This window comes from Vulpes vulpes, unplaced genomic scaffold (assembly GCF_048418805.1).
Source record: "Vulpes vulpes isolate BD-2025 unplaced genomic scaffold, VulVul3 Bu000000639, whole genome shotgun sequence".
Lineage (NCBI taxonomy): Eukaryota > Metazoa > Chordata > Mammalia > Carnivora > Canidae > Vulpes > Vulpes vulpes.
Genome location: NW_027325681.1, coordinates 366,658 through 438,746, shown reverse-complemented (window position 1 = coordinate 438,746; position 72,089 = coordinate 366,658). Strand labels below are relative to the sequence as shown.

General features: G+C 38.9%; 1 long non-coding RNA gene across 1 annotated transcript; it reads left to right on the top strand.

Moving 5' to 3' along the window:
* Positions 1-14,937: 14,937 nt before the first annotated feature.
* Positions 14,938-56,629, top strand: LOC140596588 (uncharacterized). Its single transcript, XR_011998500.1, has 3 exons — positions 14,938-14,997; positions 55,674-55,838; positions 56,006-56,629. It is a non-coding gene; the product is annotated as an uncharacterized lncRNA (long non-coding RNA).
* Positions 56,630-72,089: the final 15,460 nt, after the last annotated feature.

The following is a 72,089-nucleotide window of genomic DNA, read 5'->3' as shown; positions in this document are numbered from 1 at the left end:
TATTTCTCCCTGTTCTTTCATCTTACATAAATGCATACCTTGTCACCATGAAATAACTAACAGTAAAATAATTCTAAGTTTCTAATGGCTATCCATTTATTCACAAGATCCATAAGCCTTTATTTTTCCAAACTCAGACGTGATTTTGTTTTGTCTCTTACAGAGAAAAAGAGTGAAACAACATCCATTCTCTATTCATGATCTCTGTTCCTTTCGTATGTACAAGGGTCTCGAGAATGAGAGGGCAGTTTGCAGCCTAGGTGAGTTGCTAACAGTGGTGGGAATTACAGGCAAAATGATTTAGGCAAGCATCCAAAAATAAATGCCTAGCCAGTGGTCTACTCTCTGAAAAGGAACTAGAAATGATCAGGTTTCCATCACAGGATTTTTAGAAACTTGATATTTGCAAGATTGAAAATATTTTAAGGAAATCCTTTCTTAAGGTGTTCTTGTTTTTTACAATTTATTAGTTCAGATTCAATTAGCATGAGGAAGTAGAGGGAAGAGCAAACAGAATAACAATTGTCCTTTACATTAAATTAAGGAAAGACTATGACACTGATTTTCTAATATTTTAAATATTTTATTGATGGAAAGTCACAGAAGCTCAGGTCAACTCTCTATTGGGGGTTTTAGCTTTTTTTTTTTTTTTTTTAAGGATATTTGAGATACTCCTCACAGTTATCTAAGCTAGTCCAGTCATCACACTCACCCTTCCCTGAGTATCCAAACATTCCTCCACCCTCAGCAACCAATTAGATTTCTTTTCCACTTGACCCTCTACCTCCTTAAACACAGCCCAAATATGAGATGCTGGCATTAGGGTGGTTATACCGAATTTTTATGTCGAATATATCTTTATATTGAATTTTATCATCATGTTCTGATCTAGCAATCTTTCAATACAGAAGGAAAAAACAAAATTTAAAAGAGCCTGCTTATCTTGTTTTATTAGCTCTTACCATCAAAATATTTTATATGGTATTCATTCAATATCCATATTCCAGCAGCTATTGAATAAACAAAAATCAGAATGTTCTTGGCATATATGAAATATAATACTACCAAATATTAGAATAACTGAATCAATGGAATTTATAAATAGATATCTGTTTTGCCCATCTGCACAGCTAAAATGCAAATAATGTATTAATTACAACTTTGAACAGAAGAGAAATGAAGCTTAGACACTAATCTAAAAACATTCTTTCTTCACGTGTACAAGTATACAGTATGTAGCCATCTGCCTCAATCGCCTAATAGCAGAGTAAGTAATACCATAGCAGGTAGTAGTAGATCCTGTGAGTGTAGGAAATGGAGGGAGGTGTGAGGGTGAGTGCATGGGGAGGAATCCAAAAACTGTCACTGGAAAAAATAGTAACTTTGTACACATTTTTAATCATTGCTGAGGGAAGGGTAAAGAACTTTTGTTAGCTTTATATAAGTTCAACAACAAGAGAGTAAAGGTTAAGAATCCTACTTTCGTTTCTAGTGTGGAATTAGAAGTCCATTCTCCCATCAATACACAGGGGATTTGCACACGAGGATGAGAGTTACATGAGCAAATCCTTCAGGGATCTGTGAGAAAATAAACTCTAACAAGGATATTTGAACTACATTTTACAATAGACTGATCATCAAAAAAGACACACATGTGGAAATTTTAATATTTCAAGAGGAACCTACAAATACATGTCTACGGGTATAGACATGTATTCATATACGTTCATAAACCATATACATAGATACTTGAAATCCTTGTGGGTCGCTATGGTTATGCACTAACTCCTAGCCAGTAAAACGAAGTAACTCATTAAGCACTCCAACTAGTTTTTGTTACTGTGCCCTTTTGAGGAAATGATCGCAACATACACAATTTCACTCAAATAATTGAAATGATATCATGGCAAAACTCAAATGGCACATCATATGAATTTTGCTTTTACAGTCTTCCTTTTTTTAGTCACCTCACCCATAAAACACCCATACATGTGATCATCGCAATTTTTTTCACTTGAGCCTTTTCAGACAATAGATAGAAGCATCTCTATTTTCCTTGGAAAAGACCAGAAGGGACAAATTCCCCATCTTCTTTTGCAGTAACTGCTGTGGATGTTAGCATGCGGATTTTAGCATAAAACATCTCTCCGTCGTGGGAAAAGCAGCGCGCTACAGTAAAATGAAGAGAGACAATTCTTACGCTAACGTGTAACGTTGTAATATCAAAACCTGTGAGGACATGGCTAAGAGGCCCGTGTTTATGCGATTATTTCCGTTCTTCGCAATCTGTTTGCTTCCCCCTATGGCAACTTGTTGATAAGAGGAAGTCTTTTGTGAGAGAAGGCGTGAAAAACAATGAAAAGCATCAGATTTAATAAAGTATCTAAGGAAAGTCTTGAAATGACACCCATACTAGGAAGGGAAAGCCAAATTTGCTTTTTCTGAGGGGGATTTGTGTTCGTCAGGAAGGGTTCCTGGAGGCTTTGTTTGGAGGCCTTGATGTGTGACCAGTGCGCTATAGGCCGCCCCTCACCCTTGCCCTCCTTCTACCACCGCTCTGCCCACCCATACTGACACCGCAGGGGGAAGGGTTTCAGAGGAGAAAGAATCAAAAGCTGAGGGACGGGGGAAAAAAAAGTGCTTTTCAGGGTCTGATGTGTGGGAATCAAATGAGAGGCCTAGCTCAAATCCGGTCGCCAGGCAACCAAAGTGATATGCTGAGGGAATATCATGAAAGTTGGAAAGTAAGCAGTCTCTCTGAATTAGTAAACCAACCGCAGGATTGACGAGGCACCCGGGCTCTCTCAGGGCTGGAGAGCCATTTCTCCAAGGAGGACAAGCAGGGCCTTTGCTAAGTTAAAGGGGCAACGGAGAGGGAGAGGGAGAGAGAGAACGCAGCTGATTTGTAGAGTTTTTTCATAAAAAAAAAGACAGTGGCTGTCCAGACATGGAGTTGGTGGTAAAATACGGTGGCTGCCACGGCTGCAGCTGGCTCTCTGACACAAGATTAATAAGTTGCTGTTTCCTAGCCGACCAGAACCTAGTGGGAACTATCCAGCATTTTATCTTGAATTGTGGGTAACAGCCTTACTGCAAGCTGGCCTAGTTTACTGCTCTGTTTTTTCCAGATCTCCCGAAGTGCAGCAAACATCTGTGACTCTAATGAGGTCATCATTGAGGGTGTCCAGAGAGCCGGGCCCTGAGAACTGACCTCACCTCTGCCTGAACATAAAGTACAAGTGCTGTGGGGAAGCAGGACAAATTAAATGGGGGAGCTGGCACTTGGCTGTAAGTTAAGCCCTTAAGAAACTTTTTGCTGTGATTAAAAAAGAGAGAGAGAGAGAGGGGGAGAGAGAGAGAAGAGATTGAGGTTCAGAAATGACAGTACAACAAAGCAGTAGCAAGCCTACAGAATTAGATTTAGGCCTCACTGATGAATATTATCACTGACATGAACAAGCAAAGCTTATCTGGGCCTTCCTTCTTGAAAGGCTGAATAAAATTGAATTGCCAACTTCTGCATTTTACCACACTTTGGTGGAAATGGCTCAGAGACCTACATGATTTAAAATGAAGCCTGAGTGAATTCAACCACAAAGCATTGTGTGTGTGTGTGTGTGTGTGTGTGTGTGTGTGTGTGTGTTTCTGACAGCAAAATCTCACACATCATGTGACTTGGCATATCATTTATAACTAATTTGATTAAAGACACAGAAAACAATTCAAACTTTTCCAGATAGGTCTTCCTCTCCCCCGACCAGTTATTCCAACAGAATCATAGTTTTTATAAATAATACCACCAAACAAATATGCGAGCACAACCCAAAACTGTATTGAAATCAGTGAAATATGATAATTATTTACTCATCTGAGGCAAGAATATCTACGCAATGTCTCTATCTAATGCTTCCTTTGAAAACTCCATCTTATGGGATGATAAATGTTAGCTTTAGAAAAAAAGGAACATGTCTTAAATTTGGAGGGGAAAAAGAACAGGTTTCTGAAAACTGTCCCTATCATTAAAAGTGCACTGGCCATGTGTTGATTAGTATTGTCTATTTCAGCCACACCTGCCCACAGAGAACAAACAACTCTGGTGTCATCTTTGATGCCTAAGGAAGTGGCCATGTAGATAAAGTCCAGGAGGAGAAAAAAAAAAGATCAAGTTCATCTTCAAAACTCATCTAGGAACCATAATTAATATGTATCAACTCGCTGCATGCAGATATATTTATCCCTGCGATAAAGTCAATGAGATCCAGAGTGTCATGTTCTGGTATTTTTACAGAGTTTGATTTTGGGAAAAAAATGAGAATATTATGATCGGATTGAAAAAGAAAATGAAAATTTTCAAGTTTGTATTTTATTATTCTCACATTCGTACTTTTTAGACTATATCAAACGCAAGGGCTACAGAAGGCAAATAATGGAGCAACCACTTTCTTCAAAACCAGTAAATGTTGCGCGATACTCTCACATGACCACATGTACCTGTGACGTGGGGACGAGAAGGCAGTAGCAGATGGGCTAGCCAGGAGAAACTGTTGACCATTTCTGATTGACACTGAGCCTCCCCACTATGATAGCAAAAAGGATGTTGAGGTGCTGTCCTAGGCTTAATTTACGAATGATGAACATTATGGATTGGGGATATTATGAACGTGTGCTTAAGATGCAGGCCATCCGAGATGAAAAGTTTAAAAATAACTCTGCAGAGAAGTTCTAGTACTACCTACAAGTCCTTCAGTGAAGACAGTTTCACCTTAGAAGAAAAAAGGCTGCAGTTCATTGTTCAAGGTCTTGAGCTAGATTTTAATGGAAAGAGAGACTTATAAAACAAACAAACAAAAAAACCTCTGCTTACAAGCAAACTGGGGAGAGGAACAGTTGGGGAACAGAGAGCTATACCATTACACTCTCAATTTTCAGGAAGGGCTTGGCTAATGCCCATTTCAAGGCTGAGTTTATTTTTTAAATGCAAATGAAGGAAGTGTTGCGTTCAGCTTTGCAAACAGTTTTCAGAAATCCTGTTGGCCTACATTTAGCTTGGAAGCTGCACCCTGTACCAAGTGTAGGGGCTCAAACAATCAAGCAGTTGTTTGCCTCACTCACATTCCTGAGGCAATCTGGTTCCAGCTGAACTCCTTGGGAACAGTCTGGGCTATGTACCTCTGGGGCATCTGCTCCAATTAGCACTGACCCTTGGGGGCCTCCTTGCTGGCCCTAGGTCACTCCCAACCTCTTGGACTCTGGGTAAACCAGATTGTTTTAGGAGTCTCTAAGCTTGCCATGGCCCCAAGACAAACTGGACATCCAGGCTCACCAAGAGAAATTCAGTCACCCTGGAAAACCGACACCAACATGGCCTCCTTTGAGTTCTCGGGGCCAGAGAGGAGACACATACGGTAAGATCTTTGCCATGATTGAGGAACAATAGAAAAGATGAACAAGAGAGTGCTTGGCCAGGCTGAACTCTATTGCCTGAAACAAGTACAAGCTGTAAGGTCTCATAGAACTGAAGTTGGCTCTTGGATCTTCTCTACCTACTGGATGGCCTTGCACAAGTCACTAAATGCTACAATTTCAATTTTCTCATGTGTAAAATGGGGACAAAGATTCCCGCCCTACAGTGTTTTCATGAAAATCCTGTAGCTTAATGTATGTAACATGTTCCCTAAAATGCCTCGCTCATAGAAGGTCCTCAGAAAATGCGAACTTCTTGCAAAAACTGAAACCCATCATAGTTGATGAGGACAGTACCACTTCTGGGAAAATCAGAGGCCACATAATTCTTTAAGCCCCTCTGTTCTGTTGTGGTTCATGACCAGTATATGGCCTAGCCCTTCCTTTCTAAGGAAGCAAACAACTCAACTGCTTTTCGTGCCACTCTCCATCCAGCACTTCTAGGCACTGAGGGGATGACAGAAGGAATGTATGACATGATCTCCAGCCTTGAGAATCTAACTGCAAGAGCAGCACTGAGTATGAAGCAACTTAATAATAATTTAGGCACAAACTGCACAGTCCTGATTAGTACATGCAATGGGAGCTGAACGAAGGGAGGAATTGACACTGGCTGCCATGGTCAGAAAAAGCTCCATGGAATTGTTGGGCTCAGCCAGTATTTACTGAGTGTCTATTATGAGCCAGATACTGAGGCAGAGCCAAATACAGTATGACCTGTGCTCTAAGATGCTTGGGACCTAGACTGGAGAAAGACACATTAATACACCATTTGAAAACAGTGCAGTGAGTGTTAAGAATGAGTATTTGGGGGAGGAGTGTGCTGAAAGAGCATGGAAGAAATATGTTTAAGTTGACTTAGAAGGACAAATTGGGTCTAAGTAAACCCTTGCAGTTAGACCAGCATGAACAAAGATGTAACAATCAAGGTACTAGTGTGTGTGTGTGCGCTCGCGCGCACGTGCACGCCTGTGCAAGGGAGCAGGACAGAGAGAGAAATAGAGTATATAAGTGGAAGAAAAAATAGAACTTCTAAAATTAGATCCAAGATTTAAAGAAGAGCCTATTTTAAATGGCTATCTCTATTTCTTTTTACAGATGAAGCAGATGCTCATGCTAAGAGGCTCTCGTGGTTCATGACTCGTAGGTTATGAAGTCAAAAGATTCTTGGCTATGGCTTTAGTGAGTGACCTGGTGGGATAGAGGGCAGCCATGAGTTTTTTCACAGAGGAATCCAACTCCTATCTCCTATCATAGAAAAATTAAAAAAAAAAAAGAAAAAAGAAAAATTTTACAGGCTTGTGGGATCAACCAGAGTGGGACTAGAACCAGAGATGGTTTTGTGAGCTGGTTTTCTGATCAAGGCCTTTTCTTGGGAATTAGCCAATTAAGAAGAGATCTGGGCCAAGGCATCCCAGGAGAATCAGCTGGGCAGGGTAGAAGTGAAGGGACTACGAGAATGGTGATGAAGACTGTATTTCTGGAGTTGGCTGACAAAAAGGAACTAGAACTAGACACAACTTTGGGACTCTCTGAAGTCCCCTGTATCACAACCCAATTCCCAAAAAAATCCTCCCTACTTCTTTGTCTTGAGTTACCTATTGTCCTGGCCTATTGTCCTGCTGTGTTGGCTGTCTGCCCTGTATGCTGGTGCCAAGATAGCAAAGGTTTTAGGTACTGAGTCATTTTTAGATGGGTCATTCATGGCTCCATCTCATGGAATTATCCATACTTTTAAAATGATAATCTGAGCCACAGTAACCCAGGAGATCTCTAGTGCTAGAATGAATGTTCGTTTGAGAAGTGTGAGCAATCATAGGATTCAAGCATCCCATGGAGCAGCAAGAGACCTGGAGGTATTTACTTGCCTCCACCATGGGGATTGTACATAACCAAGCAATAGTTCTGTTGTGTGATTATTTAAGCAGCATTGGGAAGATCAAGCTGCTGAAATATAACCACTCCATACAGCCTAAGAGTCATTTGGGGCTTTCCCTTTTCCTTTCATTCAACAAGCATTTATTAAGCACCTGCTATGAGCTAGACACTGTGTTAGGCACAATTTCTGTCCTCAAAAGGTCATGGTCAAGTGGAGGAGACTAAAGGAGTGAGAAGTATACATACACATAAGCACAGGACATTGAGGAAACCCAAAGGAGTGGCCTTTGGGATCAGAAAAGGTTTCAGGGAGAGGAGACAAAACAACATGGAATAGTTGACCTGGTTGTATGCAGAGGCAAGTGGGGATGGAGAGAGCTGAAGCAGGATGGGCAGGCAGGTGTCAGGGTCTTACAGGGCAGGCTAAAAAGTAAGAGTATTACCATAATGTAGATAAAATTCTGTTGAAGGTCATAACCAAGAAAGTGGCACCATCAGTGTTGTTTTTATAGCAATCTTCTAGCAGCTGAGAGATAGAACACCTTCAGAGGTAGAGATGGGGCAGGAGGATACCACCAATCTGAGTGAACATGTGGAAAAAACATGAAATTATTAGTTACCTTTCTACAGGAGAAAGAATTGAGATTCCAGTTAGTTTACTTGATCAAATTTTCATGGCTCCCCATTGGAGTTACTTGAGGACAGGGACCCAGGTTTCTTATGTTGGCATTCTTTCTTTGTCTAGGCAATCCCCAGGTCCATAGGAAGCACTCAAAAACTGTCTGCTGAGTCCATGGAAATGGAGGACAAGCAACCGGATTTCAGTGCTCTGATCTGGAGCTTCTTCTACAACCACAGGCGGCTTCCCTGAAGGAGTTTAATCTTGGAAATGATTAAAGGCTGGGGCAGCAGTTATGTGTAGTACATCCCAGCACTAGCAGGCCCTTTGAGAACCCTGAGCTGAGCAGGCTGGTCTTGGTAGAAGGGAGTTCTGAGGAGGCGAAAGGAAGCATCACATTCAATCTCCAAGGGGATTGTTAGAGTGTGAGGTACTGGGCAAGGGTTGCAGGCATTAGGTTGTCAAAGAGGAGCAATTGAGTCAGAAAGAGGTCACTAAGCTTTGGAGTGGGGGAGGGAGAGACAGGCAGAGAAATTTCTAAGCGGTAGGAGAGACTCAGGAAGGAGATGAGACGAGTCCCACTTTGACACTGGTTTTCGCTCTGCCTCTTCCCCACTCCTCCACCCCAAAGACTAAGTGAGGAACTTTTTATCTCTTTCCTTCATCGGGTCAGTTCAATTTGTTACCAGGCATGTAACACATACTGCCTATTCCGAGAGTAAAAGTGAGTGTGAGTGTTGACTGCACAGCACACTAGAGTCTGAGCTCCGGGAACTTTTGGCCTCAGTTTCCTATCTGTAAAATGGAAATAATAGTACCTACTTCATAAAATCACTTCGAGGATTTAACAGATGATGTTTTATAAAGATATTAGCATAGTGTGTGACCCAAAGTAAGTATGGAAAACAAGATTAGCCTTGATTATTTTCAGGTGCAAGGGAGGTAAGAGGGTCATGGAACCAATAATTGAATTGGTTCAACTACAACAACTACATTAAACGAATTGGCCACTGGATGGCTCTTGAAAAACATCTTTTCTGTCCATCTCTGCTTCTCATGAGCCTGAGGGATCTGGTCCCAGGGTGACTTGTACAGAAACCCAAGGGAAGGCCCTGGCGACCAGCCAGTGTGTGGGGCCACCAAGAGGTGGCTCACGGAGCCCTGAGGTAGCCAACTATGAAAGCAAGAACCAGCAGCTTGAGGACATACTTAGAAATTAGTCTACATAATCATTTTTTGAAAAATACCAGACTAGCTAAGATTGAGAAGAACAAGAAATATAGTCATTTCTTTAAATGCAGCTGATCAAGACCACCAACCCTGATTTGGACCCACGAATATCTGAGGAGTTGAAATACAAAGGGGGGCTATATTTCCACTAATCTTATTTGTTTTCATGGGCATAATGTAAAAAGATAAATAAAGCATTAGGAAAAACAAGCCAACCCTTAATAGCCCAAAGAATCTTATTCAAAAGAAAACAAATATAGCATTTGATTTCACCAGAAAAACTTCTGATTGAAACATCTGCTCTTAGCATTTTCACCGATACATTTTCCCAATTATTATAACCTTGGTATTTCTCATAGACACTAAATCAGCATAGAGACTAGTAGAGAGCATATATAATGAAGTGTGAAATAGTGTTTAAGTCAAACTTAAATTGAAACAGAGCTAAAAATTCCTATCGTCTTCAAAAATAAAAACGTTATTTCCACTTTTAGAAATCTGGCCTACACCAATAGACAAAAATTAAGCCAATGAATTATGCACAAAGATATTTATTACAGAATTTTATAATGGGCAGGAATTGAAAACTAAATGCCTGTTCCATAACAGGGGATCTGTTAAATCCATACACTGGAATATTATGCAGTTATTAGAAATGACACACATTAGGGGCGCCTGGGTGGCCGAGTCAGTTAAGCATCTGTCTTGGGCTCAGGTCATGATCCCAGGTCCTGAGATGGAGCCCCGTGTGGGGCTCCCTGCTCAGTGGGGAGCCTGCTTCTCCTTCTCCCTCTTCTGTTCCCCCTGTTTGCATTGTCTCTCTCAAATAAATATATAAAACTTTTAAAAAAGAAATGGTATACATTAATAATTTTAAAGATGTGAGGAACATGCCCAAGATCTACTATTAAATACAAAAGCATAGAGAACCACAAATGAAGTGTGATATTAAATATATTTAATAAGAATATAAGGAAAGTAATAAAATATTAATAGTGATTATCTTCGGGTGGTAAGATTATGGGTTATTTTCCTTCCCTATTGTAATGTTTTCTAACTTTATAAACCATGTGCATGTAGGATTTTTATAATTGGTTTTAAAAACACAATAAAATTATCTTGCACAGTTATAGTGTTTTAGACCTTTAAAAGGAATGAACTATTTCTTTTTTTAAAATTTTATATATTGTTTTTTGTTTAAGATTTTTATTTATTTATTCATGAGAGACACAGAGAGAGAGGCAGAGACACAGGCAGAGAGAGAAGCCGGCTCCATGCAGGGAGCCCAATACGGGACTCGATCCCAGGACTCCAGGATCACGCCCTGGGCCAAAGGCAGGCACTAAACTGCTGAGCCACCCAGGGATCCCCAGGAATGAATTATTTCTGCCCATAACAAATTCCACTTAAGTCTACGATGGGAAGATTGAAAACCAGTTCTGAATCATGAGTTCCAAACACTTTCCCCTCCTAGTCCCAGACCTCCTACACTCAGACCATTTTTCAGTCAGAGTTTCTGATTTTTTTTTTCTTAAGATTTTATTTATTTATTTATTTATTTGAGAGAGAGAGCGCGCGAGCAGGGAGAGGAGCAGAGGGAGAGGGACAAGCAGACTCTGCACTGAACTTGGAGTGTGATGTGGGGCTGCACCTTATAACCAAGATCATAACCTGAGCTGAAATCAAGAGTCAGATTCTTTTTTTTAAGAGTCAGATTCTTAACCAACTGGGTCACCCAGGCACCCCCAGAGTTTCTGATTTCTGAGTCTATTCACAGATTGTACTTCCCACTTGTTCCCCTTCTTCATCTTCATGAGATAGCTGAATGCCTATCGCATACCAGTCTCTCCTGTCTCTTACTCTTACTCTGTCTTCTCTCATATTAACTAGTGGAAAAGGTATGAAGATAACAAATAGTTGCACTGGGCAAGAAGGTAGATGTTTGACTTGTTTTGAGAAAAAACAGCATTTAAAAACATAAAAAACAAAGTGACCTTGCATTAGAATAATTCACACTAATAAACTCACCTTTAGGATGTACTGTAGTGCATTTGAAATTCAATTTGATTGTTAAAAGTATGAGTTTTCCTTAACTTCTTAGGATCTGTCTAGTGGTTCTCCATCTCACTTCTGTCTTCAAGTTCTTCTTCAGTAGATTACCTACCCTGAGGTATAGAAGCCCAGGCAAGGTGTCAGGGAAGCAGCATGGATGGCCTTGCTCTTTAGGCTAGGATTAGCTTAAGGCAAGTGAGATACTAGCTCCTGGCACAGAATTTAAGGCAGTATGGAATGTGAACTTGTAATTGAGATAAATACTATCCTAATGCAATATTTTTTGAAATCAAAATTAATGCAAAAAATTCATGATGAAAAAATATCAAAATTTTGAATAAAGGGCAGTACCATGCCAAGCCATATTGGATGGAATCTGAGGTAAAAGGGAAAAAAGGTGCACCCTTTTAAATATGTTCTTATGTATATTTTAATGCTTTGTTTTTCCCAGAACATTAAAATTATTTAAGAATATTGAAATATTGAGGGGCACCTGAGTGGCTCAGTCAGTTGAATGACGACTCTTGGTTTCATCTCAGGTCATGATCTTGGTGTCCTGGGATGAGCCCTGACTTGGGTTCCATGCCAGTGGGGAGTCTGCTTGGGGACTTTCTCTGTCCCTCTCCCTCTGCCCTTCAACCCCCTCTAAAATGAATCAATCTTAACAAAAAAGAAGAATATTGAAACATGGAGGGGCACTTGGGTGATACAGTCAATTAAGCGACTGGCTCTTCATTTTGGCTCAGGTCATTATCTCAGGGTCTTGGGATCCAGCCCTGCGTCCATCCCTGCATGAAGCCCCATGTAGGGCTCCAAGCTCAGCATGCACTTTGCTTAAGACTCTCGCACCCTCTGCCCCTTTCCTGCACTCATTTGCTCTCTCTCTCTTGAAAATAAATAAATAAATATTTAAAAAATTTAAAAAGAATATTGAAACATTGAAAAATTGGTGTATTTTCATTCTTCAGGAATGAAAGAATCACTCTTCAAATTCTGTCATTTCCCCAAAACCATGATGAAAAGACCCAATACTCTGGGTTAAACATTGAACAAGTACGGCATCTGAGATCAACTTAACTGTGAATTAAAATTCCTATCCCTGGATTAGACACTGAGGGCATAGCTTCTGCGACTGGACCTCTTACACCTATACCATTCGGTCACACGTAGGTGTTGAGCACCCACTGCATGCAACTCATTTCCTAGGCACTGACGCTACACTAGTGCATAAGACAGACCAGAGCCTGGTATCTTGGAACTCCAATTTTACTGAGCCCTTGACTAACAGGTTTTGCTGGTTTATTTATTTATTTATTTATTTATTTATTTATTTATTTATTTATTTTGCTTTTAATGGATATTTATTTCTCACTAACCTTTTCTTTTTTGAGCTGCTGTAATTTACTCTCTGTTCATCTATATCATTCTTTGGATTACTGAAATGGACTGTCTTGTTCTAACTCTTGCATTTTGCACCAGACCTTTATAGTTCTGTGGATGTTTTGTTTTCCACATATAAAAGCGTCCCCTTCCACACTGCCTTTGCTTTTTCTCTTTCCTACTTTGCCTTTGCATATAGATGTTCACCAAATATTTGAGGATCACTTGATTGTTGAATGAAAGCATCAGTAGGAGAAACAACAAAAGAAGGAACCAATGAATGAATGTACCGGGTCCCTGGAGAGGTGCGAGGGAGGAAGAGAGGCAGGATTATCATGTATCACCTTGCTGTCTTCATATGTTTGATACATGGATATGTGATCATGGTCTGTGTTGTTTGTACATGTTAAGGAGTATGCACAGATAGGATAGGAGCAACAGGATAAGTCCCTCATGGTTGTGACATTTCAGAAAAAACACTGGCCTGAGAGATGTGTGTTACGTTGAGTAAGTCATTCTTCAGGGAGTAAGTCTCTGCTTTCTCATCTGTAGAATAGAGCTGAATCTAGAAGTGAAATGTGTCTTTCCATCTCTGACACAGGTTAGATTCACAGCCTAATGCTGCAGGGTGCTAATGAGGAATGCCTTGAATTCATTGTGCTTTTGGTGTTCATAAAAATGGAGTGCTTTGTAATTCTACAATATAAACACCAGTCAGGAGAAGGAGAGCAATTGTATTTTTTCTTGATGAGGATTAGAAGAAATAACTGTATGATTCCAAGGTGCCCCTTTGGTATTCAGTTAATGTTAAAATGAAGAAAGCACAAAACAAATGAGCAAACAGACAAACCTTGGGTCCCTTCCGGGACAAAATATCTCTGGTGTAGCCTGCTCTGCTTTGAGAAATTTTGTACTAATGTATGGTGTGTATGTGTATGTTGGGGGGAGGAGGACGTTATTTTGTATTAATTTAACCCTTGAGAGAATTGGTAAATCAAATGCTAGCTCCTGGATACTATTAACAGTATCTAATATTTGTAGAATGTTTTACAGATTACAAGGAAATTTTCACATTTGTACTCCCATTTAATCTTCATGACAGTCCTGTGGTATGGGAATTTCTTATTATAATCCTTTTTCATATGTGAGAAAATGAGCTGAGCCTGTGATGCCCATCTTTGGACACCAAACCTCTAGGTCTTTTCAGACACAGATTTTTTGAATCTTTTTCAAGGAGGAAGGGCCCCAAGTGGAACAGGCATCCAGCAGAGGCTGTGCCATTGTCTCTCAGAGATTAAGGGAAAGCTTCCTGCTTTGGAGGACAGAGTGGAATAAATCAGTAGTCCCCCCAAACCTGGTTTCAACATAGACTTGTGGAATCAGAATCTCCAGAGAGTAATTTAAATTTCAGTCATGGAGAAACTTTAGAATTTTATAATTTTTTTTTGTATTAAAAATCTTTTATATGAAATTTTAGTAAGCATTCAGTAACTATCATGTAGAAAACTTGCATTATATTTGGTCCCTCCCATCTTGTTTGTGCGTATGTGTGTGCACATCTGGGGATCTATGGATTCTCAGAACTTTTTTCTACTATGAAATTCAAATATCTAAAACACAATGGTGTACACTCATCATATTTATCATATTCTTTCCTCCATAGAAATCTCAATGGTCCTTCATTACTAATTCAATATGTGAATTCCTCTAAGTTTAACTTTGATTACAAACTGTCTGTTTGATCTCAGCCGCTTTAGGTTTTCATTTTTAAGCTGTAAAATTAGGTTGTTTGATGAAATAGTCTCTAAAACACTTCACTTAAATTCTATGGATTTATAAGTTAAAGGAGTACTGTGTCATTCAAACAGCAATAGGCCAACTGTTCCCGGGAAATCTCCGGAAGACAGAGCAATCTGGTTGGGGAAACCCCCACCTTTCCTGAGTGGTGTTGGCCCAGTGAGGGTGGTCTGGGTGTCAACTCTCAGAAGCAAGAGCTTCACTCATTTCCAGGAAGGTAGCTAAAGCAGGCATTCTTCCACTGAATTAAACCCTAATACATGTTTATCAAAATATCATAATTAAGTAGAAAGTAATGAAGTAAAAGGTAATCACTCAATATGAACTGTCCAGATGACAATTCAATGTTAACTTTCCCTAGTATATTCCATTTAGGTCTTTTAAGATTTTTGTTTTATCTAGTGTTAAGAACCCATCTCACTTTTTGAGTGAACTAATTGATTTCTCTTTCTTCTCTCCTTCCTTCCTTCTTTCTTCTTTCCTTTTTTTTTTCCTTCTTATTCCATTGGCACTTTAACAGAAAATGAACATCTTCATGACTCATTTTAATCCAGATCTCATCACATGCATGGAAAGAGGTAAATCAGAACAATGAATGTGTGCTGTGAAAATGGAAAATACAGTGGTGATAGATAACTATTATTGTGGTTGTTATGATATTGTCAAATTAAATTCATGTACAATATGTCCATTCAGAAATCCAGCAAAACACAAAAACTTTTTTTTCTTGCCTTTTTTTAAAAGCTTTGTTTTAAAAAGACACCTTCCTGTCACTGGTGCTTGTAAGTGAATAAAATGAAATTGATGCCTAGCAGGGGGAAAAAAAGGAAAATACTTCTTTACTTTGTGTTAAGAATACGTGACATCTTTGCTGTCAGTGATAGCAAAGTGAAATACATACCAAATATGTCTTGACATAACTTGACAGGAATGTATGTCTTCTTTTCTCTCATTTATTTTTGTGATAAGAATATGTGATTTTGCTGCCAAGGAAGCTTGTAATGTTGTAGAGAAATGGAAATGAAATTGTGTTGGGTATGTCCAATTTCCCCTGACAGAGTGGCATAAGCTATAGCATGCATGCAGTCTTGGGAAGTTAACAACAGGCCTCAGCCAGCAAGACCCAGGCGTTGACATTTGTCAAAACAACTTTCCTCAACACATCAAAATGTTCCTTTCTCTTTTGTGTTATTCAGATGTGTTCGGGTGACTACATTTTAGAAAACGGTGTCTGTCAGAGAATCATTGCCATCCACATGTGAGCGATATCAAGAGAAATATCTTATCTTTCTGACTCAAGCTTACGCCTATTCTGTTTTGATTGTTCTTAATCTACAAGTGTCCTTGAAAACCAATCAAAATCTCATATAACTAAAAAGCGTTGTCTTTTTGTTTTGTGTTTTTTTCCCTCCATAACCTGACAAAAGTAAATGACACAAATCGGCTCTTTCTTTCTTCTTTTCAAACTATCACATGGGTGGATGTTGTGTGTTGGTGTGAGTTTGGTCTATTGTTCTTGAGTTCATTGCTTTTTACAATTGTTACCTTTCTGAGAAGAACCCAAATCTTTTGGTTTCCACTGCCTCTTTAGAAAGTATCCCACTCTTAATATCTTACTCTATTGCTTTGAGCAGTGGATATTAGGCAAGGTGGATATTAAACAAAACAAAATAGTATTTTAAGTGAACCTCTAATTCTATCTTTTGGGGACTCTTTTAAGGACACACGCACAATTTCTAGAACCCTCACAACAATTTCTACAATAAATGGTGTTTGAAGCAAGAATCTCTTACCTAGGGCAGACAGAAAGAGAATCAGCCCAGCAGTGTAATCATTGCTCTGCTGTTTGAAGGAATATTGAGCTTAGATGCCTCCAGAAAGCCCACCAGGCCCAGAGGCACTGGACAATAAAAGGAGAAAAATAATAGACGCCAATGCTTTATTAAGTATATTCTTTTCTCACTTAGGTGCCCATTCCCTGGCCAGACAATTAGTTAAGGTTCTTTCCAGAGAAAGTGTTACCCACCAAGAAAAACTCTTTTAACCTTTCAAAATAACAAATATCTTTAATGACTTTTATCCCCTTTCCATTGACATCACAGATACAATGTGGCCTGTCTTGAAGTCAAGCCCAAATTGAAATCACTGCTGGCAGGGACAGGAAAAATAGAACATTTGACAATAAGAGTGACAGATGAAGCTTTGGGGACCTTGAAAGGGAGAATACTCAAGCTATGACCTGGGATAGAAATACCGCACCTTAGTAAAATACCTGCCCAATCTGGAAGTTAATAGGCAGGTACATTTGCACATGATAACGGGCTAAATCCAATGCTTGATAGAAGTTGGTATTATTTTCCATGTACATGTTTAAAAGGAAAGCTGGACATGCTTTCTAGCAAGAACCTTTTGATTATAGACCAACTGTTCATCACCACACTCCCAGGGGAAAACATTTTTATTTGGTTGTGTCAAAGGATAACATTTACTAGAAATACTTTTGAAGACAAGACTTCCTAAATTTGCTTGATCCAGCTATGCATGGTTATTAAGCATTTAATCATGGAAAAAATATGTTTCTATATTAAAATGTGCTGTCATTATATATATTTCTTCCAAAGATAAAGGCAAATTTTTCTAATATCCCTTGATTTATCTGTAGGAAAGGAAAATTTTTGTATCTCCTGACTTAGGAAATCTGTTAGTTGCATCTCAACTTTCGTTTTATTCTATTTTTTATTGTATTCATTTCTAAAGGATTACTTGAACTAGAGGGAATAAAATCAGGAGGATCTACTAATTTCTAGTGATTTCTCTTATCGATTCCTAATTACCTATGCTTTCTTTTCTCTTCAACTTATATTCCTTTAAAGCACAATTTGCTTAAGGCTTACTCACTGTTGGTTGGTTTGGTAATTAGTAGTAAAGTTGTTCTGGTATCACTCACTGCAGTGAGAAATCTCCTCAATGATGGTCATTGTAGGTCTTTTACGTCATGTGTATTTTACTTGTAGAGCTGTTAGAGAAGAATTTAATTCTTATAATTAGCTATTTCAGATAAATTTACCAAGGAATCCCCAGCTTAGACTTTAGAAGCACTGCCTTCTATTTAAACAATATGAAACCTTTTAGGACATAAGAATAATTAAGTTTGCATCATTGTGAAATAAACACATAAGCCTACATTTCCATTGAAATTTGTAAGTCCATGGTTGAGAAGCAAATATGTGTTTCTCTCTGTGGACAATAATGGCAGAAAGTTACAACGTTTATTTTGCCTTTAAATTTAAATCAAATAAGGATGGTTCAGGTTGACACAGGGAAAATCTGGTTACTTCCCTGGGTCCATCAGCACGTTTAGTCACTTTTCAAATGTTTGGGGGCATTGCAAAGCCTGAAACATATTTTACCATTCCTCTCTTTTTTTTCCCCTTATTTTATAAACCAAAATAATTTTAAAGAAAAACTTAATCCATATGTTTCTGATTAATCTTTACTAAACTCATCAAAATGGTGTTTTGTAATAGTGATTTGGTGTCCAAGAAGTCTTTTGAATCTCTATGTAATAGGCCTTCTTAATGCCATTTCTCTTTGAAGCAGGAAGTTATGTTTTGCCAACAGTAAAGAAATTCAAACCCCCAAAGGGTTGAGATCAGTTTAAAACTTCAAGCCTGAGGGCTCTGTGGGGTTCTACACTTGGCAATAGGCTACTTTCCTTCTGACTTTGAAATACCTTATTTTCCTCCCACAAGAAAAGCTCTATTTATTGTTTTGCTAACATATATGATTTAAAATATCTTCAGATCTTTGATACATAAAAGTGTGGAAACTACAGAGCAGAACCTAATGTTTCATTTACTCTAAAGAAATTTCATTTGATTGTCCATTTGGATCTTTCTTTAATTCCCCCATTTCCTGACCTTTCCACATACCTTTGTAATTTGGGTTTACCCAAAGATTTGCCAGAAAAGGGAACAATGAAGATCTTACAAGTTGGAAATAAGTTCTTAGCAACAATCCCCCCCTCCAAGTTGCCCAATAAAGACATATTCTTGATATACTAAACTAACATCTCATGCTATATCTTGTAGTCTTATATAGGTTGACAACCAAAACTTCAGTGCAGATTTCCAAGATGTGCTCTATGTCACAAGATGAACCATAATTCACAGTTGCAGACGTTAGCTAGCTTTTCAATATAGTTCATTTCTATTTATATGTTTAAAGGAAGACCTGTATAATTTCACTATATTCTTTACACAATGGGTGAGAAAGAGGAGAGAGAGTGAGAAAGAAAACAAAATAGTAGGTACAGGAGTTAAGCATCCAGACCACTATGGTCCTTTGTCCTTACTGCCTCCTGGCCATGAAGTGGGAGTGCCCTCTAGTGAAACTTTAAAATCATTGGAAGATATTGGGGATACTGCGGTTAAGATTTCCTCCTAAACTCTTGTTTTGGAAATCTGTGGACATTAACAATTTGCATAAGTTTTGAATGAGATTTAGAGAAAAACTCAAAATATTATCAAGTAAAACTATTTCTTTAGGAAACAAGAAGGAATGAATATGTTACTGTCAATACCAGAAGGTCTATTATCTATATATCTCTTTTTGACATCTGTGTATCTATGTATCTATCTGTAGAGAAATCCCAAGGGCACAAAAGTAACAGATAACTAAAAGCTATAGTTGTCTAAGTTAAAACATATAAAACATAATTACGTGCCTCCCAAGAAGATGGATAATAAATATAGCACTTTGAAATGTAAAGTGAAGCAGCAGTAACAACATACACAAACAAACAAGAACTGAAAACTACATTTTGTCATCTATTCTATTCCAAAGCTCTAAGTGGAAAGTAGCGTATGCTTCCTGTGATGAAATCTGATGTGTTCTGGAAAAAGTACAAGATTGGGAGTCCGTGTTCTTGTCCTGGACTTCATTTTCCAGCTGTGTGAACTTGGGCAAAGCACTTAACCTTTCTGAGCCTCAGGGTCTTTATCTGCAAAATGGGCTTAGGAACACTTGCTCTGTCACCTGGTAGTGTAGTATTGGATGAGATTAAGTATGGGAAGGAGCTTCGAAGGTAAAGAACTATATTGTGACTATATTATTACTTTTCTAACTTTTCCCTTCTTCCTTCCTACTTCCAAAGTCACCTTTTAGGATGAAGAAGGAAAGAAAGGAGACCCTCCTAAAATCCCATGGTATTCAGAGTCATTGACAAAGTGGGTTTTCTTCCCAAAAAAGAAAGGTCACAGAGAAAGAAATAGGTAGCACTGAGGAAGGATCAGAGTCAGACTTTGTAACCGTGGATGCACTGGCTGTCCTGGGCTAGGCTGAGCTTGTGTAGGCAGCTGGTGCAGGAGCAGGCTGGGCAGTAGCTGTGGAGTATCATGAAATGGGTCTTCCTGTGTTTGCATCAGCAAGTGTCAGCAAGTCTACTCTCCACCTTGCACAGTGAGGATCCCAACAGCAGACGCTCTGTGCTTCTGTGTTTTTAATCCCCATGTTGATTACCATCCACACAACACAGTTCCCAGCTTTTGTTGTCTCTTTAAAATTGAAAATATTTTAGCTTTATTTATACCAACAGTAATAAACTCTTCATTGGAGCAAACAATCTGGTTCTTCCTCCTTTTAGTTGTAGCTGGTTTAATTTTAGGTTCATGCTTTTAAAATTCTTTGCTCTTCTCTACATAAGGCTTGTTTTTAGTGGAACATGGTTTCTCACTAGTTATATTTGCTTTAAGGAAAGCTATATTTTTTTCTAAGTGAACTTTGTCTAGGCACTTTCAATCCATTTATTTCAAATTCCAGATCTCTCAGTGCTTCCTTTCCTTCTTACCAGCACAGGTATCTTCTATGTACTTACGGATTGAATTTTCACCATTTGTCTTCTGGATATATGTCCTCTTTCTTTTGTCCAGAGTGAGAAACTGTTTCTAGTTTCTTTACTCAGAGGTACTTCACGTTGTCAGATATGCACGATCAATCTTGTACTTAAACCTTTGTGAGGAAACACAACAGATGGATAATGGGAACATGGTTGCCATTTGGGCTCCGGTTGATTCACGAGCTGCCTCCACAGCCATGACTCTGGTAGTAAAGGAGGAAAACCATAAAGTTAATCTGTAAGGCTATCCGACGGGCTCCATGCCTGCTGTTTATGTCTTCCCTCCCCATTGGGCCTAAGCAGTTGGCATGGGGATGGAAGGGTGTTACTTCACCCTTAGAATAAAATTAAACGAGACTCTCAGTGGGTCTTCAACTGCTCAGGGATTTATCCAAATTAAGTGACCAGTTCCAGCTGAATAACTGGAGCTTCCATGTCACAAAACAACTCTTGGCTAAACCTAGAGTTCACTTTGTCTAGTCTACATGCTCATGTATTAATAGAATACCACAACTCCTCATTGAAACTTTGGGTTCCTTCTGTTTTAGAACCTTTTCTGACCTTTGCTGAACACCACAAAGAAACCAAACGCTAACCTCTGTTTGTCTCAAATTTTCCTCTATTAATGCTTGGTCCAAGTCTACATTTCCAGCCAGTCTTTCATTTAAAAACACAATCTCATTCAAAACCTGCCTTGTAACTTTATCACTGGGGTAACTGTTACCTATGATGCAGGGCTGACCTGGGTCCTTGTAGCACTTGACATCATCTTTTGGACGGGTTACAGAGCCTTTTGAGGGAGTTGTTAGAAGCAGGCTCACCCTGCAATGCAGAACCGGTCACAGAAGAAAATTAGTGCATTTATCTGTCAGCATTAGACTAGATTTTCAATCCAGTTCACTAGTCACAGGGTCTGGTTTTCTCTTCCTCTGGGAGATGAAACTGATATGCTGGTAGGTAGTAAAGGTGTCAGTTATAAATTGGACCGTTGGAGCACGCACACACGAAAAATAGACGAGAAGACTTTAAGGCCATAAATTTAGTTCAAGGCAAAGAATTTCCCTAAAAATAGTCCAGCTTGTTAGAACACTATAGGAAGAATGTGTGTCAGGTAGCCGTTGGCGTTATTAGAACCAGTTCACATATTCTTTTATAGGAAACAGTGTTGGCAATTCTCTCTCCAATGTGTTATTCATTTTAACTGCTTAAGGGAAAAAGGATCTTGCTGCCTCTAGTAGTAAATAAATAAACAAATAACCTGATTGGTTCCCTCTCCACTGTCTCACACACGTGTGAAGTTGCAACAAATCTGAGTTGCAAACAGAAGGGGCAGGTTTGGCAGATACCATCAAGCTTTTTCTTATGTTCCACTTATTGTTTATCTACCACTTAACTAAATGGGGCTCCAATCTTGACTCAAAAGAAGCATGTGACCTTCTCAATTCAGTGAGTGATCCTGTTCTAACCCGGCTGTTTCTTAACCTCAACTCTAATAAAATATTCCTAGTGGAAATCCTAATGACCAACCGAATGATAATGACTCTTTACTGAAACATAACACAAACTGGAAGTTAAAGTAAAAATATGCATCGTGTCCCAAAGCTCCCATCTATACTGGTACTTTCTACCAATAAGGCCCATGTGTCCACTCTGTTCTGTAACTCTGGAGTATCTACTGACCCTGAAGCACTGCGCTGAACTGTGAGAGTCTACAGATCCAATCCCTGACTCAGCTTACAATTTGGTTTGAGAGATGTTATCCAACAACCTACTATAAAATAAACCAAAGCCAAATAATTAGATGGGAACTAGCATCAGTACCATAATATGCCATATGAGTAGTATTTTAATTCACTTACTACCTAAACCTTTATATATGCCATCTACTATGTGCCATATACAGTGCCAGACATTGGAAACTTTTTAAAATCCTGCCTTTAAGAAACTATATTCCCTCTAGGGTAGCAGAATATAGTCCATTTTATATCCAACCTCTCCTCTTATCATGTAATAGGGTCTTCTCAGAGAATGACCTCATTTTATTCAACTTTGAATCTTTCTGTCCCTAAAAGTGCACCTGGAACAGAGCAGGTGCTCAATACATGTATTTTATGGAGAAGGATGAATGTTAAAATGTGATTAAATGTGTGATACCTTTTCAAAAAGGGCTTCATTTTTCATAGGTGATGGGGAAAGAGTGTTAAAACTTGAGATGTGGAAAATGACTCCTAAGTTTTTAACTGGCCACATGTAAAGAGGGATCCCATAAACAGAGAGAACACAGAGAACTGTGCTGGGGAAAGCGAAAGCTGCTGGTGCTAAGCTGGATTTGATACAAGTTGCATTGGAGGCACCCGTTGCAGGACATGCAATTGGAAATGAACTAGTGGGCAAGTTAAAGAATTGGTTAGTAGCTCAAAAGAGAACTTAGAGCTAATTGATCAGAATCTTGAGAACATGTGGATTATGAAGAGTATTATAAGGAATGAATTTGATTTAATATGAATTTATTGAGCGCCTACTATATTTGAAGTACTATGAGGATTACACATTGAATTAAGGATATTCTCCTTAGACTTAAAATATTTAAAATCTTGTAGAAGGCCTGGATCTATAAACACTTAAGTACGTTGGAGATGAGTATTTAATGACTGGTTGGAGAATAAAAAACCAACATGAAGCAGTGGCATAGCAAAGCAGCTCTGGACTGACTATCTGGGCTTGAATCCTGGATCTGTCACTTATGATCTGTGTGGCCTTGGATAAATTGTTTAATTTCTATAGATTATCTGTTAAATACAGAATAATAATATGCCCTCTTAGTATTCCTATGAGGATTAAATAAAATAATGTAACATATAAAAAGGAGTTACTTAGTAGAGATTAAGTGCTCAACTATTAGTTATGAGGGAAGAAACATTATGAAGTAGAGAATAAGTTTTTCGATTTTTCAGTTTTACATCTACTTGGCTAAGATTAAGACTTGCTGTCCATATTATTCAGAGAGAAAAGGGTTAGTGATGTCATAACTGAAGAAATAAGGAATACCAAGACAGGTCAGAGAAATTTATGCTACAGTCTAATTTCTCTAAATTGGTTCTGAGTTCTGATTAAATTTAGTAACTAAAACATTCAGTGCAATTCAAAAGTTGGTATAAAAGCACTGTTTCCCAAACCATTGGCAATTGGATAAAAGGAGAAGAAAAACATAAGGCCTCCCTATAACTGCAGTACTATTGCCACTTTGTGTTTTGTATCACTCTCTGCTGGAATTATTGTCTATCTCTTCTGAACCTCATCCCCCTATTATGTATAAACTCAATATTTATTAAAGCAAACCAGACAACAAGAGGGGAGTCAATAGCAAAATTTCCTTGGGAACTATTTTCCCTGCTTGGTTGTGGGCAGGCAGGGGAGAATTGAAAGGTCTTCAGCACAGAAGACAATGATGGGAATGTTTGTAGGTGCATGTGCATGTGCAAAATGATGAGCTTGGCCAAAGCATCTTCATTTCAGTGGGTGTATACATATTTGTTCACAAGTACATTCTCTCTTGTTACAGAGAGTTTTTAAAACAATATCAAGATCTAGTAGAAGACCATCTAGTTCTGATGGGTTCTTTCTGCGAAATCTAGTTCCACGCCAAATGATGCTTCAACAATCCCACCTCTCCCTAGGAGCTACCAAGGCCCCTGTAGCCATCTCCCTGTGGTGTATGAGCTGGTATGTAGGCTAATGGAGCTCCTCTGCCCAGTAAACACATCAGTCAGCTAGGCCAAACTGATTTCAAGTGTACATATAGTTAAGATATGGCATCCAAAGAGAAGGCATGAAATACAGACATTAATTTTAGGAGAGGGAATATTGCTTCTTAGGAGTGAATCAAAACTCTTTCCAGGGCAGATTAAAAAAACATCATGGAATTCTGGAACATTGAGGAATCCTCAGACTCAAGATTATAGGGACTTTTGGGGACACAGTTTGTCTTTCACTTATTTCCATTAAAGTTTTCATTTGAATGGCCTTCTGAACCAGAAGGTAAAGAGTTAAATGAGTTGAACAATTCATGCAAGAAAAATTCTTTCTGGTTTTCTTCTCCAGGAATCAGTTGTGGCACCCTCCTTCCCCCCATATATAACTGATTAACGGAGGCCAAAGAAATAGTTTGATGGTAAATTAATCTATAAACTGAAAATTCTCCAACAAAATAAAGTGTGATCTTCTATATATAATTTCATTAGGTAATAATCCCATTAAAAATAAAATTTGATTAATTTTTATTATAAATTTTTAAAATCTCCATTCCTCCTTCAAGAATGAGTATTAGTGGTATTCTTACTTTTCCTTTGTCCAGCAATTCAGAGTTTAGATTGTGTGGCTAGACTGCCATGGAGGCTCACCAGGGGACATAATGGTCAAGGTCCCTTGTTTAATGTAGTCGCTTCTTTACTGAAATCTTTCAGGGTATTTTAGAAATTTTCCTACTGCCTATATAGCTCCAGTTAATTGTGTACCTATCCTGTCATCTCCCTTGATTCGCCCAATTTCATTTACCTACCATCTAGTATGTGTCAACTCTATGACAAGTGCTTGAGGTACGAGGCAAGGTAAGAGTTCAGTCCTCAAGAGGCTGAAAAAATAAGTAGTCTTCACACCATTTGCTGCTTTTCCTTCCAGTTCAGAAAGTCATTTGACTCAAACTTGGCATATAAAAGGGATCCAGAGGCTCTCAATTATATAATGTAACTAGCTTATTGTTGACCCATTTTCTTAATGTTATTTTGTTTGTATATGTTTCTACTTTTATGGAATTGCATTAGATTATTAACTTGCAGAGACAAAGATGAATTGTAGGATATTTTCAAGGTCTATTTGGACAGTTTTTTAGTGTGCCCCTACAGGCAATTTGTTTCTTAATAAATAATTCATGATGATGATAAAAATGCAGATGAGATGCTACTTCTTGGGAAGGCGTTGGTACAATATTCTTGCTTATATCTTTCTGGTAGAACTTGAGATCATTTAAGAGTGAAATTACCCTTAGGGGAACAAGTGGCTACTGCATAATGAGAATTGTGTTTTTCCAAATTATTTCCAATTAAACATCCACAGGTCCAAGATCATTGGCTTTACAAGGGTATCAGAATGATGCTGTTTGGCTTCTTCTGATAGTGAATTACATCATCTTTCCCAGATTTTTTTTATCCATTTCCTTTGCTCAGAAAATCTTATTTTTTTCCTTTCCATTTTGCATTTTCCCTGTAATTATAAAATACACTGCATTTAGAGAAAGAAAAATTAAGTGTCAGCTACATCACATACTAGCTATGTGCATTTCGGAAGCTATTTGCTGTCTTGTGACTCAGTTTCCTAACCTGTGAAATGAGGACTGTATATCATTTTTGTCCATCACCCATGGTTGCTTAGAGTAAACCATGGAATGTTATATACATACACAATGCTCTCTTGTCTTTCTCCTTTTTCTTCTCCTTCTATTTTTCTTCTCCATCGTTTTCTCTCCTCTCCTCCTAACTCTTCAGGCTAAACTTTACAGACTTTTTTAAAAGAACACCTTATGTAAGGATGAAGACTAAGAATGAAAAGTAGCATACTCAAAAGCCCCTTTGTTTCTTCTTATACATGTAAAATACCCACAGCGTTATGTGGAGTTGCAGAAGAAATGATAATTAATAATAATGATCACTTCTTGGGCTCTTATTATGAGGGAAACAAAGTACTAAGTTCTTTGCATGGATTATCTCATTGAACTGCACCCACTTCATGGCATTATTATTCCCGATCTTTGACACAGGTGAAAAACATGACTTGGAGATGTTGAATAATTTGTTCATGGGCACACGGTGGATGTCAGCCCCAGCAGTTTGACTCCAGAGTCCGTAGCCTTATTCACATTTTCACATGAGGAGGCTATAAGGTAGAGTTCTATACTGAATTTGAAGTCAAGTCTCCCAAGTCTTGGTTAAAGGTACAGCATTGACTCCAAGGGAAGGGTTGGTGTTTTAAGTCTCATTAATTGAGACTCAGTATATAAGAGCACGTGGAAGAGGCATAGAGACAAAGGGTGCTCAAATCAGCATGAACACCAGAAAGGCCACATGGGCCAAGGATAGAAGCAACTTGTCAGCTGAGTCCTGGTGTCAGCCCTGCCAACCATGTTCCAACATCATGAAGAGAAAAATCCAATAATCAGCATGTCATGGTACCTAAGTGATCAACAGCAAATCAAGCCATTCTGAAATAAAATATTAAATTAAAGAAGTTATATATTTTAGAGAAGGATGCATAACAGCTCAAGACATTCAGCAATAATCTTTGCTACCCTCAGAAGTCCATATTTGTCACACAGTATGAGAAGGGTAATCACTCTTTTGAGCCATATGTTGGAATGAGATCATTTTTTTCTCTTCACTGGGCTCTCTCCATTCATGGGCACCTGACCAGGCTGTGTCTTCTTAGGATTAGGCTCCACTGTGTCCTGAATCCCCAGGTGCATATCTTCAGTGTCTCCCCAGTCGTATTGGGGATTTGGTTTCTCTTTCTCACCCCTGTACTGAGCACAACAAAATTCACCTTTGAATATGAGCATATTTCTGTTTTGAGAGCAACATCCAGGGGATCTTTGGCTTTCCTAGAACCTATATAGCTTCAAATAAAACCACAGTGAAACCCAGCCAGGTATGCCCTTTCCTTCAGCAGTAAAGATGCCTCTGAATCTCCCCATTTCTACATGGGATTACGACTCAGTGCTGAGTGCAGGCCGGCACTAACGAGCCCACAAACATCCTCAGAGGGGACCAGAGGAAGACACAGGTGAAACAAATCAAACAGAACAATCAGGGGTGAATTTTCAGTGTGGCCTGGCATGGAGATTTCCTGGCGGGATTTCCATTAACGTGAATGGGAGTTGTACCACTAAATCCCTACACACTGTGCAGAAAATGTGCCTCTAAGTGCTCAGCAGCATTATGCCTGATGGAACAAAAACACAAACTACCCAAACCAGGGGAAGTGTTCCTGGGGCCAAGGTGCCAAGATTTACAGCAGAAGGTGTCTCAAGTCCTAACTGTCCTGGGTGAGACAAAATGGACCCCTGCTCAGTTTGCACAGTGTATTGGAACAAGGAGGGCTCTCCACAACCTGCCTGGTGATGCTTCTTGCTCTCTTTGACACAGACTTTGATTGTGAGTTGATCTGGTGTTCCACACAAATGGCCTGTGTTTGCTAAGATGATTTCCCTCCTGCTCTGATTATCTGAAATTTCAGTAAACCTTAGCATTGCATCAGGCCCACTGGAACCAGAAACTTAGAGGATGATAGTGCATGATTCAGTTTGATGTGGTTTTATGGCCTCTGCAAAGTAAATGTTGCAAAGAACTCTTATGCTGGGATCAAAGAAAATAGTCAAGAAATCACTTAGCCTGCCTGCTTTCACAGAGCAATTTCCTTTCCATATTATCTATAGGGTGGCTGGAAAATACAAGCCTGATCACATTGCTTTCCTCCTCAAAAGTCTTCAATGGTTCCCTTCTTCCTCTAAAATAAGATTTAAGGCTCTCCAGAAATTATTTTCCTCTCTCATCTGCCACTACATCTCCCATATATTCTATCCTCTACTGTATTTTTTTTTTTATTTGCTGTTCCTTTAAACGAAGTGACCTCCAATTGACCTTATTTATACAGCCAGAACAGCTCCTTTCCAGTGATTCTGGTCCTCTGTCTACTTATCCTTCAAGGTCAAAGTTATATATGTCATCTTCTCTATTAAACATTTTTCATACTGACTTGACCAGTTACTCTGCCAAGCTGTCTCTGAACCCACACTGTATTCATTGAATTCTACTCTTAAATACCTTAATTTATGTTATATGCTATTCTTTATTTTTCTCTTTCCTCGACTACAATGTGCCACCAAAGAGCTTTCCAGATCTTTCTATTTCCCACAATACCTTGTTCTTAAGAAATATTATTAAATGAATAAAAAGATAAGGTCCCGCCCTCCTTCTTGCTTGAACATCACATTTTTCATTTTCTCTAGGCCATTCGGATGAAGCTCACAAGTAAAATGAGTTGTTATCAACACTTTCTTGATTGTTCTTTCATACAAACATTTATGGAATAACTCATATGGGTCAGGACATTGCAGTAGTGGCTCACGAGTGAGTGGGACATAGTTCTTGCCCTGGAGCAGCTCATAGTCTAGATGGCAATGGAATGATGGCCAGGTGTTAAGGAGATCACTCTGTGTGATAAAGTTTGTTGCAATCACATCCATCTTTATGCGAAGGCTTGTTGAAGGGGCTGCCTAGGAGGGCCTCTCCTGAATGGGCAGATGCCTACGAAGCTGAATTGCAGCAACGTGCTCACCCAGAGGTAAACCTGGGAGGCACCAGCCATGACTGATTATGAATGAGGCAAAGTATATCTTTGACATTAGCCCCTTCCCCTCTTCTCCTCCACCCAATTCCCTAGAACCCTCTGCCTGCCTTTCTCCCCACCTGCTCTCTCAATCTCACTCCAGCTGACAAGATGACTGGTCTGTTCATCTTTGGTAAACTTATCAAGGACAAGTGTGGCTGGCTTAAGTTCCCCTGGAAGAGGTTAAAAGAGGAAGCATGGCCCCATCGAAGAGTACAAGCTTTGGAACCTGACATCCCTCAATTTGGGGCTTAAGTATTTCTTGTATCTTGTTGACCTAGAACAAATTATTTAAATTCTCTGAGCTTCATTTTCTTCCCCAATGGCCCTCAGTTGCTTCTTTTGTAAAATTAAGATATTAATACTCACCTGGCAGGGCTCTTTGAAGGATCAGAAATATTGTATAAAAAGCACTTAGAGAACACGTAGTAGACACTGAAAACATGGTAGTTATTAATAGAATCTTTAAAGGGGGTTCTTGTAGGGATACAATAACTTATTCAAACACTTGTCTTACTAGTGGTAGAAATTGAAGGCGTGCTAACAGCAAATAGTGGAAATATTTGAGGGCTGAGAGCCATGAGCTTTCAGAGTGTCCCACAAGCACCTGTGGGGTGTCCATCCATCCGGCCCACAGGTCAGGGGATAAATGAGGCGTTGCGAGTCCCTAGCTCTGCCCATTAGCATGGGAATCTGGATAAATTGCTACTCTTCTTGCCTTAATTTCCTCCTGCTTAATATGTATCCTGAGATCGCCTCCCCTGACAGGTGATTTTGACTAATGTACAGTTGTGCTTGTAACTCCTCGGTTTTAGGGGAGCTGAAAAGCCAGAAGTAATATTGTTCATTTCAAGGCTCCTGTATCTGCTGTGAGTCTCAAAGAAGGGAAGTTCTTTCCCCCACATTCCTTGTAATATTTAGTTTCTTTGAGTTGCCTCATCAGAAGAAATACTGAGTTCTCCATTTCCCTGGCTCACTTTCCCACTGACGAGGGTGATGTTAACATTGAATCCTGAATCACGGCGAGATCAATATTATAGCGGCTGTTAGAGGAGGGCACTAGCCCTAGAACACAAACACACTTTCTTTTCCAAGAAAGACTGGAGTTCCCCTAGTGTTAACTTCCCCTTGTTCCCCTCGGTGCCTCCCCCACTCCCTCCCCTCCTGCCACCAGCACGACCCAGATCACATTAGAGTCCCAGAGCACAGGGAACAGTTCTCGTCTATCCGTCACCAAGGAGGCAGACGGGACGGGGGGAACAACAAGTCATTTGTACCTGATGAGGAGGACACTCCTGGGAAACAAACAGATGAGCCACCCCATGAATCTGAGCCATTCTCTGCGGTAAACAGAACTGCATGAGAAACCACCAGTTATCTCCAGCATCGCCCTCACCTCTCTCACTGCCCTGCTGGCAGCCGGGTGGGGGACATGAAACCGTAGCTTGGACCAATATCTGATTCTGAGAAAGTTAACCCTCGCAAAGGTGACTTGCTTTTCCCTCGGTCTCCTGGAGTTGAATAAGCATCCCTTTCTATGACCTTTCTGTCAATTATATTTTTATTCGAGAAGTGTATTTCCACAGCAAAGTGGCAAAACTAACTGGCAGAGTTTGACCTCGTGTTTGGGCAGGGAGTGCCAGCTTTTAAATAACCGAATTAGTGCATAGTGAAATGGAAGTAGAATATATACTTCAAAACCTGTTTAGGACGCTTTTCTTAAGACAAGACAACACAGCCACTTTCATGAAGTCCTGCAAGGCAGTTGGAGTATTGACTGGGTACTCCAAAAGCCTTCTGGGACACCCAGCGGGCAACAGAATATGTTACCACAAACCACTGTAGTTTGTTGTGAATACTATTATTATCTCCTAATTCCACAGATTGTAATAATGGTGAATATTAAGTAATTCTGACGATAGCTGAAGAATTGGGTTTGCGGGTCAGGCAGCCTGCCCCAGTGGTTAGAAAATACACACTGGGGTGTTGTTTTATAGAAAAAATGATATCTGTGATATCAGCAAAACAAAAAGCCAGAAGGTAAGTAAAATGGTAAGGGATGATTCACAGACAGACTTTAAAAAAAAAAAAAAAGAACAGCTTGGCATATCAAAGTAGTCTAAAATCCAATTTCTACAGTTTTAAAATTTACATTCTTTTAAAAAAAACGTGAAACCCTGGGCAACTGGGTGGCTCAGTCAGTTAAGTGCCTGCCTTTGGCTTGGGTCATGATCCCAGGGTCCTGGATAGAGTCTCACATCGGGCTCCCTGCTCTGCAGGGCGTCTGCTTCTCTCTCTCCCTCTGCCTGCTGCTCCCCCTGCTTATGCTGTCTCTCTCTCTCTCTGTGTCAAATAAATAAATAAAGTCTTTTTAAAAAATCCATACTTGAACTTTGTAGACAAACATAACACAATTCAAGTTACTATTTTTATCCTGTATTTTTCTCATGCTTAGCCAAAATATGCCATTGGATGATCATATGGGATAAAATTTCTTTAATTCAACATGGGCCTGAATTATTAGGCTAAAAATTACCAATGTACCCCAAGATCATAGGATATAATTAGTCCCGTTGTGTCTATTCTCTTGAAGCCAATCAGATGATCTGATCTTCTGTGGGAGGGTTTATCATCTGTTTTTCCCCGTCCCAGGAAGGAAGATGATGAAGGAAAGTTTAAGACATATGCATCCAATTAATATAAAACAAGGAAATCCCTTAGGACAACCACAGGGAAAAATGAAAAAGAAACATCAGTCACCAATTTCTTCTGGAACAAGATGAATTGCTCCTATGTTAGTTTTTGAAAAGTCATTAATAAATGCACTATACTTCTAATCAGCTATCAGATAGTAATACCAACAGGATCAGGAAAAAAGGAGGAAAAATGAACTAACCATTCTCAACATCTACCTTATTCAAAAGACTGTTTTGCATATATAATTTTACTTAATTTGCATAGCATTCTTTACATAAATCATTATTTTAGACAAGGAAGCTGAGGCACAGGCAAGTTAACTAACTCATCTTTTTTTTTTTTTAAGATTTTATTTATTTATTCATGAGAAACAGAGAGAAGAAAGAGAGAGAGAGAGAGAGAGGCAGAGACACAGGCAGAGGGAGAAGCAAGCTCCATGCAGGGAGCCCGACGTGGGACTCGATCCCGGGTCTCCAGGATCACGCCCTGGGCCAAAGGCAGCGCTAAACCACTGAGCCACCCAGGCTTCCCAACTAACTCATCTTTTTATGTTTCTATTATGTTTAAAAGTTTTGGCAAAATTCAGAAAGCTAGAAACTCTACCTAAAAGGCATCATTTAGGGGGCAGCTGGGTGGCATAGTTGGTTGAGCATCTGACTCTTGGTTTCTACTCAGGTCATGATCTCAGGGTCATTAGATTGAGGCCCAGATCACAGATCAAGCCCAAATGGAGCCCCAGATGGAGCCCTAGTTCGGGCCTCTAGTTGGACTCTGCCCAGTGAGGGGTCTGCCTAAGACTCTCCCTCTCCTTCTGCCCCTCCCCCTGAGCGTGCTCTCTCTCAAATAAATAAATGAGTCTTTAAAAAAAATAAATAAAAGTCATCATTTAGGATTTTTGTATTCCCTTATAACTAATGGTTTGAAAGTTCATCCTATAGTTCTTTAGAGAATGGATTGTCGGTTCTTTTACAAGCTCTCAAAACATTGAGAGTCAGGAATTCTAAAGAGTGTTCACTGCAGTACAAGATCACATGAGAGAGTGAATTTCCCATGGCAGTACCTGCTCATTCACCTTCTCAAGTGGATCCTCTGTCAGGAGGAGAAGGATTCGTGGAAACAAATTCAGCAACCATTTTAATGAGTTTCTGCCCATGGAGAGACTGTAGACACAGGTGAGAGGAAACTTGTCACTGAAGAAATTGAACCATCAGAAGACAAATAAGCACTAGAGGAAAAGCCTCAGAACTGGAGTCAGGAAAATTGGGTTCAAGTCCATTTCATCTATTAACTTGCTGTGTGGTCTCAGGCAAATCACTCCACTTCCCTGAGCCTCCATTTACTCATCTACGAAAAAGGGAATCATGCCCTGAGAGGTCACTGCCAAGATCCCTTCCAATTCCAACTATTACCTCTTGAGAGATTGCTAAGTCCTGCCTCAGCTCTTTAGGACACAGTGGTTTAGAGCAGCAGTTGTCAAACTTTAGGATATATCAGAATCACCCTGGGGCCTTGTGCAAACTCAGATTGCCTGGCCCTACTCCTAGAACTTCTGAAACGGTAGGTGTAGCTGGGGGTGGTGGTGTGGGGTGAGGCCCCTGATTTTACATTTCTAATGAGTTTTTAGGTAATGTTGATGATATAGTTTGAGAACCATTGATTTAGGATTTTAAAGCTTTTTGGTGAGCTAAAAATAAATATAAATATTTATCAAGTTTAGTTCATTTATTAGGCTACTAACTGCACTTTTAAGTTAACCTAAAATGCAATAAAACATATCAGACTGGATGACAGATCTGGGGACACTTTCTAATTAGGGAGGAAATATTTTCCTATACCCTAAAGAGCTGTAAAATGTGGGTGACTATCTTTTTCTTATGCATATTTATCTGGACCTGTTCTATTTTTGAGACTGTTAAAAAATGGACAAAGTCATCTTCTTGCAGTGATGGGGTAGGCACATTCAGGCACTTGAACTGATCAAACTTCTGAATTTGGGGAGATACAAGCCAAATCTTTCTTTCTCTAGACTCTAACCTAGACCAGTGACTTACCAGAGTGAGAGTCCCGAAACCAGTATAATACAATGGAATCAGACTGCCTAGTTTTCATTCCCTAATACTTAGCAGCTGTTTGACCTTTAGCGCCCAGGCCTCTTTATCTCATCTGTAAGAATGAGAATGAATGCCTCGTACCATTGTCCTGAGAATTAAATGCTACATTTCAAGTGCTTAGAATGTCTGGCACCTAGTAAGTGCTCAATAAAAGCTGAGCTGTTATTTCACTTCTTGTCAGAAATATTGTATTATATAAAATATATATAACATAAAAATATATATTGATTCCATCTCTTGACAAATTCACAAGTATAAAATACAATATTCAAGGAGGACAATTTGAAGGCTGTATTGCCCATACCTTTCTCTAAATAAAGCCATTTCATAAAGCTACATGCTTAGATCACACTTTGCTTTTTGGGGTGAGGAGTTCTTTGGACAATCGATTTCATTAAATTTAACTTTGGCCTTAGCCATGTACTGAGGGTCATCATGAGAAATAATTAAATAAAACTCACTGTCTTTGGTAGAGATGAAAAATGTCTTTTTTATCGCACCTTGCCTTCTTTACAAGGATGCACTGGAGGAATTTCTTCTGAGTAGAGTTTGCTATTCCTGAGCCCAGTAAGCTCAGGGCTAAATCTGTGCCTGCCTCTAGTACTGAACAGGACACAATAGCAAGTGATTTTATTTCCATATCCATATCTGCCTTCTATCTTGATTTGTCTCCCTATTTTATACTTTGGAATCACATGTATAAGCCACTTCAGAGACATTAGGGATAGAGTCCAGGTATAAATGAATAAATAAATAGATTCAATGATTCAAATCATGGGAGGCTACAGAGAATTATCATATATTCCAGTAATATAGTTTCTGGTGAGACAATATCCTTTCAACTTGATTTATAGTTTAACATTAGGATAGAACATGTTTCCATTCAATAAATGTTTTAATAATCACTCTTCTATGTCTTTCCTGAAAGAGAACTTTTGGAAGATTGCAGCTTTAAGGAACTGGAATATTTAATAAAAAGAAAACTTCATAAAATAGTGGACATATCACAAAGAAAACTTAAATCCCACTCAGTCCCTGGAAATGTGGGATGCCTTGGTACTGCAGGGCCCGCGTTCTTGCTGGCTGGGAGAGAAAGGAAGGATTGATTGTCAGTCCTGTAGCCTAACCCCCGCCCCCCGGGAGGGGGGATCACTTAAAGAAATCTGTGGGGAACCATTTTTATAAAGTAAAACATGCTTTGGAAACAGTTTTTACAGTCTAGGATTCTATGCCTCAAGTGTTTTCAAAATGAGACCCACCATTCTAAATAAGGCAAATGCAAAAACCTCAGTGCTCAAGGTGATGTGAAAAGTTCTTTTTGCAGGATGTTGTTTCATTGCATGGCATGATTAAATCGCTGTCAATGAAGCAATGATCCCTCTGGGAATTAATGCGAACAGAGTCCATTAGTGGGCTTTCAGATTCTCACATCCAACCAGAAGACTTGCAGGTGCCTCTTCTGAATACATGCAACTGCCAGTACTGGACAGTGCTCCCCCCTCCTCAGGCTCGGTTCCCTGCCCACAAATCCTGGTGTGACAGGTGTGGTTGGGCACCGTGTAGGGGGGGCTGCACTGCAAAAGCTCCCTGCTGGGGCCAAACAGGGAAGTGCTGTTTCTCACAATAGATTTGCATCCACTTGGCTCCCCGTCCTTCTTTGGCCTAAAAGGGCGCTTGACTTTCATGATTTTGTGGGTGGGAAGGTCCCTGGGAAATTTTTTCTCATTCTTTCCAAAATTGCTCGTTTTTGGAGATCAACATCTCCTCACTCCTCACTTTTATTTAGGATTTTCTTTCCAATTTGTCTCCTGCTACCACACTGCCCTTCTTTCTCACGAGAGCAAATCAACTTTTTATCCTCAGAGGCCTTGGTTTAACTTTGAGGAGAAAGATCATACTGTCTACAAAAGATGTCTATGATCTGGGAATTTTTACCATGCTCTCAGGTTTTTTTTCTAAATTAACAAGTGTAGCCTCAAAATGTTTATGTTTTCTAGTGATCCGTCTTAGTGTCATTAATAAGAGGATAACAATGTGCCTTCTGAGAAATGTAATAGGAAGAACATAGAGTTCCCTATTTCCTCTCTTTATTGGGGTATTATTTATATATCATAAAACTCAAGATAGCTGCATGAGTTTTGAAAAATATGTACACCAAGTTACTATTCCCAAATCAAGATATAGAACTTTTCCATCATCCCAGAAAGTTACCTCATGCTCTTTAGTAGTTAATCAATTTTCCCTGTGCCTAAAATCAAACATTTTTTTGATTCCTAGCATCATAGATTAGTTTTGCTGGTCCTTGAACTTCAAATAAATAGGATCATATAATGTGTACCCTCTTGTGGATTGCTTCTTTCTCTCAATACAACACTTTAAAAATCTATCCCTATTGATGTATGCAACACTAGTTAGTTCCTTTTTAACACTAAGTAGTATTCCACTGTATGAATATTTTGCATTTTGTTTATCCACTCTTCTGTTGACAGATACTTCAGTTGTTTCCAATATGACGTCATTGTAAGTAAAGCCATTATGCACATTCTTATAACAAGACTTTTTGTATGTGTGGCCATGTGCTTTTATTTTTCTTGCATATGGACGCATGAGTGGAAATGTTTGGTTTCTATGAAATAGTCTTGCCAAAAAAGTGTAACTTGAGTCTAATCAGAACTTTAGGCAAAACTTCTAGTTGGGCACCTAGGTGGCTCAGTTGGTTAAGTGTCTCACTCTTGATTTCACCTTAGGTCATGATCTCAGGGTCACAAGTGAGCCCTGCCTCAGGCTCTGTCCTCAGCGGGGAATCTGCTTGAGATTCTTTCCCTCTGTCCCTCCCACTGCAAGCTCTCTCTCAATTTCTTTCATTCTAAAATAAATAAATACATCTTGAAAAAAAAAGAAACAAACTTCCAGTTTACAGTAAACAAGGAATAGAAGAAAAAGTTAAACCATCATCAAAAAACAATATGACATACTACTACAGGACAACCGGCCTTTAGTTATGTAAAAAATGTGCCATGTAAAAAAGCTGTATGTTGGTGCGGGGAGTGGACGGGTGGTATTGGTTTGGGTCATAATAAATTTAAGAGTCACAACAGCCAAGTGTAATACGTGGTCTTAATTGGATCCTGGTTTAAACAAATCCAGCTATAAATTATACATTGGGTATATTGAATATGAATTTGGTTTTAGTCAATATTAGTAAATATTTAATTGTATTAGTTGTGATACTGGTATTGTAGTTATATCAAAAATATTTTTATATTTTTATAATAAATTTATTTTTTATTGGTGTTCAATTTGCCAACATACAGAATAACACCCAGTGCTCATCCCATCAAGAGCCCCCCTCAGTATTCTTATTTTTACAGAGGCATATTACAGAAGCATTTAGAGGTAAAATGTCATATCTGTAAGTTACTTTGAAAGACTTCAGCAGAAACAAGGTGTATGAAGCAAATATGGCAAAAAATGTTAAAAAGTAGTAAATCTAAGTGATGGCTGAACAGATGTATATTACACAGTTCTCTCCTAGTTTGCTATATGTTTTATAATCTTCATAATAAAAAGACAAAAGTTATTTTTTATGAGTAATAGCAATTCAGTTTTTTTTATTTCCATTTTGTTTGAATTCATGGAAAATAGACCCTTTTATTTCTTCACTATATTCCTCCAAGATTAAGTCAGCATATGGCAAAGTAGAGAGCCAGTGGGGCTACAGTAATGTCTGAAAATAAGTTTATATTATCAATTTATATTATATTTAAATTTATATAAAAAATTTATATTATCAACATAGTCAATATTCCTTAGCTTAGATCATTCTCTGCTGCACAGTAACAAGTCATGAACAGAGATAGGGTGATAGATTTAGATTTCAATCCACAGAGCTCTCTGCAAATGCTGCAGGGATTTCAACCATTAAGAATTTTCAAGCCATCTCTACTTGCCTTTTCAACATGTTGCGACACAACAAAAAGTTTATTTTACACAAGCAATTTCGGTTCATAATTTTCTAATTATGAGTATCAAACGGAGTTTCACCTTCCACCACCCCAGTGACTCATAGCGTTCTTGTCGGTTAAATTCAACTCTGTATTGTCTGGTTACATGATTTGAAGTTTTGCACAAACATCACAACTTTTCTCTTCTCCATTTTTAAAGGAAGTCTCCCTTGCTTCCCTCAGAGTGGGACCAATGCAGGTTAGCCTTCTGTTCTCTTCATCAGCTCATTTGCTCTCATTCCTAAATATATTATCACTGTTTCACTGCATTCTGCTATTTTAAATTCAGAAAACCCCATGGTCAAAGACAGTATGACTCTTTTCCATATAGTGCCTTCCTAGTGTTTGTTGAAGAAAGGCACTTAATGGGGATTAAAACAAAGGGATATGGAGGAAGAGCATGGTTTTAAGTTAAGCATTTATTAAGAAAAACATTGTGCTTCAGTCTCTGGTACAGACGGCAGGACATAGAACAGAAAGTGTAGCAAAAAAGATGAAGCAGGAATTCGAAGGACATGAACTATATATGAGCTTTTTCATTAGTTGCTGTGTGACTTGGGCAACCCCTTTAACATTCCTGAGCCTCAGTTTCTCCAAATGCTTACTGCAGAGCAAATGATCTCCAAGATCATATAGGTTCCAATATTTAATATTTAATAACTCAGAATGAATAGGTCTGTTGAATTTCTTTGAAGAGCAAAAGGTCCATCAACAAACTGAGGAATTTAATCAGGTAATAAAATCATGAGTCAAATGCCTTTTTGCTGAAGCACAGTGATATAAATGAGATAGACCAATTCACATTCAGATGTATCATCAGAGCTGCAGTGGCATTCCCTCCAAAGGGCTGCTTTCATCGCTCATCTATTTGTGTTCACTAATACTCTCTCATTGTCCTTAATTTCCCCCCACTTATTATCTTTTTTTTTTTTTTTACTTGAAACAGACACAACAGATTAAGGATGTAAGGTTGAATAGCACAGAGCATTAGTCAAAACAGACTTTTGAAATGGCACACAATAGTCCCCCAAGGTGGTTTGTTTTGTCCCCTTTCAGAGCTGGGCTTCTCCCTCACTCCACCTTTCCTGTCTTAGTCAGGTTTTGTACCAACCAACTCCCCTCTGCTTTGACCAGGTAAGGTCAGTTTGAGGTGAAGCCCTAGTGAGGTGATGGGAAAGGGTGGGTGCCACCTGGCTACATGATGGGGGCTCTTGTGCTATCATTTAGAGGTCATGGTTTTCACCCCAGCAGATTTTCATAGGTTCCCTCATTAAAAATTAAGATTCAACTACATTACAAAACAGATTGGCAGGCTGCTGGAAATTGCTATAAATAATTTATCAACTAGTCCATTCTTATTTCTTCCAAATACTATCGTTGTTATTTTTAGCACAAAAGAAATCATATCTAACTATTGAGCTCAGTGGAGATGGAATAAAAATGCCACTGAGTATAGCACTTAACCAAATTAAGGGAAAACATGTCAATTATTTTCATATCTTATTATATTGAAGAGTGATAGACAATATATGAGAGAATTTAGTGGTGTGAACCATGTACTTAACAGGAAATGCCACTTGAATTAGGAAAAAGCAAAAAAATCAAAACACTAAGGCTGAGAAAAAGCCTCATGGCTATATGGGCAAAAATCAATGATCCCTAAATCATATGGGTTAATTCAACCAACATGAAGTGAGCACCTCTTGGGAAGTGTAAAATAAGTGAGTCAAGTTCTTCGCCACAAAAATCTCTCAGTCTGGCAGATATTGCTGAAGAAATTGGTTAGTTGGAATACAAATGGCATGGTCTCATGACAATGATAAAATCAGTATTAAAGGTTAGATGACAACAAAATTGCTTAGAGTAGACTGTGGCTTGTCTACAATTCTCAGAGTTCTTTGGAAGCCGCACTATGAACAACTTTGTTTCTACAGGAAAAGGGAATTCCTCAACTTAGGTCAGGACAAACAGATACTTCTTCTCAGACCTCCTTTCCTGCCACAACCATGAGGATAGAACAGTAATCAAAACTACAGATAAAGGAAAGGGAGTAAAATGTGATGGGTTTGGGCCAGCAGGAATTCATGACGATTGTAATGCAAGGGTGCTCGGTTGAAGTTGGATCATGAAAAGAAGTTAGCCAGTGAGATCGGTTATGTAGGAATAACCCATGGTTCCTTAAGCACCAGGGAAGGGTTTCAAAGTGGTATATTAATAAAAACACAAAGCACTTGTCAGGCTTGGGTTCTTCCCACAGAATAGTGGTAACTCCACTCTTTCTCAAATTCAGGGTGTCTTTGTCATGTGTCTCCTGTGGGCTCTAGAATACAGATCCCTTAGTCACCACAGGCTGTCCACCCCATGTGGTTTCAGAGGTGACTGGCCATGTCCCAGGGCACCAGGTCAACTCCTCTGCACTGTAGTTCTCTTCTGTTTCTAACATTGGCCACAGGGGTCCCAGGTCACACAGGGAAACCATCAGTTCCTTCTGATGTATAGCAAAACTCCTAATGCTTTACTTTTGCTTTTAGTAGTCTCTGAACTATAGAGGAAAATACACCAACCTTCCTCACCCCTTCTTTACAGTCTGTTAGTGGGCTCACAAAGCAGTTCTGACGTGTATTTCTTAGCATTATTTCTATGGTAATTTAGCTATTTTGAAGTGTCAGTATGAGGCCACGGCCAGATAACTATCTGAATCAGACATGGAATGATATGCCATGGCTGTTGGGTCTAGTCTGTAAAGTCTACTCCCTTGGCTGGTGAAGTTTCTCCTCATGAAGTCCCTCACTCTCTCTTAATAAGAGACCTCCAAAGGCCTGTCCTGCCAACCTTCTAGACCATGTCTGCATTTGCAGTGGTATACAGCTGAAGTTTTTATTTTAGGACCCTGATTTAAAATAGACTGTTTATGAATTGGTGTTTCTAAGTCAGAGACTTTTTTTTTTTTTCAGAGACTTTCTTCACACAAACATTTCATACAAGAATCATAATGTTCAGAACATAAACTGATTAGAATTTTTTTTTTGCTTATGAACATATGGGCATGTTATGAATACTGCAAAGCACGGCTTTATAAGGTGTTCCAAGTTTTCTATTGTTCTAACTATTTCTCCCTAAGTCTTACTTACAAGAATAGAATAGATCACTTGGAGGACAGTTGGAAAGGATGGAAAAATAAAGAGGCTTCCAGAATATCATATGGTAGAACAAGGAGATAAATGGGGTGCCAAGCTAAAACTGTCTATGATCAACTAGCACACAGAGTGACACTGGTGGTTGTGTATGTACAGTTGCTTCAACACCAATCATAATAACTAATGCTGCCACAGTGCTAATGAAATACTAGCACATTCATCATCTCATTTGATCCTCACAATAACCCAGTGAAGTGAGTTATTATCATTCCCAGTTGACAGATAAAAAAATTGAGGCTTAGAAAGATGAAGCCATTTGTCTCAGATTTTCCCAAGTAGGAAGGTAAGATAAGAGCCAAACCCAGTTTTTCTAAGTTTAGATCCCATGCACATGTACTGTTTCAAAGTTCACTCATGGGAATTTCCTCCACAGTCTTCGCCAAGGGCCCATCACTTAGCTTCAGTCATTGTTCTAGATAGACCTTTAGGAGAAGGCTGTGTAAAGATGAATATCCTCTGGGAATTCTTTTTATGAACTTAACTTTTTATTTTGAAAGAATTACAGACCCATAGATAAAAATAATAGCTCAGGGAACTTTTAGCTTGAGAAAATAAAGCTTATCCATAGTCATCTACAACAACATAATGCAGAACATGTCCTTTATGTTAATTGAGGGACTCTGAGAGATTTGAGCAGGAGTGACCACATTTGAGCAAGTGGGCAAGACATCATGGAAGAAGAGGCATTTGGACTGACCTAGAAAAAAGATAGTATGATTTCTCTAAGCAGACAAGACACAGAGGTGGGAAAGGAAAAGCATTCTAGAGTCAGCACTAATTCAGGCAAAGATGCAGAGGGCAGGTTGGAGAAAATAGCAGATGTCTAAAGGGAAGGGGAAAATATATTTTTTAATAAACTCAAGTGCCATGCTATTCTCTATGGTGTGTTCTGTTTAAAGGTCAACATGAATGGAGAGAGATGGACTTAGCTTCTTTTTTTGAACATCCACAGGGTGGGCCCAAAACTCTCGGGGTTAAGAAAGCCAGAGCTTTTTATTTCTCTGCTACAGTAATCCAAAAGGACTTTTATTTGTAGAGTGAAGAAGGTGTTCTCAAAGTTTTTCTTGGAAAAGTAATACAGTGATACCGAACAGACACTTAGGAAACTAAGAATTGGCCTCTAAAAGGCCATGTTGTCCATGTTCGAAATCAAACCAAAAGGTTGTCCATATTCTAAATCAAACAGGTATCTCTCCATGTATCCCAACCTGTTCTGAAAAGATTTAAGTTCTTATAATAGTGCATACCATTCAGCAAGATAGCTTAAATTAAAAATAAAGAAATGAGGCAAAATATATTTGTCATAAGGACATTGTGCAGAGATATTTTTTCTCCTCTTGCTCAAAATCCTTTCAAAGAGCAGCTACTGCAGACATTTCTCTCAAGTCTCAATATTCATATTTCTGTTCTTTAAGAAGTTGGTTTGCTTTGCTTTCATGTATATACTGGTTCTTGTAACTATCAGGGTTTCCTTCTGCTAGCAATCGCAGAGCCAAATTTGCACCTTACCTTTTGGAAATACGTAAGATTACACAGCCTAAGTATGTGGCATTAACCTCTCTTCTGTCTCGATAGCCATTGAGAACTATTTCTTTCCCTAATCAATCTAAAGTTAACAGATACTAAAAACAATTCTAACTTACTTTCAAAGATTTTTCCCTCAGAAAATTTGCAAGAAGGTTTTCAAGCAGGACAAATATAATTTCACTAAGAAAATAGAATTTGGCTATTTACACTATGAAATGAGTTAGAAATGGCAAATCCATTGTGTACCTTTTTTAAAAGAATCAATCTTTCTGAATATTCTCCAACAATTCCCCACCCACACCTCTACTCCACCCCAAATAGTCTTCAAGTGAGCATTTGGGTGATAATAATACTATCAGACTTCTTGGGCACCTTTATACGTGCAGCACCACCATCAGGTGGACTGTCCTTCATAAAATATATTTAATATGTACACTATAGAGTATGGGTCAGAACAATACCTTGTCAGAGTAAATGTTTAATAAATAATTGTTAGTTGTATTTTAATAAGTGTGTGTCCACTTATATTGGAGGTCCCCAAAGAAAAGATTTTTGTGTTGCAAATCTCAAGTACTTATTTATAATCATTCTGAATGTCACCCTCACCTCTAATATGACTATGGTTGAACCTCGTTACACATCCAGCAGAAGCTTTCTTGTAATTCAGGTGCACGGTAGCTCTGACATGTTTTCATCCATTCAGTCCAATTGCTTACTGTAGCTACTGCCCTGTCATTGGTTCTTCATAATAAAGTATGAGTCTTCCACCAGGGAAAAGAGCACAGAGCCACAAATGCAGCTCTCCTGGTTGCTCCACCACCCTTCCTCTTTCAGGGTGTGGAGGAGAGGGAGCTGGGCCTCACAAAAGGTTTCGGCCCCAGCCATTTCCCTTCACCTGTTCAGCAGGTGGGCCCCAGGTGAGCACTAGACTCCTAGGTCCGCAGAGTCACTCTGCTCCTTTGTTTGATCACCAGTTGCTTTCTCCACCTGTTTGTTTTTCTGGATTGGTTTCCTGTCCTGTTCATTAGTCAGTTAGTTCTTCCTTGTTTGTTCTGTGTCTCTTGTGTGTTTCTGCAGGTTACCTTGCTCCTCAGCCCCGGAAGGCTAATGTCCTTTGTTCCTCGTAATTTGCTTTACAGGGGTGCAGGGAGCTGTTAGACACATGTACACATGCTTGGTGAAAAAGGGAGAAGGTTAAAAGACTCACCTGTGAATGTGATCACTTTGTGGGAATGGTCAATGGAAGGGGACCATTCTCGCCTTTCTCCTTGACCCCAAAGTCCTCAAAGTGATTTCTAAAGAGAAATCTTGGAGATGGGAGATTGACACGCAAGTGCTAGCTTGGTTATGTTATGCTTTGTTTTCGTTTTAATTTGTTAACATAACACCAACCAGATAAATATATGCCTGTGGAGTTCAGAAAGTCACACATGACAGCAAAGTGGTGTATAAAACCGTTCTCTGCTCTCTACAGCTGACTGCAAAAGGAGTGAGAGAGATTTTTGTGGTCCCAGGTGACACAAATAGAATCATTTGTCACTGGGAAGGACCATCATTTAATTTGTGATCATTTATAAAGGGTTGGGACTAAAAGTAGGAGGAGATGCTTTTTAAATTGCACTGTATCTTTTTGAGCTCATGCTTAATATAATTTGAACCCAGGCTTCTGGGTTCAAATCAGAAAATTTGGCTCAGAAAAGAATCCTGATTATTATGGACCTTTATTAATTTAGAATTTTTCAGTATTTAGAATCATTCCAATGCAGTAAACTAGAATGTACTTTGTAATCTGAGGAAGAAGCGAATTCATAATTTTGAACATAAAATGTGGCTATCAAAGTGCTTAGGTAAAACTCCTCTCAAGTGCCATGACTTGTATGTCACACCTCCCCCAAATCATAAAAAAAGTCACCTGACAAAAATGTAAAATCCCCGCTCCTAGAGATTCTAATGCTACAGTATGTCTGGAATGGGAACAGGAGAGCTAGATTTTTAGGGAATGTCCCTCAGATGATTCTCACTATCAGATAAGTTTTGAAAACCTTGCTCTAGAAATTATTGACTAATAATTTCTAGAAAAATTATAGACCAATATCTTCTCTTGAGAAAAGTTAACTTCCCTCTACCCTAACTTTCACTAATAAGGACATTCAGGGACCTTATTATAGTTATTAATTATACCTGAAAGTAACAATTCAATTTCTGGGGCAAGTATTTCCTTCAACACCTCAATATGCAAAAGATTGACACAGGCATTGAAGATACATAAATTAGATAGTTCTGACCCTTGAAGAGTTAATAATCTGATGATAAAAGTGCATTTATTTATTCAGTAGTTTTTAAGAACCTTGAATAAAGTTTTATTGACTTGCTTTTTCATTAAACCAATACCCAGAGAGTTTCTACTCGTTGCCACACACCCTGGCCTAGGTGCTGGCATTGAATATAAATTAAAATACTTCCTTGTCCTCAAGTTGCAAATTGGAGAAAATCAGTAAAGTGACTGCAGGCTTCCCCTGCTATGACAGAGCAAGTCCACAGTGCTGTGAGAACACTGAGGGACAAAGGATCCCTGACCTAACCAAATGAGGGTGTGTGCTGGGGTGCATGGGGCTAATCAGGCCTAACGGACAAATAGAAGTTACCAAGATGAGAGAAGCAGGGAAAAGTGTTTCTAGCAATAAGGCATAATGTGCAAAGGCATGGAAGGGAAGTAAGAGACCTGTACATTGGGTGGCATCAAGTAGTTGAGTAAGACCAGAGCCGTAATGTTCCTTCTACTTGGGAATACTGATCTCTTATTCTAGTATTCAGCTATTAGCCTACTGGAGCGGGGGCCCAAACAACAAACTTTATTTCATTTAAAAAAAGGTATCTGTGCACTGGTATGCCAGAAGTTAATTCCGTATTAGAATTCTGTTGTAAAGCTGTTGTTTTGAATAAGGACATAGAACTATCACGATCAGAGGAATTCAGGAACGGTGAGGAAACAGGACAGGACAGAGAGTAAGAGAGAGAAAGTCAGGCATATACTTTCACATCTCCAGAATTCAGATCGTTTCACTACTTCTGTGACTTAAATGTAGCAGTAAGAGTACATTTTCCCCACAATCGTCAAGAATATTATAAAATTATATGTCCACACCTGCCTATTGTTGCTAAACACAGTTGTTTTCTTTTATATTTAACAGTTCCTGTAGAAACTTGTTTTGCTAAGAAAACCAGTATTACTTTATCACTTTAGTTTCATCCGTAGTCTACCTCTCTCAGTTTTTCTCCTTTAAGTCATTCGTAATTTTTGTTGGAACAAAAGACAATAATAATTAAGCATCTGGGTTGTAAATGACTCTAATATAATTTTAATCCATAGTTGAAAAGCTTGTAGAAGAATCTAGGGGTTTTTTTTTGTTTGTTTGTTTTGTTTTGTTTTTTGTTTTTTGTTTTTTTCAGCCTGGGTGGCTCAGCGGTTTAGTGCTGCCGTCAGCCCAGGGGTGTGATCCTGGAGACCCGGAATCAAGTCCCACTTCGGGCTCCTTCCTTGCTTCTCCCTCTGCCTATGTTGTGTCTCTGCCCCTATCTCTCTCTCTCTCTCTCTCTCTCTCTTTCTCTGTGTCTTTCATGAATAAATAAATAAAATCGTTAAAAAAAAAGAATTTAGTTTCTTAATAATAGTTTTATTATTTTGCAAAGTTTTGAGGTAATATGACTTTTGTATTAGGGAAAAAGTGTTTATGAATCAAATCTCTTAACATATTAAGGATTTGGAATTTTACATTTGTGATTTTTAATCATAATTTATAGCTATAAAACATATCCAGAGATAATCCACCTAGAGTTGCCCTGTTCTTACTAGCTACACATAATATACCATAAATCACCCTTCAGAAATTAGAGTCAGATAGTCGGGTCTCTCTCAGAAAGCCGCCTCAGGGAAGCTATTAGAAGAATGATGTATTTTTATCTCAATGTCAATCAAACCCTGTTGTAGACAACATCATGTTACTTCCTTTATACACATCAGATAGAATTCCCACTGCAATGAATTTCTAAACAGAAAATAATAGTAATACATTATTTGATTTCTCCTTTCAATCAGAGAACCAATCAAACACTTATTGAAATACTGTAATTGAGAAATAAGATCAACAAATATTTATTGAGGCCCATAACTGTTAAGAATGCCCCATCCTTATGGATCTTACTATTTAGTCTACTTTGTGCTGTAGTCAATGCACTGAGAAGTTTAGGAGACATGTAAGATGAAGCTTTATTTCTTAAATGCAACTAATCTGGTCGGGAAGATTAAACCAACCCATATGGAACTATTATCAAGAAATATAAACTGGGCACTATGTGATTTTGGGATGCTCTGAAATAACTATTGTTGACGAGTTGCAAAATTAAAGCCTAGAAACATAGGATGTGGGGCTTGATTACAGAACATCTTGAAAGTGGAGCACCTGAGTGGCCCAGTGGTTGGGTGTCTGCCTTTGGCTCAGGTCGTTACCCGGGGGTCCTAGGATCGAGTTCCACAGTAGGCTTTCCAGAGGGGGCCTACTTTTCCCTCTGCCTATGTCTCTGCCTCTCTCTGAGTCTCAAATAAATAAATAAATAAATAAATAAATAAATAAATATCTTTAAAAGAAAAAAAAGAATATATTGAAAGTTAAAAAGAGCTGCTTATTTGCAGTAGGAAGCCACCGTGGGCTCCTGAATAGGGAATGACACAGTGAAACTGCATTTTGGGAAGATTTTTATACTTTTATTTCCTCCTACCTTACCTCATTTGGGAGCAAAGTAATAGTACAAATTGTGCGTCTCAAAAGTTGTCATCTGATCTAACTAATGGACTGTGAAATGTAAAACACAGTCTCCCTGCCTTCCAAGTCGTGCAGGATTTCGTTCCTTGGACTCATTTACAGCTGGTGAAGCCAATAGCTCATGGGATTTAAGTCTAAATAAAATAGGCCTGAGGTGATTTTAGACCTCAGACAGATAAACTTTAATCTAGTGAAGACAGCTGCACTTAGCAATAGTAGCCCAAAACAAGAAACCTGCTTATTTCTGTAATCAACCTGTCCTTTTAAAAAGGTTGATAAATAGATAAATGTATGCCAATCCCCCCTAAACCCCATGTCCTTGGCAGGCATCACTAATTGATCACAGAGTTCTTTCTTGCTGTGTTCTGATAGGCCTTGCAATACTTCTCAAAAGCTCCGCAGGAAATTGCTACCAATCGGTGCATTTGGCCTTGGAGATAAAAACTGTTTGCTATTCGGCAAAACCTAAGATAATGTTAATAAATTTACCCAAATAGCGGTGCCTACTTACTACAGTATCATTTTTTTAAAAAAGCCACAGTATCTTTATGCCCCTTGGTTTCCGATTTAACAATAGAAAGAAAGAGGTGGATGATTCTTAAAATTCTCTCATATTTAAAAGCAGTCTACTATATCTCGAGTGATTTGTGACACCCACATTGTTCATAGACCAAGCAAACGACTGCAAGAGATGTAAAAGCACCTCCCTGGAAAATTCTAGAATGGAATCTGAAAGACAAGGCGATCACAGCCAAGACCCATCTTCTCCTGTCCTTCTCTGGAATCAGAGAATCTCTTCTGTCTGCTGAATGAAAATTAGAGAAGAATAAAATGCTCCCATGGTCAAGAAAATGTTTAATGCTAAAGATGATGATGATAGTCTAGAATTATGGAGTGTTTATCATGTGCTTAATACTCACCTAACAGTCTTCCTAACACTATTTCATGTAATCTTCAATAACTCTGTGCATTGCTATCATATCCCTATCTTATAATTAGAAAATTTATAAGTTGGGAAGTTTACGAATCAGGTTCAGAGAGATTCAGTAATTTTTCCAAGATCATACAACTATTAGGTGTTGGAACCATGATTTGAAATAGTCTGTTCTTTGCTTTTTTAAAAAAATTGAGGTAATATTGGCATATGACATATTAGTTTCAAGTGTACCACGTAATAATTCAATATTTGCATGTGCTACAAAGTGAGCATCACAATGGGGCTGATTGACATTTGTTGCCATAAAATTGACCCTCATTCACCCTTTTTGCACCTCCCAACACCCTTCCCCTCTGAAAAACCACCAATCCCTTCTCCATATCAACGAGTTTTATTTTGTTTGCTCATTTGTTTTGTTTTTAGAGTTCACATTAAGTGAAATCATACAGTATTTGTCTTTCATTCTGACTTATTTCACTTAGAATAGTACCCTTAAGATCTATCCATGTTGTCACCAAAGGCAAGATTTTTTTCTTTATGGCTGAGTAATCTCCTATTGTGTATATATACTTTATCTTTTCCGTTTATCCACTAATGGGCATAAGGGTTATTTCCATATCTTGACTATTGTAAATAATACTGAAATGAACATAGAAGTGCATATATCTTTTTAAAATACTGTTTTTGTTTTCTTCAGATAAATACCCAGAAGTGAAATACCTGGATCACATAGTATTTCTCGTTTTAGTTATTTGAGAAACCTTAATACTATTTTACATAGTAGCTGCATCAATTCACATTCCCATTAACAATATATGAAGGTTCCCTTTTTTCCACAACCTCTCCAACTTAGTTCTTATCTTTTTAATAATAGGCATTCTGACAGATGTGAGGTGATACCTCATTGTGGTATTGATTTGCATTTCCCTGATGATTAATGATATGAAATACCTTTCCTATGCCTGTTGGCCATCTGTATGTCTTCTTTGGGAAAATGTCTATTCAGATCCTCTGCCCATTTTTTAGTCATTTTTATTTGTTTGCCATTGAGTTGTATGAGTTCTTTATATAGCTGGGAGGTCTCAGCATCTCCTTAGGCTGACCTGGGACCAAATAGCTGTCTTAGGTATTTATATATTATCATGGCGAGTACTTAAGTGAAATTTGTACATTTTTGGTAACATAAGCATACATTGTGCCCATGCAGCCACTAATTCTATTTGGCAGTTTGTGTCTCTCAAATTCCCACTGTTATGTACGTTAATTTATGAATATTAATTTTGGGGGACCTTTAAAAAAGAGTGATTTAGTTCTATTCTTTTACATGTGGCTGCCCAGTTTTCCCAACACCATTTATGGAAGAGATTGTACTTTCCTCATTGTATATTCATCTCTCCTTCATCATAAATTAATTGATCATATATGCATGGGTTTATATCTGGGCTCTTTGTTCTGTTGGTCTATGTGTCTATGCGTATTTCAAATCAGGGAGCATGAGACCTCCAGCTTTGTTTTTTCTCAAGATTATTTTGGCTCTTTGGGCTTTTTTGGTGGTTCCATACATATTTTAAAATTATTTGTTCTAATTCTCCAAAATATACCATTGGAATTTTTATAGGGGTTAGATTGAATCTATGAATTACTTTGGGGAATATGGACATTTTAACAATATTAATTCTTCCAATCCAGGAACATGAAATATCTTTCCATTTATTTGTGCCTTCTTCCATTCCTTTCACCAATGTTCTACAGTTTTCGGTGTACAGACCTTTTACTTCTTGACTTAATTTATTTCTAGATATTTTACTCTTTTTGATGCCATTGCAAATGGGATTGTTTTCTTAATTTCTCTTTCTACTAGTTCATCATTATTGTATAGAAATGCAAACAATTTCCCTATATTGGTTTTATAGCCTATAAATTTAGTGAATTCATATATTATATCTAGGAGTTTTTTGGAAGAGTCCTTAGAGTTTTTTTTTCTATGTAGAATCATGTCATCTAAAAATAGTGATAATTTTATTTAGATGGCATTTTATTTAGATGCCATTTAGATGGCATATATTTCTTTTTCTTGCTTAATTGCCATGGCTAAGACTGCCAATACTATGTTGAATGAAAGCAGTAAGAGTGGGCATCCTTGTCTTGTTCCTAATCTTATGGAAAATAGTTTAGCTTTTCACCATTGAGCATTATGTTTGTTGTGAGTTTATCATATGTGGCCTTTATTTTATTTTTTAAAAGTTTTTATTTTAATTCTAGTTAACATACAATGTTTTATTAGTTTCAGTTGTACAATATAATGATTATCCATACCTCACTTGGTGCTTATCATCTAGTGTACTCCTGAATCCCCATCACCTACTTAACTGACCCCTTCCCCAAACCCCTCCCCTCTGGTAACCATAAGTTTGTTCTCTATAATTTAGAGTCTATTTCTTGGTTTCTCTCTCTCTCTCTCTCTCTCTCTTTTTGCCCTTTGCTCATTTGTTTTGTTTCTTAAATTCCACATATAAGTGAAATCATATGGTATTTATCTTTCTCTTATTTCACTTAGCATTATACTCTAGCCCCATTCATGTTGTTGCAAATGGCAAGATTTCAAATTTTTTTTAGGAATGAATAATATGTATACATCACATCTTCTGTATCCATTCATCAATGATGGACACTTGGGTTGCTTCCAAAATTTAGCTATTGTAAACAATTCTGTTTAACATAGGGGTGCATGTATCCGTTTGAATTGGTGTGTTTATATTCTTTGGGTAAATACCCAGTGGTGGGATTGCTGGATTTTATGATAGTTCTATTTTTACCTTTTTGAGGAAACTCCACATTATTTTCCATATTGGCTGCACCAGTTTGCATTCCCACCAACAGTGCACAAATATTCCTTTTCCTCCACACCCTTGCCAACACCTGTTTTTCTTGTGTCTTTATTTTAGGTATTCTGAGAGGTATAAGGTGCTATCTCATTATGGTTTTGATTGGCATCTGTCTGATGATGCTTGATGTTGAGCATCTTTTCATGTGTCTGTTGGTAATATAGATTTTTTTTTAGAGAAATGTCTATTTATGTCTTCTGCCCATTTTTAATTGGGTGTTTTGTGGGGGTTGAGTTTTATAAATTCCTTATATATTTTGGATACTAACCCTTTATGTGACATGTCATTGGTAAAAGCATCTCCCATTCAGTATCTTTGCTTGGTAGAATTCAGCAGTGAAGCCATCTGATCCTGGACTTTAGGTTTGGGGGAAGCTTCTGATTACTGATTCGATCTCCTTACTTGTAATAGGTCTGTTCAGATTTTCTACTTCTTCATGATTCAGTCTTGGATGATTGTTTAGGAATTTATCCATTTCTTCTATGTCTCCAGTTTGTTGATCATAGTAGTCTCTTATGATCTTTTGTATTTCTGTGGTTTCAGTTGTAACTTCTTTTTCATTTCTGATTTTATTTATTGAACCATCTCTCTTTTTTTTTCTTAGAGAATTTAGCGAATGGCTTATTAATTTGTTTTTCCTTTCAAAGAATCAGGTTTAGTTTCAGTTTTCTTTCTATTGTTTTTTTCAGTCTACTTCCACTCTGATCCACTCTATTTCCTTCCTTCTACTAACTTTAGACTTCATGTGTTTTTCTTTTCCTAGTTCCTTTAGGTATAAAGTTAGATTACTTTATTTGAGGTTTTTCTTCTTTGTTAAGATAGGCCTGTATGGCTATGTACTTCCCTCTTAAGAATGCTTTTCCTGCATCCCACAGATTTGGAGTTGTATTGCCATTTAATTTATCTTAAATATTTTTAAAATTTCCCCTTTGATTTCTGTATTGTCCCATTGGTTGTTCAGTAGCATGTTGTTTAATCTATACTTAATCTTCCACTTATTTGTGGTTTTTCTAGTTTTCATCTTATATATATATTTTTTTAGTTTCATACCATTGTGGTCAGAAAAGTGCCTAATATGATTTCAATCTTCTTAAATTTATTGAGATTTCTTTTGTGGTCTAACATGTGATTTGTCCTTGGAATGTTCTATGAGAACTTGAGAAGAATGTGTATTCTGTGTTTTGGAATGGAATGAATGTTCTGTATATACCTATTAAGCACATCTACTCTAATGTGTTATTTAAGACTAATGTTTCCTTGTTGATTTTCTGTCTAGACTTTCTTCCATTCATATAAGTGGGGTATTAAAGTCCCCTACTATGATTGTATTGGTTTCAATTTCTCCCTTAGGTCAGCTAATATTTTCTGTATATATTTACGTGTTCCTATATTGGATATGTAAATACTTACAATTATTAATATTCTCTTGTTGGGTTAGCCCATTTGTCATTATGTAATGTCCTTCTGTGTCATTTATTACAGTCTTTGTTATAAAATCTATTTTGTCTGATATAAATGAAGTTACCTCAGCTTCTTTTTTGTTCCCTTTTGCATGGCAAAGGCAGGAGAAGAGTTTTAGGGGTGGGACACATGTGTGGCTTTAGCAAAGCCAGGAAACAGCACTGGCGGTAGGGCACACCCACAGTTTGGTGATGCTGGAGAAGAGCATCAGGTGTGTGGCAAATCCTCATGTCTGTACTAGCAAAGCAGAGGGAGAGAAAAAAATGATGCTCTCCAGAACCTCCATCCCCTAGGAAAATCCCACCTAACCCCTGCCTTTCTGGCAACTATTTTAAGATTAGCAACTGAATCACCTTCATATATAATCTAGTCACCTCTCAAACTACTGCCTTTGCACTGTTTGCCAGGACAAGTGAGTCCATGTGCAAGTCCCTTGAAAGTAGTACTTAGATCTTCACAATCCCCTGGATGTAAGCTCCATTGGTTTCCAAAGCCAGATGCTTTGGGGGCCTCATCTTTCTGATGCAAGTCCCAATGGTTGAGGTGTTCAGGATGGGTCACAAACTCCCTTGATTCTCAGTGAGATGCTTCAGCCCATGAGATCACTCTCTATTGTATGTCACTATGCCAGGGGAGGGATGGGATTTCCGGCAAGACCTAATCTCAGCCTCTTACCCATCTCGTGATGTGGTCCTTTTATTCCTTGTTGTAGAGGAAATTGTTCAGCTAGTTTTTGGTTCTTTCTCAGCAGGAATTATTTCATATGTGGTTGTAGATCTGGTATGTCTGTTGGAGGAGGCGAGTTCAGGATCTTCCTATGCTACCATCTTGGACCACCCCCTCCCCCACCCCCAGGGAAGTTTATTTGATTCTACTACCATTGTTGTTCAATGGAATCTTCTGTAATGATGGAACTACTCTGTATCTGCACTGTCCCAATACTACAGCCACTGGCCACATGTGGTTGTTTAGCACTTGACATGTTGCTAATACAACTGAAAACATTTTAATTGCATTTATTTCAAATTTAAATATAAATAGCCATAGTGGCTAGTGGCTACCATATTGAACGGTATAGTACTAGATGATGAATTCTATGAGAGCAGGTACCACGAATGTTTTACTGATGACTGTATCCTCAACATTTAGCAAAGCAGCATAGTATATATTAGACACACAATAACATATTTGAATGAAAAAATATGTTCAAAATCTATGCACATAATTCATGTAGAAATCTTGTTCCTAAAATTGTTCTCAACCCATCGGAAAACTCACTGGATTCTTCATGCTTTGAGACTCATCATCATCACCAGGATAATAAAAAATAATAAAGATAATGCTATTGATCTATCTCAGTATATGAGGAAATTTTACTCAAACTAATTTTGTGAAGAAAAGTTTTATCAATAAATCATTGTTTGGCCAGAAGACAAAAATCTCATTCTTCTTTTCTTTTCATCTTTCTTAAGAGAAAAATGAATTTTTACTTGATATAGAAAAGCCACATAAAATTAGAAGTACTTGCCCTTTTTCCAAATGTAGTAGAAATGCATGTCTCTCAGTCAATGTTTGTTAAGTGTGGCAATACCCATCGCTAGTTCCAAAAGGAAGTTAAGATGAAGTTTAAGTACATGTGGATAATTTTAAAAGCATCCCTTAAAAAGAGAAAAATGCAGCGCATAATTTTTTTTGCCTATAAGATGCCAAAAAGCTAGACTTATTCCCTGAACAAAAATATATAAATCATTTTATAGATACCTTTAATAAAAGAGTTTTACATTTTACTAAGATAAAACAAGGTCCATATTAATGTGAGATGTTATTAGGGTGGCAACTATTGGTAGCTATTTTTGTTCAAGACTGTTTATGAAGGTACTATAAGAAACTATCAAATTCTAAAGCAAGATGAGAGTCCTGTGTTACTTTTACCTCTGAGTAAGTTTCTATGAAATTTCCATATGCAGGGTGGCATAAAAATGACCCAGAAAGCTTGCCCTAAGTGCAAATTCCCAGCTGTCACTCACGCGGATTATGACTCAGAAGGTCAACTTGGGAAGAACCCAGGAATCTGCATTTAAGCAACCTTTATCATTTTAGTCCATGAACAACACTTTGAGAAATACTGTAAATTCTTCTTAAATAACTCTATTAAGGAAGCAGGGAAAACATTGCCTTGATGGGATGTCTCCTTTCTTGAGAACCATGCGGAATTGCTATACTAGGATCATGGCATACATTATGAACTGCCTTGCCACATCTATTTCATTGCTCTTCTCCTCACCACCACCATTTTGCAGTTTGAGGGGCATTGACCCCTCATCCCCAGTTCTAGATGTGAGCAGTACATTGCTATTCAGTTTGAGCCCATTTGCAAAACAAACATGACCTAACTCTATTAAGGAAGCAGGGAAAACATTGCCTTGATGGGATGTGTCTCCTTTCTTGAGAACCATGCGGAATTGCTACACTGGTCCTATCAGACTAAAATCCAGGACTTTTGTTCGGTTAGGAGAAAGACACTCTACCTCTCTCTGTCTCTCTCTGGGCACATGTGAGAAAGAATGCAGTCCCCGGAGCTGCTGGCAGCCATCTTGCAACCATGTGTGAAATCAGGCTCAGGATAAAACTGACACCATGAACAAAAGGCAGAGCAAAGAGACAGAGTCCTTAGGGACATTGTTGAGCTAGATCAAACCAATCTTGGAGTCCGCCCTACTTCTAGACTTCCCAGTTATATAAGTCAATAAATCCTCCTATTGTTTTAAACAGTTCAAGTTTTCTGTTATTTGGAACATAAAAAGCCTAATTGATACAGGCTGCCGTTTTAGATTTTATACACTCATTTTTCTTTCTTAGCTCTGATCTCGGTGTCTTCAAGATGGTTGTCGTTCCTTCTCCAGTGCCCCTTTAAGCACTGGGTAAGGACATGGATAAATGTCCAAGTTCTCACTACTCATGCACCTCCCACTGCACAATTGCTACCAATGCCCTTGCTCTTCCTCTTCTTCACCTACCACTTTTTCTTCCCACTAGAACTGAGCCATCAGATATACGGGTACTTCTACCTCCTGGTAAAAGAGAGCTGATTTAATGAAGTCCATACCTTTATAAGAAACTGCCTTTCCAAAGGCTTGATGAATGCATTAGCTCCCTCTCAGAACCCTCTGTGCACTTTTATTCCAGCAGCTCTAGGATTTTAGGTGTATTTCAAAAGCATTTAGATATCCTTCACCTTTTGGTTCTTTCATGCAATATCTTTTCATATTTTGTCTTGTCACAGTAGAGAAAGATGAAGATGCAGAGGAAACCTCGGTGGACAGCCAACAGAAGTCAGCCAGCCCCTTGCAGGAGCCTCAGGGGCAGCTGAATAGATGAGCCCACCAAAGAAAAACCCCAGGCTGTCAATCCATCTGTGCGAGAAGGAGCAACTGTGGGGTTCTGTGCGGTAAGGACGGAAAGCAGAATAATCCACACTTTTTTCCCCCTTCACTTAAGGAGATGAGAGCATATGCATTAAATTAAATAGCCAATGGCAGAAACTGAATCTTGGAAGTTTGCAAGGTAGAAAGAAAAAAAAAATTCAAATAGAATTTCAAACAATTCTTTCCACAGCTTTGAGAATACAGATGGAAGACCTTTACGAAAAACCTCCTTCTAATTACTTCGTGGACCAAAGTGGGATTGAAACAACTGAGGGCTACGGAATATTTTCATTCATCTCTCATTTCCAAAGGAAAGAAACCAAGTGTTCATCTAGAGAAATGTTATCGCCAAACTTATTTGTTTGTCTATTTATTTAGTTGTTGCTGTCTGCTTTATCACTTATATAATGTTAACATTCTTTTAAAATGGGCAGATGGACTTCATTCAAGTTCTGACAGTAACTCTTTGTTATCGGTACAAATGGCTTCAGAGGTATTTAATTACCATTAGTAGTCATCCGTTTGCTCCTAGCTGGTGACATTTGGAATAGTAAACAGGCAGCATTCTTTGTGGCCAGTGAGTTCATAGAAAGTTAAACCTACTTTTGACAACAGACTCAAGCTTAGCTACCATTAGCCCCTCTTCAGTTACTGGATGATGTGTTTGAACACTATGAATGATTAATGAAGGCTAAATAGTCCACTTTCTATCTTAAAACCTTTTTGTTAACTGCCAGAGAGCTGAGTGACTGGCAAGGTGAGTTCAACTCAAGGAAGTATTCATGTAGTCCATTGTTTGCACTCTAAAACACACACACACACACACACACACACACACATTAATTTGTCAACTATTTATTTTCAATTTATTTAATAAATAGAAACTCTCATCCTCATGCCTTTTCCCTTTCACAGACCAATACCAGGGACCATGATTTGTGCCAGGTAAGCATTGCAAAACAAAGTTTGCTTGTATGTGAAAGGGCATGCTTGTTTCCTCTCAAGGAAAGCAAGATAAAATGTTGTCAGCTGGTAGCAACCCATTACAAAGTTCGTAAAAGTAGCCTGAGAATTTTTCTGCAGCAAATTCTAGGATTGTTCTTAGGGAAAGGATATATCATCCATGAAATTGCAAAAACCATGTAAGTTCATGGATGTAAGAGGCATGCTACAATTCACAAAAGAGATTACGCAAGAGACCAGGCAAAGCTGGAAGCTAGAAAGAGGCAGAGATTAAGGATGTAGTGCAGGGCCACCTGGGTGGCACAGTGGGTCAAGCTCTGACTCTTGGTTTCAAGCATGGGTCATGATTTCGGGGTCAAATGATAGAGCCCTACCCCACTGCAGGCTGAGCTTGGAGTCTGCTGCAGATTCTCTCCCTCTGCCCCTTCCCCTGCACACTCTCGTGCTCACTCTTTCTCACTTTAAAATAATAAATAAGTAAATCTTTTAAAAAATACAAGAATGCAGTACAGAGCACTGAAAAAGTGGAGATACCAGCTGACTCCAAGGAACAAAGAAGCAGGGTTGTAAGTCAACAACACAGTCTGTAAACATAGTTTAAACATGCATACCTTTAAGCGTAGTTTTACATGCATTTTCGGGTTTCTGTGGCTATGCCTTAAATTTCCTCTCTTCATCTTTATAACTTTGTAGCATTTAGGGTATCACTTATACTTGATATGTACCTAATCACTAAAATAACCCAGAACTTGAGATGCATAGCAAGTAACACGGATACGTCTTTCTAACAGTCTTTTCTGAAAACAAACAGAAAAAAACCTCTGTTATTTCTTATTTGATGTTCTATTGGGCATATATCCCTTTAATAGTTTCCAAATAAAGTGCCTTGGGATAATTTAAATTAATTCTAAAAACTAATTAAAATTAAATTTAAACTAATTAATATCACTTATTTTTATTATGTGCTATATCCATCACTTTTTCAATTATGTATTGATAGAGCCTGGGCATTTCTTCGCAAAGAGAAAAAAATGAAGTGAGATCTTTTTTTAAAAAAAAAGATTTATTCATGACAGACACAGAGAGAGAGAGAGAGCGGGAGAGAGGGAGAGACACAGGCAGAGGGAGAAGCAGGCTCCATGCAGGGAGCTCAATGTGGGACTCCATCCCAGGTCTCCAGGATCACACCCTGGGCAGAAGGCGGCGCTAAACCACTGAGCCACCCAGGCTGCCCTGAAGTGAGATCTAACTCATGTTTTCCAGAGAGAATTCACAGGTCCACCTCATTAATTTATTGAATCAACAAACATTTTATTGGCACTCATTATTTGGCAGATAATGTACTAGGCTCTAGGGATACAGAGATATTGAACATCTAGCCTTTGCTGACAAGGATCTCACTTGTCTATTTGGAAAGATAGGCAAGAAGGGTAAGAACAATACAAAGGATGCCATGGGAGGGCAGAGGAGTCAGGCTAGAGTAGGTTTAGAGAAGCCTTTCCTGTGAAGGCAATATTAGGCTGGTCATGCAGTGTGACCCACCCCCAGCTGTGTGTCACAATTTCTGGGACTCCCTGGGTTATACCCGCTTACCTAAGCATCAGCCTTACCTGCGGGACATGGAGGCCCCCATTCTGTAGCTGACTTGGGAATGGACTGTCAGAGGACACCAGGGCTCACAGTCATGCCATCACACCCAGGACACAAAGAAACCATATTCTACTGTCAGGTTATCTTTAAAGACCAAGGATGACAGTAGTAGAAACTAAACAATAGCTACATGAGTAGGCTAAGGCAAATGCTGGAGAAGAAAGGAGGAAGGGAGGCAGAGAGAAAGAGAGAAAAAGGCAAGTAAAAATTTCATTCCCAGAGGAGTGAAAGGAAAAGGAAAACCATGCCACCCAGATGATTGGAAACATCCACCTTGAGCAAAGCTCCTAGATGTTAACAGTGCTTGACACAGCTCAGGGCGTGCAGGCAGTGCGCAGGAACGAGACATTGTAAATGTGCGGTCGGTTAGAGAAAGGGTTTTGCAGAACCAGCAAATCATATAAATTCAAATGAAGGCATGATTAGCCTTCAGCGTGGGAATCTTCACCCCAAGTGGATTTGTGGCCGACTAGGACAGCTCATCAGGTAAGCCAGCGGGAAGGAATTTCCTGGGGCCAATCCTCCTAAAACTGACCCCACACAATTGCTAGAAGGAATGTCCACACACTACTCAGACCTCTCATCCTGGTCTCCGGGCAGGCTCTCCCCAGGTCCTCTCAGCCAGGAAGTCCTGCTCTGTTCACAACCACCAAGGCCACATGAAGCAGCACTGTTCTGGCTTCCTACGACATCCCTGAGCTGAGAGGAAAAGGTCACTTTACTTCTGGCTTTTCCCAGGATCACTCAGCCCAAGGGACCAGTCACAAAGCTGCTGGTTGAAGTTTATCAAGTTTTGGGGTGGGTTGGGGTTGGCGAGGGGGAAGAGCAAACAGCTCTAGGCTTTTCCCTGACAGCCACTAATTGGAGATGAAGGCAGGAGAGGCACATGGTGGGCTGAGTCTGTGAAGTGGTGGGGAGGGTGTGTGGCCACCCAGAAAGCAAAAGAGGCACCCCTGTCCCAGCACACTGATGGCCTCTAATTGGATAATTTTGCTTGGGGCAGAGGCCTTTGTCTCAATGGCTTCTCCTATTAGCAGCTTCAGCGTTAGCTTTTAAAATAACCGATGATCTCACTGGAAAGAAGAAATCCCTTCAAAATCAAAGAAGGCTTAAATTTGGATACAAAAGTTTGCCCAACACTATTAACTTTACTTTGGGGCCAGATTATGAAGAGGAAAACATTCTGGCAGGAGCCAGTGAGTAGGTTATGACTAGAATGGGTCAGCACGCAGAAATCAGGAAAAGAAAGCTCCCTCCTCGGGTAGATCCCCCAAGGGAGAGCTTGAGCCAGGTGGGACATTCAGCTCTGTGCACAGCACCTGGTCAGTGCTTATGTGAATGGGGTCAGTGAACCTCATTCAATCCTTCTTTCCATCTCAGTAGCTGTCTGACTTCTGGAAAATTATTTGTCCTTTCCTAGGCCTCAATTTCCACAAGTGCAAAACGGCCCAAGGAAGAAAATATCTGCCTCCTAGCATTGTTTAAATTAGCTGATACAATCCAGTGCCTGTGTTAGGGCAGGAGGTATGGTGTGAGTGCTTAGGGAGTATGGTAATCATGTCTCCAAACCTTAGATCCCTCCCATGACACTGGTTACTGTTACCTCCAACAAACAGATGAGGAAACTTAAAGGAAGAAGGTCTAGATAAGTTACCTAAGGTCACAGAGCTCAGCAAGGATTTGCACTCGTGTCTAAGTGGCTATGTCATCTTGAGTTTTTCCATTAATTCTACGCAGCACTCCCTGTTCATTTGTTTGGTTTTTTTTTTTTTTTTTTTTTTTTTTTTGTCAGTCCTTTTGCTTTGTTTGTATGTCAGTGTAATTATATCTATATATACTCTTATTTTGCAGAAATTCAGCCTTGGTCCAGAACTGAAAGGACCTACAACATGAGGCGACTATAATATTTCTCATTTGTTTCCTGTGAACATGCCCAGAGCACCTTCACAGCAGCTCCAGAGAGTACCCATTCTACTTAAAAGAGCTGCAAGAACCTGGGCCAGTCTTGCCAAGTATCAGGGACCCACAAGACTGGTTTTTAAGGAACCAATTCCACATGATGGCAAGTTTTATTTACTCTGTGAACTGGGCAATGCACACAGACCATGGAATATGCAGGCAGGAGGAAGGGATGGCAAGATATGTTTGTAGCTTGGCCAATTTTTACTCCTTTCACAAGATTGGACCCATTCCACAAGGCTGCTACCTTCTGTAAGGAGAAATAAAGGACTAAAGAGAATACATTCAATCAGAACCTCCCTAAAACAAAGGGCTCCCTCTGCCCTAAGTGCCTCAAGCTTCTTGGAGGAAGGTGTCATTGGAAGTGAAACATGGAGTTGGCATCCAGACTTTGGCCCAGGGCAGTCACTATAAACATGCTCATCATTTTCTATCTGACTGTCCTTTGCTGCTTTCTTTGAGACACTTGTTTCCTCACATGCCTTGGACAATTTCAGCTTGCCTACGAACTCTGTCAGGCAGCAGTGCTTTGTTTTGTTTCTAATTCAATCTCAGCATTGTTGAAGGGACATGACATTTATATCTGGGAACATGTTTGGGCTGCAAAGCTGAAAGTAGCCTAAGCAAAAAGGAGAATGCATTATTTCACCTAACAGGAAGGATAGGAATAGAGCAGCCAGTGAATCTGGCAATTTTTTAAAAAAGATTTTATTTATTTATTCATGAGAGGCAGAGACACAGGCAGAGGGAGGAGCAGGCTCCTTACAGGGAGGGAGCCCAATGCGGGACTCGATTGCAGGATCCCGGCATCATGACCCCAGCCGAAGGCAGACGCTCAACCACTGAGCCACCCAGGTGCCCCGTGAATTCAGTAATTTAAATGCATGCATGATCATCGACCCAGGTACTCTCTGCCATTTCTCCCTCTTAATGTCAGTAGGTCAGTTATATCCCTCTTGACTACAGGTGACAACAGTATCTAAAGGCCAAAAAGTATCCCTTTTCTGTGGGTCTATTTTTAAGAGCAAGAGGAATCTTCCCAGAAGCCCCCAGAGCAGACCACCCCTTCTGTTTCATTGGCCAGGTTTGGGTCATTGTCAACTGATAAGTCGAACACTGGCAAGAGGTTGCTAGACTAATCAAGACCGACTGCCTAGGGCTGGTAGGAAGGCCAGGTGCCACTGAAACACAAAGCTGTTTGATCCCTTTGTCCTGAGAACAAAGAATTGTGGTGATGCATGTCCCAGGAAACCAGCAGTATCCACTGTGATATTTGCAGTCATACAGATCTGGGTTTGAATCCAGGCTCACCATTTACAAATGTAGACAATTTCACCTCTTGAAATTTTAGTATCCTCACTTGAAAAGAGAGAAAAATATCTACTGCATGAGTGGCTGGTGAAGACGATACAAAGTCACACATGTGAAAGGGACAAAACATGGCATGTAATAGTTTCTTAATGCCTGTTGCCTTCTTGGTCTCCTTTTGCAATCCACTTTGGAAATATTTTAGAATATGTGTTTCCATGAGAACTAAAGGACATTCTCTTGTCTCCTCATGTCCCTGTGGTCTGGTGCTCATTCTCTTGCCTCTTCTTGTGATTTCTGCTTTCACAATACTATTGGTAATGCTTTAAAAGTATGATTACTGCTTGTTATTAATGTTGCTATTGGGATAATTGATAAATGTGGAGTATAGAATGGTATCTGCCCAAAGTTCCTATCTGTTGTCGTATGTGACCCTGATGATGTGGTCAATTGGGGATGCTCCAATTAAAGGTAATGAACCAATTTATTTCCTTGTGATTTGTTATGTTTAATAAGTAAGAGCCATCCATGCCCTTTGTCCGGTGAATATACCCACACATTAATCTTGATCAATTGCCAGCAAGGGTTTAATGAGGCCTTTGGTGGCATGGTTTAAGATGTTCCTCTGCTCTATTTACCATTTGTGGAGAAATTTAAGAAAGGAAAATTCATATATTTTGTCACCAGATAGGTTTCCTGCTGTCCTGAGAAAGAGACAAGTATTCTGTTTGCATAACAGAACACAAAAAGGGCTAATGAGGATGCATTGATTTGAATTATTATTAAGACACATTTATTTTTAAAAATTGAAGATAATCTCTTATATGTATGAGTTATAACTGCTTTTAGGGAAATGCCACAGAAAATATTTATTCTGCGCAGAACTCATGGTCTCTTTTTAACTTTACTTATTATTTCTGAAGTTTTCTTACATACAAAGAGAAAGTTCATTAGCACTTAGTCAATCATTTGTGGAGCACCTACTATGTGCAACACTGTGCTACATGAAGCAGATGACACTCAAGTCAAGGAAGACCTGGCCCCGGTTCATGAATGTGACAGACCAGTTAAAGAGAGAAGTAGCAACAATCAGCTTGAACAATGCGAGGCAGCCATGTGGTGTGAAGGAGAACCGAATGGCTTCTGGCACTGTCACATGTAGCTGGTGGCCTTGGGCGAACTACTTCTCTTCCATGGGCCCCAGTTTCCCTCGTTTGTAAAATGAACAATTTGAACTGGAGAATGACTAAAGATGGTCAAATTCTAAAAATCTAGGTTTTTAAAGTGGTTCAAAAATCACCAAAAGTTGAAGTAGTCCACAGAGATTTGTCAGGATGGGCTAGACTTGATGTGGCTTTTGAAGACAAAGAAGATGGGTGTGTATGGAGGAAATCGGAGAGAGGGAAAGGAAACACACTCAGGGCAGCAGGAACTCGAAGAACCAGCGGTGATTCTGGGGTCACGGGTGTCATCCCAACCAGAGGGAGGAGTATGTAGGACAATAGGAAATCCAACCGGACAATATGCACAGTGCCAGACACGTGGCTGGATGAGCCAGTCTGGATGCTGCCAGTACATTGAGGTGTCAACCTTTTACTTCCTTTTATTGACCAATTTTCCTCTTTCTCTTCTACCTCTCCCTTGTCTACTTCCTTCTTTAATCTTAATGCTTTTCCTCCTCCTCTCCTTGTCTTCTTTTCCATGTTTCCTTCCTTCTGTTGTAATAGTGTTTATAGTTTACAAGGCACTTTTCCCTGCATGAAACTCTTCAATCAGAGAATAATGCATACCATTCTCAGACTTCTTGGGATTCAGACTCTGGCTCAAAAACCTGGGTTTGAACCCCTGGTTATGCCACTTACTGGCTATATGTATGGCATCAGACAAATTCCTTAACTCCCTGCACTTTCACATCCCCATCTGCAAAATGAGGGTAATAATGATTCCCAGCTCACAGAGTTGTTGAAAGAATTAAGTGAACAACTAAAGCACCTGGAGCAGTACAGTGTATCTGGTAGGTTCGATGCATGTGTTAGCTATTATTTCAGAAAGACCTATCAAGTCATTTTCTGACCCACCTATCTTTTTCTAAGTTTTTATGCCCAATATCCATGGTTTGTGACCTACTGACAACTTTTACTTGAACAAGTTGGAGCACCATCTGAGTTAATCATTTAAATGTGCCAACTAAAATTTCAAGAATATTTAAGGTCTTCTGAGCAAGGCCACGGCCTGCAGTTGCAGCCATTTTAATTAGCTTCACCTTCTATACCCCATGATCCAGAAATCTCTAATTGCAGCATGGCAGCCTCCTGCTCCCTGTCACAGATCTGACTTTACCTGCTACTATTTAAATTTCATGAATCATGCTCCCTCTGTTTGATCTCCTGAAACCCTGAAACTAAATGAATAATTACCCAGATGCAATTGTCACCGTTTATAAAAGATGCTGTAAAAAGATTTTTTTTTCCTTTTTCTATAAACCTTTTATCCCCCAGTTGTCTCCAATTTGTAGCATGAAGAAAATGTCAGCTATTCCTCCAATGAACAGAGAAGGACATTCTTAAAATCAAGAAGCCTGACATCCAGTAAGCAAACACTTTCTTTTTGCAAAGGTGGTGGAGTGTGCCATGGCAACCCCATCTGAGTACTAACTTTAAGGCTTGTGCTCTGCTCCAGATATTGACTCAGTGGGAACCTTTGGCATGAATGTCGATGACAAAACAGCTAGTGCGACAAGTTCCCTGGAACACAGTAAGGCTGTTCTTCAACGCAGAAGCATCATGATCTTAGTAATGAGCTCTTTCTTGAATACCTGGAGCATGTTCTGATTCTTCCCACCCAGGCAAATGTTAGATCTAATTCTACAAACTATAGAGTTATCAGATGTAATTGATTAAAAAAATATTGGGGAAATATTGAAATAGGAGATCAGTTTTAATCATTTGTAATTTTCTCTCCCATTTTATTTACCATTTCATGTTTAAATATCAGGGAGGGACAGTTCATTACTTACTTTCAAAATTCTTTTCTCTCCTACTGTCTTATCATGCGTTCATTCATTTATTCAAAAATATAAGAGGAGCCCTACTATGTGTTGGGTGTTGATTCTCATTTCCTTTCTGTATAATATTGGCTCCTCCCCTTCCTATTCCTCAAATATTAATGTTTCCCTTGGAGGTCTCATTTTTTTTTTTCAAGTTTAAAATAACCCAAGTTTCCTTTTTCTTTTATCCTGATTTTTTAAATTTTAATTCCAATATGGTTTACATACAGTGTCGTATTAGTTTCAGGTGTACAGCATAGTGATTCAAGGAAGTCTCATTCTGGAGGCACTCTCTTCCCAGTCTTAATGCTCTGCTGTGGATAATCTCATCCAGCCTACCGGACTTTAATTACCCTCTACATTTTCAAAACTTCCTGAAACCCTATCTCTGGTTGCTAAGGCACTCCAAGTTCTATGCCCACGTTAACAGCTGCCTAATAAACATCACCTCTTCCACAGCCCACAAACTAGTATGTCCAAAAAATGATTCATTATCTTCTCCCCTAGACCTGTTCTTCCCCCTACGAATCTGATCTTGACTGACACCTCCAATATCCTCCTGGAAATACAAGTTACAAATCTTGGGGTCAGTTCTTGCTCTACCCACCTCTGTATTTAATACCAAATCCCATCAATCTCCTAAATGTCTCTTGAAGACTGCACAGCTTCTGAACCTCACACCCTTGAGCTTGGACTATTGTCTCTCTAGCCCACTCTCCTGAGCTCTGATGAAGGATGAACCTCCATACAGACACCACAGTTAGGTTCCTAAAAAAAAGCTAATCATGCTTTTCCCAAAAGAAGATAAAACAATGTGTAAAGTTAAAAAAAAAAAAAAAAGAAAAAAAAAACCTCTATCCGTTTTGTGCTACCTTTAGGATTATCCAAAGTTCACTCCCTGTGCTATATCTTTCTACCACACTGATAGTGTCTTCACCGATCTCCAGAAGTACCAGACATTTTCAAAGCATTACACATCTGTTCAAATATTCCAGCTTCTTCTTCAAGCCACCTTTGCCTATACAGCTCTGCTTATTACTTTAATGCCCAGTTCTCTGACTTCTAGGCAGATGCATTGATCCTGCATATCTACAGGTGTGTACACATCCATATTTTTTAAATCTCTCATTTCATTGTGAATGATCCATTCACATATCTATCTGCTCCTCTAAGGGTTGAAAACTTCTTGAGGGTTGGGATCATGTCTTAGTCATCTTAGCACATCATCCAAAGTGCTCTGCACAGAGCCTGGAATATAGCAAGTTTTCATTAGATGTTCACTGTATACATGGATGAATGAATGGATGGATGGATGGATGGATGGATGGATGGTTGGATGATTTTTATTGCCTCTTTAGTAGGGATGAGATTAACAATATGAAGTTTTAACCTTATGTATGAGGCTGGATTCTTTCTGCTATAAATGAAAAGTGACCCAACTCAAGCCAGCTTAAACAAATAAATGGTTCATCTGGTTGAGAAATTCAAGGATGAATTTGGGCTCAGAGACTGCAAGAGATTCAAAATGTGACATGAATTTTTTTTTTTTTTTTTTTTACGTATCAGGTATACAGCATAGCGATTCAAGGAAGTCTCATTCTTGTTGCACTCTCTTCCCAGGCTTAATGCTCTGCTGTGGATAATTTTATACATCCTCAGGGCTTTAATTACCTTCTACATGCATACAGGCTCACACTCTCTTTCTTCTTCATCTCTTGTCTCTGCTTTTCTCTCTTTCTCTTGATTATTTGCTTCATTCTCTCCTACAGCTAATGAGCATCCTTTTGCAACTAGAGCCTGAGAGGCCAGAATTACATCATTGCACCTTAATCACCCTAGGAGAAAATAGTTTCTCTATAAAATCCTGGTGAAGGATTCTAACTGACCATTCAGTGTGACCAGCACAATGGCATACTCTGATGGGCTTGGCCTGAACACTCTCTCCCCATTTTTATCGTGGAGGAGAAGGGTAGTGCCCTTTGATTAGTAGTCTAGCAGAAGCACATACAATGAGGGCAAGACCACTCCTTAAAGAGAAATAATATCATTTTATAAATGGGGAAAACAATGCTAAGAGAGCAAAAGGAGCAGATTTCCACCATACTCAGAACTTTCTTTATGCATGTAAGCTACAACTTAGCACATTTCAAAAATGTGGCAAGGGTATTTAATTTTTAAAAGATACACATTTAAATATTTTCTAAATAAGTTATATAAATGAAAGGAAGAAGACTGAAGTGTTAGAAAATCTTTTCATTTTTGTTTTTTGTGTTTAGAGATTGTACATTTGAATTCATGCTGTGTTTTAGAATACCTCAAATAGAAGTGTCAAAATGAAGAGAATTTCTCCTGAATTTTCTCTGCCTCAACAGAAATTAAGTAGACCTAGGAATTTCACCAGGGTCTTGATCCCTCTGAATTTCAGGCTTGTTTTCATATGTGGCATGTTATCAGAAATATTTGAAATCAGGGCAGTTTCATAGTTCTCTCCCAAGCTTGGGAACTTAAAAATCTCACCTTCGGATGCATTTTTCTCAACTTAATTCTCCCATACTACATGCTCGATGGCCCTTCCATTTGTTTATTTTTGGCAGAGGAGTCCACGGTCTATTTACCAGGGAAATTTTTCTGAAGACTCAGGTTTTCGCTGTTCCAAGGCAAGAGGTCCTTGAATCAAAATGGAATCACAAGTTCCATTTGGCATCAACTCTGTCCATTTTATCAGCACAGGCCAGGGATGTTTTTCTCTGAAATCAGGGCTTTCATCAAGACCGTGGAGTACAAATGAATCCTGCAACCTGCATTTGCAACATTTATGACCTGGAAGCCAGCTCTATGTAGGCAGGAAGACTGACCCTTTTCACCACTCCAAAACCCCCTATTTGGTACCTCCTAATCTCCTCCAACATTTCTTGAAAATGGATTGCATTTGCTGTTTGGTAATTGTTGTTCATGCTTAAATCACATCTTCCAAATTAGTCCCTAAATTGCTTTAGGGCAGGAAACCGTGCAATGTCTTTCTCTGTCCTGCACCGTGTTTATGGATCTTCTGAAAATAGTTATTGAATGAACTTAGATCTTTTTACATCCTTTCAATTCTATCACCACATAAGACAAATAAGAGCAAAACTTTCCCAGTCTATGTACTTTATTCTAGAACCCTTGAATGTAACTAACATGGCTTCAGGTTAATAGGTATAACGGATAGTTCTTTGAAGTGTCTCCATAGTACTGAACGTTTTTACTTGGAGACTGTGACCGCCTAAGAGTAATAGAGCTGGGATGGTGTCCTATTTGCTAGAGAGATACCCCTTTAGAATAATGGCTAAATGGCAACAGATCATCATTGTAATGTCTCTGCATAATTGATATCTGCCTTGTCTAATTATTCCTATGAAAGGTGAGTTATCGTTTTGAAATTTCTGAAATATGGCTGAAGTATCTCACATAACAGTAGTTAGCCACTGGCTGGTCAGTTGCATGGATGTATACAATTATTTGTTTATATTTTGGTGAGGTAATAAAAGGCAGTATTTATTTTCAAACTTTTTCTTGATGATGTCTTATCAGTCCCTTTCTCAAGAAAATGCCAAAAAGATTCTTGAGTTTAGATATCCCAACTTTGCTCCACTTTACATTAAATTAGGGTTTTTAAATATGTATGCTTTGGGAAATAATTAGAATTTACATGTGGCTTTTTTTGGTAATCAGATTTTTTAATTACACTATATAATTACAATGTACTCTGAGAAATTGTCAAGTGGATAACCTTGTTGCACTGAAATGTTTTTGTTGTAAACATGTCTATCCTTTAATGGAATATTTGTCGGTGCATGTATTCAAAGAAACACTCTCAAGGCATGTGCTCAGAAGTTAGGAAATAATTATATTTCCAAACATAATCTTTTATAATCATTCCATTTTGTTTTACTTAAAAATAACCTGGGGTTTCTGAGAGAGGCACAATTATCTCTGATCTTGGCTCTGAGGGATCATCCTTCCAGAAGATGATTTTGGGTGAAAAGAACAAACTCATAGGTCAACTTTTCTTTTTCTTTCCCTGAAAATCCTCAATCTGGTTACAAATAAAAACACTAATAAGGAACTGTCTAAATTTAGGCTCTAGTCTTTTAAAGAAGATAAGATGGAAAGCACCAAATTCATAGTAATATTTAACTCCTCATCCATACCGTTTTAATACAGAGCGATGTTCCCCAGTAGGTAGACAGGCTCAGTTCAGTTGCACAAACTTTCCTTGAGTACCTACGTTATGCCCAAAACTCTGCTGGATTGGGGGGACACCAGGGTGAAGCTGACAAGTTTCTTGACTTACAGAGCTTACTGTAAGATAAAAAGGAAATAAGCAATTCCAATAAATTGGCATAATTATGCCCAAGTTGATATGGGAACACAGAGGAGGTTGGGTTGGTGATGGAATTCTTGGGGCAGAGGGTGGTTTCTGCCATACACAGCACCAGGGCTGTGAGAAAGGGTAATGAGGCAGAGAACAACATGACAGTAGGTGGTATGGGTAACGAACCGGTATTTTTGCAACAAAGTCTCTTAGACCAGGATGTATTAGGGAACAAGGCCAACAGGTGTCAGGTCCCAGGGGATCTGAATAAAATCTACTCTGCTGTGCTCTGAATAAAAACTAGTCTCTAGTTAGGGACTGGTCTTCCAGGAGGGTATAGCCATGGGGCCAATCCCAAGCTAAAGGAGTAATTGTTTCTAGAGAACCCATTTGTAATGCCTCCTGTAGCGCTCCTAATCCTATTCTACACCTTGTGTAAAATTCCTAGACAGTGCCTAAAACTATGGATCTTCCTTGCCACCATCCTGTTTAAGATTATTAAACACCTGCCACATTTCAGTTATAGCAGAGACAAATAATAAACTGTCAGACTTTGGCCTCAAGAAACTAACAAGCAAGTATTTATCCTGGGTCCCATCTCCTCAGGACTCTGAGGGCACTCCAAGGTGGCAATTGGCCAACATGGCAGACAAAGCCACTCAGTGTTGAGGGGAGAAGACTCTTTTCTCAGTCCTGCTTCCCTTTCTGAGTAACATATATACATTGTACCCGTGGCTCTCCTAAAGACACCATTCCTGTCTTCAGTCTAATCAAGATAAACACAATTTTCAAATTATATATAAATATTTTTATATTAGCTTCTTTTTTTGTAAATTTATTTTTTATTGGTGTTCAATTTGCCAACATAGAGAATAACACCCAGTGCTCATCCCATGAAGTGCCCCCCTCAGTGCCCATTACCCAGTCACCCCCACCCCCTACCCACCTACCCTTCCCCACCCCTAGTTCGTTTCCCAGAGTTAGGAGTCTCTCATGTTCTGTCTCCCTTTCTGATATTTCCCACTCTCATATTAGCTTCTTTAGAAGCTTTCAGAGTGTTTCACACTTTAAAAAAATCTTTGCATTGATTCATTTCATACAAAAGTATGATAAAGAAAAATGTACAAAATGTGTAAGTTTTTGGCAAAATAAAGAATGCCGTTTTGTAGGTATTTTATACCAGCACTAAAAACTGGGGAATAAAAACTGACATTAGCAATAAATAATTATTGAGCATCCCCAAGGTGCAGGATGCTGGGAGTACATAGGATTCCCACAAGTGGTGTCTGTCCTCAGTGGACTAACCATCTCATTGGATGACAGGTAAGTCTTAGCGTGGGAGGCTAGGGAGAGAAGTGGACCTGCAGAGTTGGCCCTGATGTAAGAAGGCTTGGATGACAAAAAGGTTTTATCTAGAATCATGAGCAGCAATAGCAGGCCTGAGAGAGCAGCTGGATGAAGATGATACCATATTTCTCAGAGAATGAGCCCCACCCACCATATTGGCCGTAGTGCAAAACGCAAGACTTTCCAGGAACCAACCATGGTCAAGGAAGTGTGAGCCTTCAAGATGGAGAAATTCAGCCTCAGGAATCACAAATCTTTGTCTAACTGGCTTGCTCTGCTGTGCGGAGGGGCCTCTGTCATAACACATAGTGAACAGCAGCTCATGTAGAAGCTGCAGTCAGGAGCCAGGGTGTCGTTGAAGTCCAGAACACTTGGAGGCCTGATTTCTAGGGCTCGATGACCTCTTAGGCCACGATTCAAGTTCTGCAAAGTCATATCAGCTACGGTTAGGGTGACCATATAATTTATTGAGCAAACCTCTGAAGGAGAAAGAAGGTATCATTAATAATTAGGCACAGACAACAGATTTAAGTGGGGGACTTTCCTGAAGTGGGACACAGTCACCCTACTACTAACCATAAATACCTCCTAACGCATGGCCATGCATGAGGCCTACCACTGTTTAGCTTATTTCTATCCATTCTCTTAATAATTAGACGAATCAGAGAAGTTTAAGGGAATGGCCAGTAAACCCTCAGATAAGAGAAGCCAGGTTTTGCAACTAAAGAGAACCTAGAGTGTTGTTGATAAAATAATTTGAGATATTACAGAATCACTAACTATCCGTAAGTAAATAAATCCCAGCTGCAATTCACCCAGACCACAACACACAGAGCTGCCCATGTGAGAAGCAGTTCAGCTACAAGCCACACTTGCATGGGGGAGTGCCCCTTTGTGACTTCTGGATTGGGGCTACTATAGGACACCTGCTCTGTTTTCTTTGTCCTCTGTGTTTCCTCTGTCCTCAGTCTCTGCCAGCTGGCAGTCACATAGGCTTTTCCTGGGTGCCCCAGTTTCAGTTAATCCACATAATCGCTGCCTATATCTTTTAGAAGCCCCCCCAAAGTAAATTTCATATACACCATTACCCTGTGAATCAAGTCAGATAATTCCAAGCACATTCTTCAAGTTTGCTAAAAAATCTTCATAGGCATTTTTATCTGATATGATAATTAATAAACAGGCTCTGATTTAATATAATTTATGGAGATTACTGAGAAGTTAAAAAAAAAGACTCTTTCCATGTGATGGCCAATTTGTGAAGAAAATGCTTGTTTGGGGGGGCAGCATTTAAGTTTTAGAAAATTAGAACTTTACACAGAAGGCAGGCACCCCTTTTATCCAACGGATGACCTAGTTTGATAGGAAACTTAAATTTTGGAGTCTCACAGATTTCAGCTTGACCTAACTATGTGACCTTAGAAATGTTTTTATTTGCAAAGGAGACCAAAATATTCTGGGGAAATAGGGGTGAGAGTCTCTACCCATTTATTTTATAATTACCCCCAAAAAGGTCCTTATAGAAAAATTTGACATGAAGTCACACTATTTAAATTTATGACTTTGCTTCAATCACAAAAGTTTGCTCTGATGAGCTGATCAGATTAATAAACCATCTTCACTGTGATATGAGTTACTATCACTTTC